At 45.1% G+C, this 71929-nt stretch overlaps 1 protein-coding gene and 1 long non-coding RNA gene across 2 annotated transcripts; one reads left to right on the forward strand and one right to left on the reverse strand.

Moving 5' to 3' along the window:
• Window positions 1-26060: 26060 nt before the first annotated feature.
• Window positions 26061-57837, reverse strand: LOC117459928 (uncharacterized). Its single transcript, XR_004553580.2, has 3 exons — window positions 55992-57837; window positions 35924-36001; window positions 26061-26656 (listed from the first exon to the last, which is right to left on the reverse strand). It is a non-coding gene; the product is annotated as an uncharacterized lncRNA (long non-coding RNA).
• sfrp5 (secreted frizzled-related protein 5) lies at window positions 46326-59423 on the forward strand. Its single transcript, XM_034101093.2, has 3 exons — window positions 46326-47356; window positions 54160-54237; window positions 57847-59423. Exons 1-3 carry the CDS (start codon window positions 46798-46800, stop codon window positions 58173-58175), a joined length of 966 nt encoding a protein of 321 aa, XP_033956984.1. The 5' UTR covers window positions 46326-46797; the 3' UTR covers window positions 58176-59423.
• Window positions 59424-71929: the final 12506 nt, after the last annotated feature.

A 71929-nucleotide genomic window follows, 5' to 3' on the forward strand; every position in this document is an offset into this window, starting at 1 on the left:
CGCCTGAGACGCCTCGCTCTGCTACCCACAATTCAGTTCGGCGAAAAAGCGCGGCTACGTGACGTCACCCCATTGAAAGTGAATGGGCAGCTTGGAGCAGCTTGGAGCTTTCGACGCTGTCGACGCTGTAGTGTAGACGGGCCGTCAGGCGACAGAAATTGAACATTGTTCAACTTCTGTCGCCTGAGACGCCTGAGACGCCTCGCTCTGCTACCCACAATTCAGTTCAACGAAAAAGCGCGGCTACGTGACGTCACCCCATTGAAAGTGAATGGGCAGAGTGGAGCAGATTGGAGCTTTCGACGCTGTCGACGCTGTAGTGTAGACGGGCCGTAAAGGTAGTCGTTGTGCAGATTGGTCCATTTCAGAATAATATGATGTGTTTTATAATGATTGATCATGAAAGTGTTCTCAAAGCTGGTAACGGTGCAGCTAGTTTGAATGACTTTGTAGACTGCAGGGTAGCTGGTGGATTTACTCCAGGTGGAACTACAGTCTGATTTAACACTTGATTATATTTCACATAATTCATCCAGATCCGTAAAGTAACTAAAAGGTATGAAATACATGTAGCGGAGTAGAAATACACCATGTACCTCTGAACTGTAGAAGTAGAAGAATAAAGTAGCAAAACATTTAAATACTCAAATAAAGTACAAGTATCTCAAAATAGTGCCCAAGTACAGTATTTGTTGAGTTTATGAACTTAGTTACACCAGTGGCTATACAGATAGAAAGACTAAGCCTTGCACAGAGGCATGAAAATACATTTATGAAAATGCTCAACAATCCTGGCAAAATTATAAACTGACTGCTGCAATTAAAATAAATGCTTTTATCTATTTCTATCAGATGTGACTCTTTGGCATTTCTGTTATTATTACCTGCTGCTTCAGTTGTTCTGCCTGCCAAAATCATCTGTTCCTCCTCACACAAAGTGGATTAAGGCAAATACACATCCAAAGTGTGTGTGTGTGTGTGTGTGTTTGGTGTGTGTGTGTGTGTTTGGTGTGTGCGTGTGTGTGTGTGTGTGTGTGTGTTTGGTGTGTGCGTGTGTGTGTGTTTGGTTGGGGGTAGCCTGAATCTCTTCCCCTCCAGAGGTCACACCTGTCTCTGACCCTGTGTGCTGCGTTTTTCTATCCAACTCTGCAGCACTTTAGGAGCAGAGAAAGGGGGAGATTCCGTCCAAAAAAACCAAACCTCTCCATGGGCAAAACAGCACCTTATCTAACTTATCTAGCAAAATAGTTTAGTTGAAAAAAAACTTCTCTGTCTGTTCGGATTTGGAAATCTCATGATTTATTTGTGGGCTCGTGAACGAGAGAAGGAGAAAACAACATCTATCTTTGAACTGCAATTACTTATCTCAAAAAGATTGCAACATTATACTCCTTTAAAAATTGCTCAACTCATTTAAACACATTTATTATGTACACAATAAAACCTCAACAAGTATATTGATCCTGGCTTAACCAGCAACCTTTACTCTATTGTTCATAAGCTCAGTATTTAACAACTATTAGGATTGTAGTAATGTCTGTATAGACCAATTGTACTAGAAATAATTTGAAACAGTTTAATAAAGAATGTTAAACTATATTTAAACTGTAATTGAACTTCAACGTATATCAATTATCTGATTCCAGTGGCCAGTTGGAAACAGACAATCAACAAGGTTTTCATTTTGCAGCAACAGCGCAAAAGGTTTCAATCACTATGAGTATCATGTCTGAGTCTGGTTCTGTCTTATCTGCTTTGTTTCGGAATGTGTTCAATACATTAAGTTATTTTTTATTCATTATTACCATACAATACATAGATTTAAGAATAAATGAAACAAATAATACAACATTGAGCTGTTTGAGCTTTACATCTTTACATTATCTTTTTTACTCAAGTCATTTACATTTGGTGAGATAACTAAAGTTTAGTTCATTTTATCCTGGCTGTGGACTGATTCATTATTAGTTACAAAGCATGCACCAGACGGCGGGTAGACAAACAAACACGAAACAATTATACAAACAAACATGAACTCTCAACAATCGCCAGCATGACAGAAAACTCTTCCAGTTTAATTTAATCCGAATAAGGGAGACTTTCAGAGGGGGTAGAGAAATATCTGTTTAATTATGAGTGCCTTCTTACTCATAATCCTTGTATTCAGCAATTCATATATGACATTCTCACACCACGTTTAACCACTTTCTTTAGTTCAAAAATGGCAATATTGTGGAAATAATGACTATGTGCTGTTCCTCTCTCTTTGTCTGCATGCAGCTCTCCACAGGGGGGAGAGAATCGGCAGCGCAGCAGGAATGCTGTTGATCTAAGCAGTTTAACCTCTGAAATATCCTGAATTCTGCGATTTGTTTCAATACAAATCTATCACATTGCTTCTAATGCAGAAGCTCCACTTTACTGATGCTCTCTTTCAAGGTCTCTCCGAATATTTGCTGTGTGTAATTGTCCGGTAATTTAATTCCGAGAATCACACACAGAGGAAATCGATGAAAGTCGATATTCCTAGGTTATTTATTAGCCCCAAATATTCTCATTGTTTTTACATGAGCCGTGTTTGTTCTGTAAGCACATGCCCCAGCAACAACCACAGGGAAAATCGGCCAGGACAATGTCCCGAGACACCGATTTTCAAGGTTATTTATTAGCCCCAAATGTAAACGAGTAGAGAAACCAAACAAAATTGCAGCAGCTCAGTTTTTTCAGGTAATTTATGATACTGTCAACCACAGATACTGGCAAGCCAATCTCAAAATAGAAATTTACTTACCAGCCTCTGAAGATCTTTTGGTATCCTGTCGACAACGCCAATTTGTAAGGGAAACTTCTGTTGCAATGGAAATCAGGACTCAGAGAGACACGGGAGGAGCAGGAGTTCTGAATGTCAAACACTGGGATTTATTGAGTTTAATACGGCCGGAGGATTAACAAAGCAACTCGCACTGTCAATGCAGGCTGCCAAATCAATTCTGCCCACACAAAGAAAGAACCGCTCGGACCTGGTCTCTGAGAAGGGGCGGAACTTAGAAGCGCAGGCTTTTACTCTAAATCGATAACAGATGGACAAACAAAGATTGTTTGTCTCGTTACTGCATCGGGCAGTTAACCCTTCCTCCCACAGGAAAGGTAGAAGACCTTTTGACCTGTGTCTTCCTGAGAAATTACTTGCAGGAGAAATGTTGAGAAAGACTGAGAATCTTAAAACACAAAGAGATGTCATTAAAATATTCTCTGACAGGTGTAATTACATCCCTCTTTCTGTTTGGCGAGTAGCGGCGCGGCTCTACTCTTTCCATTAAGCAGGTAGCTGGTGTGCTGGTGTACCAGGTAGCTGGTGTGTTCCCGCACCCACTTCCGGCTACGCTGCATCTGGCTACCTACAGAATGGCTCATTCATGTAGCGCCTGTATGGCTTCTCTTGAGCCCGAGGACGGCCATGACCGCTGCCCCTCTTGCCTCGGCCTCGAGCATCTAAGGGAAGCTCTCACGGTAGGTGCCTGCATGAACTGTAGCTGCATGCCCCGGGCACTCAGAGTGGCTAGAATCACTGAGGTGGAACGTCTGGCGGCAGCCAACGGACACCTCTCTTTGTCACATCCTCCTCCAGATCAGTTCGGCCGTCCCCGGTGACTTGAGGGAGGGATGGCCATAGGTGCACCCCGCAATAGGAGGACTAGAAACAGGCTGTCCTCTAAAGTGGATCAGCTAGCTACCGACATGGACACGATGAAGTCGCTCCTCTTGGCCCTTCAGCCAGGGCCCGGTATAGGGGCTGCTAGTGTGCCGCCTGCCCCTCCTTTGGTTGCCGCCCCTCCTTCGGTTGCCGCACCTCTGTATGAGGATAATAATAATAATACATTTATTTTGGGGGGTGCCTTTCAAAACACCCAAGGACACCTTACAGGGTTACAGATTTACAATTTACATTTACAATTTTACCTTACAAATTAAAACAGTGGATTCAGTGATGTATCAGCCGGGGTAAGACAAGACAAACAACAGGAAATTGACTACAAAAGGACACAGGGTACAGATTATAGAGAAAATGCCAGTTTGAACAGGTGGGTTTTGAGTTGGGTTTTGAATGTTGTTTTGGAATCAGACTGTCGGATGTGTAGTGGCAGGGAGTTCCAGAGTCTGGGAGCCGAGCAGCTGAAAGCTCGAGCACCCATGGTTTTGAGGCGATAGCTTGGGACGGTGAGAAGTCCTACGGACGAAGAGCGGAGGGTGCGGGAGGGGGTGTACTCCTGAAGGAGGTCAGAGATGTAGATGGGGGCAAGGTTATGGACAGCTTTGTATATGAGTAGAATGTTTTTGTAGTGAATACGGTAGCGTACAGGAAGCCAGTGTAGCTGAGTGAGAATGGGGGTGATGTGGTCGGATGAGTTGGTGCGGGTGATGATCCGGGCAGCAGAGTTCTGGATTATTTGCAGTCTATTGAGGAGCTTGATGGGGAGGCCAGTCAGAAGTGCATTGCAGTAATCAATCCGGGTTGGGACAGAGATGAGCGGAGTCTGGAGATGTTCCGAAGATGAAAGAAAGCGGTGCGGGTGATGTTTTTTATGTGTGGTGCGAATGAGAGGGAGCCGTCGAGAATGACACCGAGGCTTTTCACTTGGGCAGCGAATGGTATGGGGAAGCCGTCGATGATGATGTTTGATGCTGGGGTGATATGTGAATTGGTGAGGGTGGATTTGGAGCCGATGAGCAGGGCCTCAGTTTTGCTACCGTTAAGCTTCAGGAGGTTCCTGTTCATTCAGCTCCTGATGTCCTCAAGGCAGGTGGTGAGGGAGGTTGGGGGGAGGGCAGTGGTGGGTTTGGAGGAAATGTAGACCTGTGTGTCATCGGCGTAGCAGTGAAAATTAACCTCATGGTGACGGCCCTGGCGCACCTGCAGATTCCGGTTCCGCAGGCCGACTTGGTTCAGGCTAGTGCCTTCTTCAGGCGTAGCCCAGCCCCTGTCCCCCTCACCGTTCCTCCTTCAGAGGAGTACCTGAGGGAGCTCCAGGCATGCTGGAGGGACACCAGGGCCCTCTGTCACGCTGGCTCTGATGCCCGGACCTTGGCTGCATGCAGGACCTGGCGAGGTTGGGGCTGGGTGGCATGCCACCCATTGAGCCTGCCATCGCCTCCCTGATTCTGGCTCCTGACGAGGCTCTAAGGCCTGAGGTCAGGTGCCCTCGGCCTCAGTGCAGGGTCACATATGGGCAGCTCTGTAGGGCCTACGACGCAGTGGCACGCATGGGTCGTATCGGGAACTCCCTCTCCCATCTAATGCTGGCCCTCTCCACCTCGCTGCAGCAGGCTCCGGCCGAGCCTTCATTGCTGGGCCTCAGTGCAGGCCTTTGCCCTAATGACTAGGGAATTGGGACGAGTTATGTCCTTTCTGGTACAGACTCGTCGCCAGGTTTGGCTGGCCCAGTCACCACTAACGGAGACATGTAGGAGAGTCCTCCGTAGCGTGCCAGTCGAGCCAGGGGAGCTGTTTGGGTCAGCTGCCCTGGAGGCGCTGGAGCGTGCTTCCCAAGCTAGGCAGACCAGGCAGCAGCTCTCGGGTCTTCGCAGACCCATGGCCACTCCCAGCAGGCCCAGGGGTCGCTCTAGCAGCCGCACTCAGCCACCGGCTTACAGGGGTGGTCTGCAGAGGTCCCAGCGGCCCACTCAACCGGCCAATGACTTTCGTGCCCCAGGTCGCCTGGCTTCCAGGCGGCCTCGTGCTTCAGAGCCTTACCAGCGCCCCCCAGGGGGCTTCAGGGGCCGGGGGGCTAGGCCCTGAAGTCCCGGGGCCGGTCGTCGGCTGTTTTTCCCAGCAGCAGCTCAGCTACTGGGCTGCCTGTACTTCCGACCCTTGGGTGGTTTCCACCCTAACCCTATTTAGAGAGAATGGACGTCCATTCTCAGGAGACGTCTGACAGTGGTGCGGTTACCCAAAGTGACAGACCTAATTTTACCTCTATTTAGAGGCAATGGACTTCCACTCTCCTCGGGACTCAGAGGACAGGCTGCTTCACAGCACTATGTAACCCAGGAAAGAAGCTTGAAACCTGTCCATTTCATCCACATTTGACTCATGAAATGTACAGCAGAGTCACTGCTGTAAGCAGGGTCCTGCATGTACACAGAAAGAGATCCAGGGTCATGCACATGGCTTTCTTACCCAGCAATAAGTGTGTGAAAGCTGGGTAAAAGTTATGTGAATACAGGGAGGGAGAGACCAGCAGCAGCAGCAGCAGCAGCAGCAGCAGCAGCAGCAGCAGCAGCAGCAGCAGCAGCAGCAGCAGCAGCAGCAGCAGCAGCAGCAGCAGCAGCAGCAGCAGCAGGCTGTGACCCAGACAGAGAGCTCCTTCCAGCACCTCGCTCTCCCACCCAGAGGACAGGCTGCTTCACAGCACTATGTAACCCAGGAAAGAAGCTTGAATCCTGGGTATGTCAGTGTTAAAAAGTGCATTAAACTGGTTTAATTACCCAGCAATAAGTGTGTGAAAGCTGGGTAAAAGTGATGTGAACAGAGGGAGAGAGCAGAATTTCACAGGCATTTCACAGGCACATAGGCAGAGATCCAGGGTGATGCACATGGGTCAGAAAAAGTCTAAGTTAACTTTTGGAAGAACCAGAGAAAAGGGTGAAAATGGATAAAATGTATCCCAAAATAGTGTCTCTTAAGGCGGACTTACTAACTGTCACTCGATTCTATTGGCTCGAACGGTTCAGAAAAGGTGTCAATAACCCAAATCGACCTATGGGTTCCAAATATATGAAATATATAAAACTAGGGCCACCAGGGTGGGTGGAGGGGGTCAGGAGGACGGGTTTGGGCTGACAACTGAGGAGCACCGCGGAGGACCCGGAAGGGATCTCGGGCGGACGGCCCGGGGGCAAGGTAGAAGCCGAGAAGGGGGACTCGGGCGGACGGCCGGGGGCAAGACAGAGTCCAAGGTGGGGGTTATGGAGGGGCGAAGGCCACCGTGGGCGAACTCAGGGGGCTGAGCATGAGGGCGAGGACCGCAGCCGGGAAAGTCAGGGGGCCGGGCTCGAGGGCGAAGGCCGTGGCTCTCAGGGGCCCGGGATCGAGGGTGAAGACTCCGGCTCTCAGAGGGCCGGGCTCTCAGAGGGCCGGGCTCGAGGGCGAAGACCAGACAGCTCCGCAGGCCGGGCAGGAAGGCGCTGACGGGACAGCGCCGGAGGCCGGGCAGGTCCCGGTGTCGGAGCTGGTGGGACAGGCCTCGGCAGGATCCCCCACGGAAGAGGACCGGGACACGGGATTGGCAGGACCCCCGGCAGGAGAGCAGTCGGCGGGGCCTCCAACGGCACAGGACAAAGGGTTGGGAGGACCCCCGGCAGGAGAGTAGTCGGCGGGACCTCCAACGAGACAGGACAAGGAGCTGGCAGGACCCCCGGCAGGAGAGTAGACGATGGGACCCCCAACGGGACAGGACAAAGGGTTGGCAGGACCCCCGGCAGGAGAGTAGTCGGCGGGGCCTCCAACGGCACAGGACTAAGAGTTGGCAGGACCCCCGGCAGGAGAACAGTCGGCGGGACCTCCAACGAGACAGGACAAGGAGCTGGCAGGCCCCCCGGCAGGAGAGTAGACGGCGGGACCTCCAACGGGACAGGACACAGGGTTGGCAGGACCCCTGGCAGGAGAGCAGTCGGCGGGGCCTCCAACGGGACAGACATACGATTGGTAGGACCCCTGGCAGAGGAGTAGTCGACGGGGCCTCCAACGGGACAGGACATGGAGTTGGCAGGACCCCCAGCGGAACCTCCAACGGACCAGGACATTGGGTAGGGACTTGAGACGTGACTCGAGAGGGGACTCGAGAGGAGACTCGAGAGGAGACTCGAGAGGGGAACCAAGGGGGAACTCGAGAGGGGACTCGAGTAGGGTCTCGAGAGGAGAATCGAGAGGGGAACCAAGGGGGAACTCGAGAGGGGACTCGAGAGGGGACTCGAGAGGGGAACTAGAGAGGGGACTAGAGGAGAGACTAGAGGAGGGACTAGAAGAGGGACTAGAGGAGGAACTAGAGGAGGGACTAGAGGAGGAACTAGAGAAGGGAACTCGAGAGGGGACTCGCGAGGGAAACTAGAGGAGGGACGAGAAGAGGGACGAGAGGAGGGACTAAAGGAGGGACTAGAGCAGGGACTAAAGGAGGGACTAGAGGAGGGACTAGAGGAGGGAACTCGAGAGGGAACTGGAGAGGGGACTGGAGAGGGGACTCGAGAAGTGACTAGAGGAGGGACTAGAGATGGGACTAGGGAATTGACTAGAGGAGGGACTTGAGTAGGGACTAGAGAAGGAACTAGAGAAGGGAACTCGAGAGGGGACTCACGAGGGGACCTAGAGAGGGGACGAGAGGAGGGACTAAAGAAGGAACAAGAGCAGGGACTAAAGGAGGGACTAGAGGAGGGACTAGAGGAGGGACTAGAGGAGGGGACTCGAGAGGGGACTCGAGAGGGAACTGGAGAGGGGATTCGAGAGGGAACTGGAGAGGGGACTCGAGAGGGGACTCCAGAGGGGACTGGAGAGGGGACTCGAGAGGAAACTTGAGATGGGACTGTGGCAGCTGGGGACAGAGCTGGGTCTGGAAACATGGCTGCGGGGGCCGGAATTGAAGCCAGAATCATGGCTGTAAGGGCCGGTTCTGGAGCCGGAAACATGGCTGTAAGGTCCGGTTCTGGAGCCGGAAACCTGGCTGTAAGGTCCGGAGCGGAAGCCTGGACCCTGGCTGTGTAAGCCAGGTAATCCAGTATGGACGCAAAGCTGCGTGGGCCGGTACTGGAGCATGGAGGCATGGCTGCTAGCTTGGCTTTGCGCCTCCTTCTCTTAGCAGCCGCCTGTAGCATCAAAAAAGCTGAATCCGCTGGGTCCATTCTTGGTCGGTTTGTAATGTTACGATGTGTGAAGCAGGTAGGACCCAAATGCAGTAAAAATAATTCCTTTATTCCAAGGCTATACTGACAAAGACAGAACAGAACACTCACCGAGGACAAGCCAATACACAAGACGAACCGACACTGAACACTGGGAGACAGGGGAATTTAAACACAGGGTAACTAGACACAGGTCGGAACAATCAGGGGCGGGGCTGACACTGATGAGCACAGGAGACACACAAGGAGTGACAGGTGAAAACAATCAGGAAATTAGACACACCAGGGAAACTAACGACAGACATGAAAACACAGGGAAAAGAGACCAGACAATATACCCAGAGGAAAACATGACAGGGAGAACTGAGGTTACCTAACTGTAACCCAGCTTCTATGAGTAAATGGCGCAGCCCTCTAAGGCTATCGCTATTGGGTTTACCATTCTGCGCCCCCGCACAGTACTGAAAACACTTGTAGTCCACGCCCACCCGCTAGGTGGGCCCCACCCTCGGGCCACCTTCCGGTATAAATAGGGAGGTTGCCCGGTGCAATCTGCTCCCATACAATATAACTTTTCTTCAGCTATTCGTAGAGCCAGTGGGGCCCGGCGCTTAGAGGGCTGCGCCTATTACTCATAGAAGCTGGGTTACAGTTAGGTAACCTCAGTTCTATTTCGTATATGGCTTCGCCCTCTAAGGCTATCGCTATTGGGTTAAGGGCGAAGCATGATGTAGTCTGCGCCCCACTGGGTCCGTCCAGCACTAGAGGCACAGACACACCTGCTCAATAACACATCCCTGCCTGTTGTGCCATGCGTAATGGCACCTCCCCATCCCTGGAACATAGCAAACATACCTGTTTTCCTGACGGGGTGAAGGCTGGGAACAATACATACCGACCGCTGTGAGAAGTACGGACGAAGGTCCCACCTTATCCTGCGATCATAGAGGGGGAACAGCCGCTCTCTCCGCGCCAGCCAGGTAGGAGAGCGCTCAGCTGGATCCCTGACGTTACTCACTCTAATCAGACACTTCGTACGAAGTGTATTAGAGGAAGGGGAACATCCCTCTCCTACGAGGGGAAAAGGCCGCTCTCTGTGTGCCGAGAGGCAGGAGAGAGGCGCTCAGATGGCTCCCTGACGTCACTCACTCTGACAGGACACCCAGTACAGGGTGCGTCATAGAGGAAAGGGAAACATCCCTCAAATAAAATTGAATAAATGAACAGGGGGAAGACCAAGATGCAGCCGTGCAAATATCTTCCACTGACATTCCTCCGCTCAACGCCGTGGAGGAGTAAATTCCTCTGGTTGAGTGCGCTTTGATATTCTCGGGGGGCTCCACCCCAGATGAGACACACGCCTGTGAGACCGCCTCACACAGCCAGTGTGACAGCCGTTGTGTAGACAGAGGTTGCCCGATAGAGCGCTCTCTGTAATGCACAAACAGGCGCTGAGAACGGCGCACTGTCGCTGTGCGCGCCACATAGCAGGCCAGCGCGCGCACCGGGCAGAGGAGATGAGATGTGGCTTCTTCCTCCGATTTATGAGGAGGCGGAAAAAACCCATCCAAGGTGATCACTCTTGATCTAAAAGAGCTAGTGATGACCTTTGGCATAAAGGCTGGGTTAGGACGTAACACAGCCGAACTGCCATCCCCCTGGATCCGGAGGCATGACGGGGCCACAGAGAGAGCGGATAAATCACTCACCCTTTTCGCCGATGTTAGAGCTGAAAGCAGTACTACTTTGGCTGATAACATGTTGAGGGGAACCTCCTCTAAAGGTTCAAATGGGGCTTTGCATAGTGCTCGTAACACCAAAGCCAAATCCCACTGAGGCGCCAGTGCGCGTGACACCGGTCTGAGTCTTCGTACCCGTTGCAGAAACCGTTTCGTCAGGGGGTGACTGAACAACGTCCCTGTTCCGAAACCCACATGACAAGATGATATGGCAGCCGCATACACCTTGATTGTGCTGAACGCCAAATTCTTGTCCAACAACAGCTGGAGGAATGACAGCACGTGAGGCAGGGGGCACGTAATGGGGTCCAGGCTTCTCCCTACACACCAACGCTGGAACGCTGCCCACTTGGCTGTGTAGGACGCTCTGGTAGACGCGGCCCTGGCTCCCTGAATGGTGCGTACAACATCTTGAGAGAGACCCCAGCTCTCTAAGTGTTCCCGCTCAGGGGCCATGCCCATAAGGGCTGGCCTATCACTGGGTGACTGTAGATCGCTCCCTCCACCTGTGAGAGAGCGTCCCCCCGCCACGGAATCTCCCACGGCCAGCCTGACAGCGTACGCTGTAGGCATGGAAACCAGGAAGCTCCCGTGCATTCCGGGGCTATCAGGATCACTGACAGCCGCTCTTCCTGCACTCGGTCCAGGAATCGAGGAATCAGCGGGACTGGTGGGAAGGCGTACAGCAGTCTGGGCCATGGCCGATGTGCGAACGCGTCCACCCTGCCCAGGGGAACCCCCTCTGACAGGACGTGGGGACTTTTCCAGTATGTTAAGTCTGAACCCACGGACAGAGGGATGACCACCATGCGCATCTTCTGTCGTATGGGGTCGATGCGGAGGCTGATGAACCACCTCTGCAGTCTTCTCATGTGTAGGAGACCCAGGGGCATCACCACGTGACCTGCTGCCATCATGCCGAGCAGCCGCATCACGGAGAGTGACGTCACCACGCTGCGTGGTATGACACGTTGAAGGAGAGCTGTCAGCGTTTCCACTCTCTGCCGTGAGAGTCGTGCTCTCATGCGGGCTGAGTTCAATTCCACCCCCAGGTAAACAATACTCTGGGCTGGAACAGGACAGCTCTTTTTCCAGTTGATCATGAAACCCAGCTTTGACAGATGCGATATGAGTTGTACCGTCTGTAAAGCCGCTTCCTCCCTGGAGCGAGCCAGCAGCAGCAGGTCGTCCAGGTAAAATAGTACTCTCATTCCTCCTAGCAGCTGCAGCGCCGTCTCTACACACTTTGAAAAAGTACGAGGAGCCAGGGAATAGCCGAACGGCAGACGGTTGTACTGGTACGCTATTCCCTGGAATGAAAACCTCAGGAATTTCCTGTGTTTCGGAATGATGGGCACATGGAAGTAAGCATCCTTCAGGTCTATAGAGGTGAACCAATCTCCCTGGTGAACACACTCTTGCACCTTTTTGACCGTCAGCATGTGAAAAGGTCTTTTCATTATTGCCTCGTTGAAAACTGACAGGTCGAGGATGGGTCTCATTCCCCCTGTCTTTTTCAGGATAAGAAAATAGCGGGAGTAATACCCCTGATTTTCTTCCTCCTGGGGAACCCTGGAAATAGCCTCTTTCAACAGGAGTTCCCGTAGCTCTGCTTGGAGCGCAAGACACTGTTCTCGGGATGTTAGGCATGTCACCTGTATCCCGTTGAACTGTGGGGGGGTGGAGGCGAACTGCAGGGTGTACCCTCTGCTGATCAGCCTGTGCATCCATCCGTCCCTCAAACACAGGCGCTGCCACGCCGAGAAACACTCTGACAGTGGGTGCACCTGTTCGAGATGTGTTGTGGTTGTCATGATGACGAGCCACTCCAAAGCCCTCGCCGCCGCTGCCCGTGAGGCAACCCAAGGTGGGCCTAGAGCGAAAGGGCTGTGCGGAGGCCTCCACACGCTGCGTATCACTCCGCCTCGCATCATGAGACGTGTACACGCTCAGAGGATGGATGGAGGTGTGTGCAGTAATATCCACATGAGGCGTTAACACTTCTCTCATGGGCTTATTATGACCGTGTATAGGTGGCGTATCTCGGACAGAAGAATGCCGCGAGGTCTGTCGTTTAATAACCGAAGAGTCATAACCATCAGAAATCTGTCGCGAACCATGCCGCCTACTAATCATCAGATTGGAGGCAGTTGGTGTAATTATTGTGCTCCGCAGCTTATTAATCGATAGATTAAATACAGGCTTTTGTACCGAACCCGGCTGGCTATTAACCGACAGGTCATAGCCAGCTCCCAGGGTGGGGGATATGTGACACACATTTGTAACTGATGACTCAGACCACATGTTAGGAAATAAACAACTTTTATTTCGATCACACTCCCCCCCAAACCGTCAAGGTCGGCTTTGTTTTTTTCGGCGGCTCTCGTGGAGTAGACGCCGAACGGGAGTACCTCACTCCCTTCTTACCCCCCCTCTCTGGTGGGGGCCCGTCGGTGCGGGACGGTGCCCTGGAGGTGCGGGTCGGTGCCCCAGCCGCCGCTGACGGACGATTCTGACGCCTCGGCTGCTGTTGCTGCTGGTGTCTGTCCATCTGCCGCTGTGGCTGGGTTGGCTGCTGCTGCTGCCGCTGGTGTCGCTGCTGCTTCACCGCTGGCTGGAGCCAGCCGACGTGCTGGCGGATGTGCTCCGTCATCCATGCCGTAATCCTCGCCTGGGACACCGCCACGGCTGCGCACAGCGTGAGGGCCGTGCTGGCCGCCTTAGCGATTTCCTCCGACTCCTCTGGAGCCACGGTGGTGGATCGCTCGACCAACGTCACCACCGAGTTGGTCAACAAAGCGATGTTGTTTGCCGCTGCTGACGCCTGGAACGTACACTGGTGCGCCCGGTCAGCCTGGCGGGCGACATACTGGTCCTTGGGGTCGGCCAACATAGGGCGCCGTCCGGCGACCAAGTTGGCCTGTCTTACCCCGAAAAATGCCGTTAAGCTTGGTTCCAGAGCGGGGGTGGTTGGGAAAACCTCATCTGTGAAACCCTCAAGCTCCTCGGGTTCGCCGCTGCACCTTCCTGATACCGCCTAATGGCGGGGAAGCGCGGCCAGATCGGATCACTCCTGCCCGTCTGCACCCGGGAAAACACGCCCGCCATGTCGTCCAGAGCCACCCTCTCCCGTACTCGTGGAACGGGGAGACCTCTACATGCTGCTGCCTTGCCAATTATTTCCGGCAGCTCCAGCATGATGCCTCCCAATGCCGGTAGCGCCGTGGCCACGGAGAAGGGGACCACGTGCTCGACCGCCACCTCTGACTCTCGCTCCGACCCCGTCTCCCCCGTCCGGGGAAGAGGGGGAAGGGGAGAGCCGCATGGCGAGCCCTGGAGGGAGGCGGGGAAGGAGTCGTCCGACTCCTGCCCCCCACTCGCCTCCATAAACAGGCTGTCCTGGATGGGCATCTGCCCACCCCAGACGTCTTCCTCACCCGCAGCAGCTAGAGCGTCCGCCCTTTGCTTCCTGTCGGATGAAGGAAGACGCACACAATGAGGACATGCAACCTGCTGGCTGAGAGCCGCGTCCGCGTGCTCTGGCCCCAGACAGGCTGCGCATATCGGATGCAAATCATAGCTCATAATGTAGCCTGTATTGCACGAAGGGCACATACGGACACACTCTTTATTGCTCATGCTGCTGCTTTCTCGTGCTTCAGTAAACTGCTGGTTGCTGAAGAAAAGAGGGAGCAGATCACCGGGCAACCTCCCTATTTATACCGGAAGGTGGCCCGAGGGTGGGGCCCACCTAGCGGGTGGGCGTGGACTACAAGTGTTTTCAGCACTGCGCGGGGGCGCAGAAGGGTAAACCCAATAGCAATAGCCTTAGAGGGCGAAGCCATATACGAAATAGAACGGACTGGTTATAATGTTGATGTTTGATGTGTTTGTTGTTCAGAGTTTGTTTGCATTTTACAGAGTGTCAGTGAACGTGCCACTGTTTTTATGGACGGTTCTTGTGACCTGCAGCTGTGGGTTTGGGTGGGAGAGTGTTGTCTGGTTGGTTGGGGCTGGAAGAGGGAGGTTCCTGGAAAGAGGGACGCGGGAAGCAAGGAGAGCTAGCGGGAGACGTGACGGAGTGTGAGAATACGACAGGGTTAGTAGATTGTTTTGGTGTGGTTATGGCCAACAGTAACCTGTGATCTGTGCAATAAACTCCCGGATAAAGGACAAACTAAGCCTCCCTGTGTTCCTGTAGCGGGACGCTACATTTGGTGTCAGAAGTAAAAGTTAAACTCGGATTAACGGCAGCTAACTAGCGGCGTGCTACAGTGATTGCTGCCATACAGCCTGCAGTTTCCATCTCGGTGAGAACATGTCGCTGTGGGACTACTCTAAAATTAAACGGGAGGAGGAAGTTGACGCGCGGCAACACTTCGGCGCTGCTGAGGGTCGGGGAACGGACAGCCACAGAGAGCGGGTGAGAGAAATGACCATGAGAATGGCCGCTGAGGCTGGCTTCGACCGCTCCGGCTACTCCCTCGATAGAGACGACACACGCGGGAAAACAGAGACAAAGAGGGCAGGCACGAGTCAACACACTGAGCAGCACAGAGAAGCCCTCCCCTCATCTATGAAAACCCCCAGGTATGATGGCAAAGCTAACTGGGAAGCATTCCAGGCACAATTTGAATTGCTAGCCAAGGCTGGCAGGTGGTCTGCTGAAGAAAAGGCCCTCCAGCTTGCAATGTGCCTTACTGGGGATGCTTTAACCAGCCTGCTGCCAGTAGCATGGCGTGGGAAAAAAATTAGGGGAAGCCAATAATACGTCCTTTCTTTTGGGTCGGGGGTGTGGTGGTCAATGTAATAACGTAACCAGATGAGTGATTACAGCACCCGGTATCATTTTACACACATTTGTATCATACAGATGCAGGACTTACACATGCCTGTTATCTAACCGACAGGTCCGCACGCACTCTCCAGCCCAAACTCAAATAAGCATTCATTCACAAACTAAATCAGGAGACCTTTAACGTTTTACGTCCGATTCGCTCCTTTTTTCCTCGCTGTACACAGCTCCAGTTTGGGCATTGGCCTGTCATCAGATTTTATTTGTTGTTGCTGCTGTAGCGGAAGTTTAGTACAATTATTTTTTGATTAAATACTCCACATCTCCACCCTCCATAATTGCACTTGCTTCAGTTGCTTGCTACTTTCTAACGGCGGTGAGAGTGGTGCAGTGACGCTATCTATCTTCTATCGATTAGATTTATGATTCGAAAATTATAAAAGTAGGGTAGACATGTGGCTATTATCCGACTGAACAAAACGTGCATTTATCTAACAGGTTCGTTTTCCACTGACCTTATTTCGAGCTATTTTCCAAAATCCTATGGAGAAATCCCATTGCTTTTTTGTGGAGGGAAACCGAGCGCAGCTTACTTCCGGGTTTTAGGACGCGACACTAAGTTGATGCGATTTGATTGGATTGTGAGGCAAGGGAAGCCAGCCGCCTCTGGCTTCCCTTGGCATGGCCCTGACTAATCACAGGTTGGCAGGGGCATGACGTGAGCCTTGTCTGATTGGTCAATCCCTCAATTTTTTTCACCAAGGGAAGCCAATTTCGGCTGGCCTCCTGTCGCAACAGAGGGTGCAATCTACTGTTTTACCATAACATCTAGAGGGGCGCTGTTTCACTCTTTGTAAAATACTCAATGAGAATGGGGAGAGACGGGCCGGCAGCAACACACAACAAAGAATTTGTGTTTTTATTTATTTATTAAAATTATAACTATAATCCGAAAACACAGGGGAAGCCTGGCTTCCCTTGGCCTCCAGGAGAAAACGCCACTGCCTGCTGCTACTTAACCCTGATGATAGGAGTGACTATGATGCATTGGTGGGAGCTTTAAAGAGGCGCTTTGGACTATGCTCTACAGCTAGCCTGCTCCGCTCTGAACTGTGTAGCCGCAAGCGTCGGCCTGGGGAGCCGCTGAGGGAGCTCGCCAATGACATTGAGGGGCTGATTCACCGCACCTATGCTCACATGCCTCCTGTTATACAGAGTGAGTTAGCCTGGGACTACTTCCTCCAGGGCCTACTACCAGCCGACCTGCGTACACGGACTTTGCTCGCCCACCCCAAGTCTCTACAGGAGGCTTTGGAGCTAGCCACAGAGAGAGAGATGCTATGTACTTCTTCATGAAGTGCGGATGACCACACACCGAAGGTGAGCGCTGCATGTGGTATTGAGCTGAATACAGCAGAGCCAGCCTGGGTGGAAAAATGTACACAGCTTGTGCGTGCCACCACGCTGAGAGAGGAGCAGTCTCCGAGACCCCGTCAGAAGATCTGCTGGGGGTGTGGACAGCCTGGCCATCTGGTTCGAGATTGCCCTCGCAGCACAGCTAACCAGGGAAACGGGGCCGGGTCTGCATAACCGGGACAATGCGGACCCCTGATGTGTCCCGTCCCTCTTCAAATGAGGAAACTTTGCAGCGCATTAACCAAGCAGAAGTGTTACAACCAACAGAAGAGGCTGGCGGCCAGCCTGAGCGAATCATCAGGCTGGGCCGAACCTGGGTCAAGGACTGCTGGTATGCCCCAGTGACTATTGCGGGAACAGACTGTTTTGCGCTGCTCGACACAGGTTCTTCAGCAACCCTGGTGAAGCCTGAAACGGTGAGAAATAAAACAACTATTTGCCCCACCATAGTGAAATTACAGACAGTTACCTGGGAACGATCTCCGATGGTGGGAGAGACAATTGTGACAATGGGGGTGGGAAAGAAGTCTGTTCACTGCCCAGTGTGGGTTGCACAAGAGATTGCATCCTGGGGCTGGATGTTCTTGGGACATTAGACAGTGTCATTGATACAAAGAGGGGTACACTCACTTTTCCAGATGGACAGGTCATTCAGATGTGTAGGCGGCTACCCCAGACAGGCTGTTGTGTGACCCACACCATTATAACACAGACAACCGAGACAGTGACCGACGCCGTTGCTTGTTGCGACCCCCAGATGACGGCACCTGCACAAACCCCCACCCTGCCGACCCTGGACCCTTGCCTTCACCCAGTCATTGCTGCAGAACCTGTCGCAGATGAGAGAGTTTTGGCAGTGACAGACGTCTGGCTTAGAAACTCTGATGATGACTCTGATTCAACTCCCAATGAGCAGAACCTGCTGCTGCAGCTCTTGCTGGAATTCAAAGACTGTTTTTCACTGTGAGGCCGATGTTGGCCGGACAGATCTCATCGAACACAACATCGACACTGGAGATGCACAGCCCATTAGAATGAGACCACGACGCCTCCCTCTGGCCAGACAAGCTGCAGCAGATAAAGCACTGGGGGAGATGCAACGGGCTGGACTCATCAAACCCTCCAACAGCCCCTGGGCCGCTCCAGTAGTCATGGTTCCCAAGAAAAAGAAGGAGGACTTTCGGTTCTGCGTAGACTTCAGACCGCTCAATAAAGTGACCAAGAAGGACCTATACCCCCTTCCTCGCATCGATGAGGTACTCGATACAGTGGCAGGGTCTTCCTGGTTCTCCTCCCTGGACCTGCGCAGCGGATATTGGCAGGTCCCCCTTGCCCCTGAAGCCAGACAGAAAACAGCCTTCATCACCAACGGGGGTTTATGGCAGTTTAAAGTTCTCCCATTCGGCCTCTGTAATGCCTCTGCCACGTTTGAGAGGCTTATGGACCAGGTGCTGGCAGACATCCCCCGCCATGAGTGTGTTGTTTACCTGGACGACATCCTAGTCCATGGTAAATCCTTCGAATCAGCTCTCGGGGCTCTCAAACGTGTGCTGGTGAGAGTGGCTGGAGCAGGACTGAAATTGCACCCCCAGAAGTGCTGTTTCGTGAAGCTTGAGGTGACTTTTCTCGGTCACAGGCTAACGGAGGGCGGCGTCGGCACCATGGGAGAGAAGGTACAGGCTGTGAAGGACTGGCCCACCCCCAGCTCTGTGCATGACCTGAAGAGCTTCCTGGGCCTGTCCTCCTACTACAAGAGGTTTGTGAAAGGGTTCTCCTGCATAGCTGTGCCGCTGTACTGCCAGTTACAGAAAGGAGAGGTGTTTTCATGGACAGTGGAGTGTCAGGCAGCATTTGCTTTACTACAGGAAGCCCTAGTGGAGGCACCGATCCTCTTCCCCCCTGACCCCACCCTTCCCTTCATCCTCGACACCGATGCCAGCAACAGTGGAGCAGGAGCCGTGCTGGCCCAGGTGACACCAGAAGGAGAGAGAGTAGTGGCCTACTAGCAGAATATTTAACAAAGCTGAACGCCGCTACTGTGTCACCAGACGGGAACTGCTTGCTGTGGTCAGCGCCATCCGGCACTTCAAGTACTACCTAGGGGGCCTCCACTTCACAGTCTGGACTGATCACTCTGCCTTACAGTGGCTCATGTCCTTCAAATAACCAGAAGGCCAGCTGGCACGCTGGATTGAAGAGTTACAAGCATATGACATAATTCACAGACCGCCCCTGCTACAGTGATGACTGCCGCTACTGCGTGAAGAGAGAGACACAGGAGAGGGAATGTCTACAGGCTGAGGTGATATGTGCAATGGTGGGACCAGTCGGGGCATCAACTGATCATGGACTTTTAGCTGTAGATGCTGCAGAATGGAGGAAGAATCAGGAGGGGGATGTCGACATCAGGCCTGTAACTGCTTGGGTGGCTGCACAACACAAACCCCGGTGGGAACAGGTCTCTGAGTTTTCTCGTGCCACTAAAGGGCTATGGTCAATGTTTGAAGCCCTGCGCCTGTGTGATGGAGTGCTGCAGAGGGGGTGGAAGGAACCGGCTGCAGGACAGACAAGGTGGCAGGTGGTGGTGCCGAGGACCCTGCGGGATACGGTACTTCGGTCAGTGCATGGAACTCCAGGATCTGGTCACTTTGGGGTCTCTAAGACTCTCCGCCGCCTGCGACAGAGATTCTACTGGGGCCAACACAGACGAGATGTGGAAGATTACTGTCGCCGCTGCGACAGCTGCACTGCACGTAATGGAGAAGATCGGGATCGACGTTCTTGGGCCGTTTCCCCGCACAGAAAAAGGGAACCGCTACATCCTCACAGCCATGGACTACTTCACTAATGGCGCATTTCCACTGCAGCGGGTAGCCCCGTTTAAGCGTCCTTAACCGTCCTCAAGCGGCCAGGCCAGTTTTTGGTGGCCTTTCCATATAGCCTAGTACCGGCTAGCGGGTACTTTTTCCCTCTTTTTCCGGCCCCATAAAATCGTGGTTCTATTTATCAGACCAGGCCAGGGCTGTGACGTCAACACTCTCGACTGCTGATTGGTCAGAGAGAATCGTCACAAGATCGCGCGCGAGTTCATCCCTCGCGTCGCATATATATTTAGAAGCAAGCTTGCAGCATTTTTATAAACAGCATTTTGTAAACGGAGGAGCTACAAAAATGGCTACGTTTTTTAAGAAAAGCACACCGTGGTCGACCGAGGAGGTGACGACGTTCCTTCATCTCATTGGGGATGATAAAATCCAGTGGGAGCTCGATGGAACAACGCGAAATGTAAAAGTGTTCCAGGATGTCTCTGCACAGATGTTCGAACGCGGATTTTCGAGGACTTTCCTGCAGTGTAGGGAAAAACTGAAAAAGATGAAGAGTGAATATCGCATAATAAAGGACAACAACAACACGAGTGGTGCGGGTCGCAAACAATGGAAGTGGTTCGACTTGTTGGACCTGATTTACGGCCATAGACCGGCCAACGTTGGGAGGGAGGGAGGCCTGGACTCTGCAACGGCTTTACTGGAGTCCCTGCAAGGTACGCTCACTTCTAACAAAGAAGTCTATTTTATCCTTACATTAATGTTCGATAACCCATGCTTTTATGGAGCCCCGAAGAGCTACATAGCTAGTCTATTGTTTGCTAACACCATATGTGCCATTGTTTACGTTCAGTTTTTCTTTTCTATAGTTGTTGTTGCTATTTAGTATTGTGCTGCAGTAGTTTGTGGAATTAACAAGTCATTTTGCTGTTCTAGATGATTACATTGGGACTCGTGAGGAGGAACATTCCCGAACAACGGGTGATGGCAGTGTTCCGTCCACATCGTCATTGAATCCAGAACGGACCCCAGCCGAAGACCCTAACCCGACTCAACCACCAACACCGAGTGCCATCACGACACCGCAGCGTGTGGTTCTAGGTAAGAAATAGAAATGGCAAAACGACTGGAATTGTGTTTTGTTTTTTTAAACCTTGGATCATCTATCGTCAGTAATTAAAATAAGCTATACCACTGTGTGGAAATACAAGTAAAGTCTTAGCTAGTAAGCAGCTAGTACAGTTGTGTGTGACATCCAATCATATATTTATATTCATTATCAACAGGCTGGACATAATGTAATTCACTTTCACAATCATTGTAAACATCTAGGGCCAGAACTTTCTTTAGTTCACCTTACTGTTGTTCTGTTTATACATGTTATTCTTATATCCTTGTGTGTGACCTGTACCTGTCCTGTGTTTTTTCCTTATTGCTAATTATTATCTTATTGTCACCCAGGCAAGAGGAAACGAGGAGGAGAGGATCGGGCCCAGGGGCACCATGAACAGCACATGGCCCAGCTGGAACGGCACCTGGACTGGGCCAAAGCGTCTGCTGAGCGGAGATGGGAGTTGGATGCGGCCTTGAGAAGGGAGGAGGCCGCCTTGAGAAGGGAGGAGGCAAGGGAGGAGGCCGCTCAAACAGAGACCTTCAACCTAGCCTTCCTGCGCACTCTTGGCGAGGTGCTAGGGGGACTGGGCAGCCGACGTGGCCCGTCTCCTCCTCGTCCAACTTAAAATAACCTTAATAGTTATTGTACATATTATATATTTTTTTTCTAGTTAATTTTTAAATTTGTACTTTCTTGTTTATTTATGTTCTTTAAAATGTTCATTTTATTTTTACAATGCCATGTATGTTTATGCTGGCTGCAATACAGTTTTTAATTTTTAATTTGTATTGTTTAATGGCATGCCTTTTTGATACACCATTTTTTTTTTGTATACTGCCATCAATAAAGTACTTATTTGACTTATCTTATCTCTTGTTGATAATGAATTGCACCCAACAGAAAAAAATCAGATTCACATAATCTTGATTTAGAGAAGATATAAACATACATGAATTTATAAAGGAATAACAAACACCATCAGTTAGGAAAAAGCCCCTTAGTTTTAAGAGATTTAAAGCAAGAAATTGAGTTTGCTAGCTTGAGGTCCTCCTCTAAAACATTATTACATGTTTATTTTGTAATGGTATTAAGAATACATGATAAATACATAATACATGTAGAAATTGCTCAATTGTAATACCCTCGTTCTACTAGACTCAAACACATTCCTTATATATTTCAAAGACGAGAGAACAAAAGAAACCTATAACCCATTCAAGCAAGCTTTTAACATGTCTAAAAAAGGATTGAGGTTATATTTTTAATATATTATTTTATATTGTGGATACTTTAGCCTCCATCCATGTTTACAATTGTCCACACTATTTTACACTTGCATTTATGAATATAGTTTTGCTGTGTTTTACACTTTAGTATTTATGTTTATAGTTAGCTTTGATATTTGCTTAATTGATTAGAAATATTTTCTTTTCATGATCTGATATTTCCTCAAATTATTATTATTATTATTATTATTATTATTATTATTATTAGTATTATTATGGGGCAGTACTTACTGGTGCTTGAATTTCAAATATTCAATTCAGATAATATTTGTTTAAAACATTTGACAAACATATGTATATGAAAAAAAAAAGATGTATTTATGTTCAATACAATGAATACAATACAATGCATATTTAGATATTCAGCTATAGCGCATCAAACCCTCTCTGATTTCAGTGCCCTCCTCCTCTGCCCCATGAGCCATTGCTACCCCAGGCTCTGCTGCTGCTGGTGCATTCCACCCATCATCATAGTCCTCTCCATGACTCTCGCAGAGGTTATGCAGAGCACAGCATGTCAGCACCATGGATTTCACAAGTTTCACATCACAGTCATTTCTTTTCAAGAGGCAACGCCACCTTCCCTTCAGTCTACCAAATGCGTTTTCAACCACTACCCGTGCGCTGCAAATGTTCTTGTTGTATACCACATGTTCTGCTGTCAGCCGTCCAGTGTCTGGGAAGGGTTTTAAGAGCCAGCTTTGCAAGGGATAGGCATTGTCTCCCAGCATGTAATAGCCAGCATTCACCCCACCAATGTCCCCGGTGCAAGGTGGAAAGTAGTTGCCACGACTGGCTAACTCCCACAATGAGGACAGCCTCAAAACCCGAGCGTCATGCATGCTCCCAGGCATTCCTGCAAACACATTCCAGAAATGTCCCTTTCCATCTACAACTCCTTGAAGGATGATGGAGTGCCAGCCTTTCCGGTTGAAATAGTCACAGTGGTATTCCTGTGGTGCCAAGATGGGTATGTGTGATCCATCAATAGCACCTACACACTGTGGGAGCCCCCACCGGTTCTCAGTGTAGGCAGCAATTTCTGCAAACTTCTGCCGGTCTGGTGAACAAATTAGTTCCGGTACTAACAACGCCTCTGCAGCAGCACAGAAGTCTCACACACACCGGCACACAGTGGTGTTGCTCACTCCGAAAAGATGTCCAATGCTTCTGTACTCTGAGCCGGTAGCAAGCTTCCACAGTGCGATGGCCACTCTCTTCTTTAGAGGTATACACACGCGGAATGTTGTGTCCTGTCTCTCCATCGCTGGCCGCAGTTTGTTGCACAGGTAGGTGTATGTTTCCTCAGACATCCTGAAGTTATCCACCCACTGAGTGTGTGTGAAAGATGGAACAATCACAGACCACCACTCGGTAGCTCGGTCGAGCATCCAAACACATGGTCTGCGGCGACGTAACTTCTGAAATACACAAACAAAAGCATACATATTTTAATACGTAAAAGTGGTAGCTACAATTAATTAAATATTTGAAACACTTTGGTCGTATTGTGAGCGTGAGCCTAAACACATGGCTAGTTAGCGAACATTAGCTTACCGAGTAGTAAGTCCTGTTGTGGTCTCTGCAGCGTTGTAGGACTTCCAAAACTCTCTCGTCAGCTTCTTCTGCATCTCGTCTTGCTATACGCAGCCTACTTTGAAACATCACTTTCCTGCTTGCTGTGATCACTTTCCTGCTCGCTGTGATCACTTTCCTTCTTGCTGTGATAACAAGCCACACCCCAAGAAACAAGTAAACGATCGCTTCCACATCCTCCATTGTTGTGTGTGTTTTGTGAGTTGTGTCGCATTGAAGATGACGCCACTGCAGTTTTACCCAGCGTCGCTCCGCCCAAAAAGCCCGCCAAAAAGCTGATCGCCCCGCCTACACTACGTTGCTACCCCAGGTCCTAAACTGTAATGGAAATGCACCACGGCCTCGGCCAGCCAGCGAGGCTTAAACGGGGCTACCCCGTTGCAGTGGAAATGCGCCATAAGTGGCCTGAGGCATACAGCCTACCAGATCAAGAGGCAGAGACTATTGTGGACGCTTTGGTGTTTCGCAGGTTCGGGGCGCCTGAAGTCATACACACAGACCAGCGCAGGAACTTTGAGTCCCGAGTGTTTAAGGCTATGTGTGAAAAACTGGGATCCCATAAGACCCGCACCACACCCCTTCACCCACAGAGCGATGGCCTCGTGGAAAGGTTCAACCGCACACTGGCGCAACAGCTTGCCATAGTGACGGCAAAACACCAAAGAGAATGGGACGCCCATGTCCCCCTCGTGCTGATGGCGTACCGGTCTGCGACCCAAGATTCCACTTCCTGCTCCCCTGCCCTCCTCATGTTAGGAAGGGAGATGCGCACGCCGGGCGAGATGATGATGGGCTTGCCCCCCGACGCTCCTGTGGACCCCCCAGGGTTTGAATATGCCAGGAACGGTTGCAGTCTGCTCACGACTTTGCCAGGCGCCAGCTACAGAGTGCAGGGGCGAGGCAGAAGAGGAACTACGACGTGCATGCTAGAGGACGGCATTTCAGTGCAAGCGAGTTGGTCTCGGTGTATAACCCACAGAGGAAGAAGGGCAGATGCCCAAAGCTGGACAGCAACTGGGAAGGGCCCTGCAGGGTTCTGGAGAGACTGAGTGAGGTCGTCTCCAGGGTCCAACTGCAGCGGAGAGGGAGAATAGTTGCTCTTCACCGGGACAGGTTGGCACCCTATCGGGGTACAGCGACACCACTAGGATCAGGTGGTGAAACACAGGGGGCTATGCACACTGTTCTTTCTTCTTCCCAACCCCCCTCTCACGACCCGGGGACCTTGCCTGGTTCCCCACAACCTGGACTTTTTTCCCTTGCCCTACTCTGGGCCCCACGGTGGGCCTGTCTCCCCCTGCCGCAGACCAGGCACTGCCGCAGAGAAATCGCAGACCCCCTAACCACCTGAGAGACTTTGTTTATTCCCTCGAGGACGAGGGACTTTGAGGAGGGGGGAAAGTGTAACGGACTGGTTATAATGTTGATGTTTGATGTGTTTGTTGTTCAGAGTTTGTTTGCATTTTACAGAGTGTCAGTGAACGTGCCACTGTTTTTATGGACGGTTCTTGTGACCTGCAGCTGTGGGTTTGGGTGGGAGAGTGTTTTCTGGTTGGTTGGGGCTGGAAGAGGGAGGTTCCTGGAAAGAGGGACGTGGGAAGCTAGGAGAGCTAGCGGGAGACGTGACGGAGTGTGAGAATACGACAGGGTTAGTAGATTGTTTTGGTGTGGTTATGGCCAACAGTAACCTGTGATCTGTGCAATAAACTCCCGGATAAAGGACAAACTAAGCCTCCCTGTGTTCCTGTAGCGAGACGCTACAATATTTTGGGCTTTTTTGCTTCTGCCATAATTGCGGTCTTGTGTGTCTGTCACTCCTATTGACACGGACAACGCCAGCTAAATAGGGCCCACCAGCCACGCCCCGACACATCGGGTCACGCCGGCCAATCACAAAGCTTTGATGCGTTCAAGCGCATTATTTTGGCACAGGAAGTTTATGTTATAGGACATTAACGATAAAACAGAATATTGCTGTTCTATTTTTAGACACATCTCGCGATCGACTGGGAATCTCCCGGCGATGACTGGTCGATCGCGATCGACTGGTTGGGCACCCCTGCTTTAAAGCATTCTACATACATCAGGCTCCTGTCCTGGTATGGGGCTCAGAACATTTCTGGCAGCGCACACAGCAAACAGTGAGACTCCAAACACAAAAGGTTGACTTGTTAAACAACACACACAATTCATGAGCTTTCAGGCCTCGGCACAGTGAAGCCCTGTCAGTGATACTGACAGCAATGAGTGTGAAAGCTGTTGGATTGAGCCCCATGATTGCTCTGTAATGTAGTGGAGTGTAATGATACCACCACCAGCAGTCGTCCTACTGAGACAAGAAAAATGAGCCTGTCAGGGGAAAGAAAAGAAAAAGATACACGAAAAAAATCCCCCCTCAAAGTTTGGCTATGAATCTGCTTTTAGCAGCCAGCTTTCTGCACAGATTCAAATGCATTTATTCCATCAAACATTCAGGAAGGTAGCCTGCCAGTTACAAGGCTGTAGTTTGTTTACAATGTAGCTCTTTTTGAATGAGGACTAATGCTACAAGCAACACCAGGTTCTACAGCTGATAGAAGACATTTTATTTTAATTCTGTCACTGTAATGTTCCTTTTACTTAAAGAGCCTCATAATTGCAAGTAATCAGGTTGCAGAGAAACAGACTAATGCACGTCTCCTACATTAAATCCGACAGTAACACCGCTCACACTCTTAGCACAAGGAAATATCTGTAATCACAAATGAAAGTGAGGGTCCGGGCCGTATGCCAGGTGTTCCTTGGTGTGGCCCACAGTGAAGGCAGAATTTCAGGCGGTTGGGAAGCTTATTTCTCGCTGTGGTTGAAGTACAGAACAAGCCGGTGGATTCCACAGTAGAAAGATGAAGCTGGTTTCCTGTGTTCAGATGGTGAGGCAGATGGCGAGAGTCCGGAGGGCCGATGATACGGGCCGGCATCCAACTTTACATCAGCAGCAATCACCTCCTCAGCATCTAGTGAAGGTATGATATGATATTGCACTGTTTACAAATCGGTTTCCCTGATTTAATGTTCAAACACAGTCCATCAGCTGATAAAGCGCCAGGCATGATGGTAACTTTCTAGCAGGTTAAAGTATATCCTTTCCATTTTGTATGTAAAAAAGAGTCACCTTAAAGCAGGACAGGTGAGCCAAAGATCAACTGTGTCCACTGCTCCCTCTTGTGGACATCCACAATTAAGCGTAGAGTAATGAATATGAATAATATTTCGAAATGGAGAACAATAAACACAAGTTTATCCCTTTTCCTTCGAGCAAAACTAATATTTAGAGCTGTGGTTAGCGTGTTTGTTTAAAGAACTGTTCAGATAAAGAGAAACTCCATCAGTGATTGATTATCTGATATATCTGTAATTCTGTTTCCTCGCTTCAGAGTTTGGGAAATGAGAAACATAGAAAGCAGAACTTGAGACTAATAACTGAAAGAACAGAAGGGCTTATATTATGCTATCTGGGCAAAAATGCAGAAGGAACCCAATACTTCCAAACGGATTGTTTTGGTCTGTTTTTAATAAAACACCATCTGCTGTTTCGGTGCCACAATTAATGTTTTAATGATTTAATCAAAACCTACATTTTGAACATGTAAGGGGAAACAAGCCAGAGCATGGGAGCCAAGAATACTGACCTTTCCTTTGACGAATGAGAGCACTTTTGTTATTTCCTTTGAAAGGAACTTGGGATGATAGATTTTGACTTTAGTTCACCTGCATGGAGAGACATTGAGGAAGCTCTTATCGAATCAGTCAGGGTTAAGGTTAGATAAAGACTCATGCACCTTTTATCTAAAATAACAAAACTGTGAACTGAAGGTGACAAGCTTGCAGGATTTTAAAAAGAAGAAAATAAATAATGGACTCCAGCTGCACTAGTGAATGTGAGGCCTCATTATACATCAAGCTTGTGAGCATAAGGGAATTACATAAATACACACAAAATAATGCACATGAGAACACCGACAAACACCCACATACATAAGGCTTTCTAATATCACAGATACTTGGAAGCAACAACACAGAGCAGAAACACTGGCTTCATTATTTGAGCTTTATCAGAGGAGCTGAGGTGTGTGAAAGGGACAGGCGACACAGGAGGAACGACCATTAACATATATAGGGATTTCATACATTTTTTATCATAAAAAGCCTACTCAGACAGGAAGAATTCTCCCTGTAGCTTCCCGTAATCATATGAACATCATCAGAGTAAAATGTAAGGACACACGATACGAGTTCAGCATGCAGCACATTCACTTTCTGCTGTCTCTCCTTCTTCCGCTCCCTGAATGCTCTCTTCTCGTGTGCTGCCTCTCTATCTCTGCAGTCATCTCGCTGTCTCTGCCAGTCCTCTGCTGCTTTGAAGTGTTTTGTGCTTTCCTCACTCAGACAGCCTTCCTGCCCTGTGCCGAGCTCTGGCCCGGGAATAACAGGGAAGAGCCAAGCGCTGAAATGCTGCTAATTACAGCAATGTGTGTGTAACTGTGTGTGTATGTGCAGGGCTCGACATTATAAATGGCCCGCTGGCCCGGAAGCACTATTTAGACACCCCGGGCAAGCATAACGTACTTTCCACTTTCCCGCTCGGGCCACTAAAAAGATTGCTTAAAAAAAAAAATGGTCCTGTGGTATAGGTATTTTGACTAGCAATTTAGTTAAATTGTTTCGTTTATTAACGCTACAACATAGCGTTTCGTGAGGCGGTTGTCGTTGTTGGGTGAAAAGCAAACAGCTGTTTGCTGCGGAGCGCAGCGCGAGTAGGCTCCCGTGAACGGGAGCGCGCGTGTTCATACTTCATACAGACTATCGCACCACCTTACCATTCGCCAAAATATTTGTAATACCAGCGGTAACCGGCCAAGCGCCGGGCAAAAAACAACCTTCAAATAAAAGAAAGTCACCGGAGGAGTTAAAGGAGAGTGACAGGGAGCATGAGAAGAAGAGGGAGAGAACGTTTCAGCCAGCTTGATCAATGGAGTTGGCTTCCTCTTTATAATCTATCGATTAGATTTATGATTCGAAAATTATAAAAGTAGGGTAGACATGTGGAGATTATCCGGCTGAACAAAACGTGCATTTATCAAACAGGTTTGTTTTCCACAGACCTTATTTCCAGCTATTTTCCAAAACACTGTGGAGAAATCCCATTGCTTTTTGTCGAGGGAACCAGCAGCTTACTTCCTGGTTTTAGGACGAGTCACTGCACCTCTCAATATGATGCTATGTAGCTATGATATGATAAACAAGGTATTCTTTAGTCAGCTCTGTACATCAATGCCGACCTATGCTGACAAGTAAGTGAAGAGTAGACAATATAAAGGTATTGGCTATAGGGAAATGTCCCAGCAGTTTAGGATAATGAAGGTTCTAATCTAATCTATAGCCATTACATTTCTAACTCCTAATGACAGGAAGGCAGAAAGCGCATTATACAAATAATAATACTCATAATAGCAGACATTTTTTAACAATGACCACAATATCATTATTTTAATAAACCAAATATGAACAATTGAGGAAAATGAGGAAGAACTGATGATTCAAATGTTGTAGTAGGCCTACAAGTAGTAATGTAGTTAGTGCATAAATTATTATTGCAACCAATGTGTTAATTTTCTTCATTTTAAGTCGATTTTTTTTTTGGACGAATGCTCCGGGCCAGTGGTTACAATGGTGGGGCCAGTGACAATACAATTCCACCGGCCCGGAGGGCCAGTGGCATTTTACCCTTAATGTCTACCCCTGATGTGTAGCTGCACATGTGTATCATCGTCAATTCCCCAGCCTCGCTTCGTCTAATTACACCATGTCATGTCTTCTCCTGTCACTCCCCACTTCTTGTGATCATCCTAGACATTTATTTTAACGTTTTAGAATGCCGTATTCATCTCTTTTTTTTTCTGAGGTGGCTCTAAAATGAGGATCCATAAACTTTTACCCAGTTACCCAGCGAGCTGCAAAGGTTAGCCCCACAGAATTCTTGGGCTTGAGTATGTTTAATCAACCCGTTATTTTCCTAACTATGAGAGCAAATTCCATATTTTTTTAAGAGCCCACCTTAAACTCAGGAAATGACACTTTCTCCTGTTGTCTGACTCAAAGAAACATGAGCTTTACCTCCAACAGCGATGGAGAAACTAGAGCACTCGTTGTCAGTCATTAGCAGGAATCTATTAGACATTTTTCCGGGGAGTAAAAGGAGGTAAAGAGAGGTGAGACCACAGAGGGAGTGGGAGTACAAGGAGTGGAAGTATAGTGACAGATTTGTGCTCAAATGTTTTGGCAGCACAGTGTCAGAAAAGATGGTTTGCATTTTATGGACCAGAAGACCAGGATTATGCATACAAACGGTGGAGTGGTTAAACCATTTCACATGGAAGCAAAGAAGGACTGTAATACATTTGTCCGTGATTTCTGCAGCATATGAAAAGAGGTTATTGGATGTGGTTCTGTAGCTGTGCAGGGGTTCTGCCAAGACTCCACTTCAAAAGGTCTGGAGTGAAAGAATGAGTTTTTATAGAGATGAATGCTCGAGCAGATGATCAATCTAATCGATGAAGTTTTCCAGACATCTGTCAGAATTAAATACTCTTTTTTAGTAACTCTAAAATAAACCAAAAACTGAACCCATATTCAAATGTATCTCTGGTTTGTTTCCAGGGAGAGACATGTTCAATTCAAAAATTCAATTCAAAACCTTTATTTATCCAGGTAAAATCCCATTAAGATCAATGATCTCTTTTTCAAAGGAGACCTGCAGCAGTAGGTTCCACAAGAAGACATAAAAACATAAACAACAGAACAACAAAAGGACATCATACAGCAAAATGTACAGGGATTACAATTTACATATTTAACCACATGTACAGGTACCAACAGCATCTGATTTTGTAGCATCCAACCGAGCTTTAAAAACATGTAGTGGTACTAGCTTGGTAATTTTCCATTCTTTTTGCAGACTGTTCCATGTTAGTGGAGCTGCACATCTAAAAGCTTTCTTCCCTAAGACAGTCCTAGCACTTGGCACATTTAATAAAACCACAGCATGCGATCTCAGGCAATATGTACTTTCAATTCGCAGAGAGATCAGGGAGCAGATATAAGATGGTAGTTTATCCAACATGGCTTTGTAAATGAAAAAGTACCAGTGACTGAGCCTCCGTACAGTAAGTGATGGCAAAACCGCCTTGGTATACAGGGTACAGTGATGCGTAAGTGCTTTACAATTTGTCAAAAATCTCAGTGCACTGTGATACGCAGCATCTAACTTGCTCAGGTAATTGGCAGGTGCATTCATATATAACAAATCACCATAGTCCAGCACAGGTAAAAAGGTCACAGTGACTAGCCTTTTCCTGGCCTCAAGCGAGAAACAGGACTTATTTCTGTAAAAGAAACCTAGCCTAACCCTCAGCTTTTTAAGCAGGTTATTTACATGACATTTAAAAGTGAGACAATCATCAAGCCAGATACCCAAGTATTTGTAACAGGTAACCACTTCAAGTTGTATTCCTTGCGTAGTTACAATATCCAAAGCAGTCTCCGGTGTATTTTTAGCTTTAGCTTTAGAAAAGAGCATTACCTTAGTTTTATCCACATTTAAAAGAAGCTTAAGCTCAGAGAGCTGAGCCTGAATAATGTTAAAAACAGCCTGTAATTTAACAACAGCCTCGTTAATCGAGGGACCTGCACAGTACATAACGGTATCGTCTGCATAAAAATGTAAGGTTGCTCCTTCGACATTTTCACCTAAACTATTAATATAGATAGAGAATAATAGCGGACCTAAAACTGAACCTTGTGGTACACCATTAGTGATGTTCAACCACTCAGAAGACAGCCCATCAAACTGAACACATTGGGACCTTTCAGAGAGGTAGTTTACAAACCACCCCACTGCATGGCTGGATATGCCAATACTGACCAGCCTCTGCTTCAAAATGCGATGATCGACGGTATCAAAAGCTTTGGATAGGTCAACAAATAGAGCTGCACAACTCTGCTTATTATCTAAAATACTCGTAATATCATTTACCACTTTCATTGTGGCAGTGATGGTGCTATGTTGCTTTCTGAAGCCTGACTGATGTTTAGACAGGATGTCATTTGTACATAAAAACTCCTTTACTTGTTCACTCACTAGGCGTTCAAGAACCTTAGCCAGAACTGACAATTTAGAGATGGGTCTATAATTGTTTAATAAGGTGGCCTCCCCTCCTTTTAGTAGTGGCAGGACATAAGCTGACTTCCATACTTTTGGGATTTTGTTCGTGCTGAGAGAGAGGTTAAAAAGAGTAGTAAGAGGTGGAGCAATAACATCTGCAGCTATCTTTAAAAAGAAAGGTTCTACGTTGTCCGGACCAGCCGGCTTTTTAGGATCTAGCTTGGTTAAGACTTCACGAACAACATCAACAGTAAAAGGAGTAAAACTGAAAGGGTTTTCCAGACCACATTGTTCTGTGTCACCGACTGTGGTGTTCACAGAAGCAGAATTAGAAACAGAATGAAACGGAGAGCCACAGGACACAAAATGCTCATTAAAACAATTGAGCATAGTAGCCCTGTCCGATATAGTGCCAGATGCTGTGGAAAGGCACGGAGGTAGCTCATTACGGATATCACCGGTGGATATCGATTTTATGGCTTTCCAGAATTTTCTAGGGTTGTTCAGGTTCTTTGTGGTAACTGACAGATAATACTTAGACTTTGCACTTTTGATATGTGAAGTGAATCTATTTCTTAGCTGCCTAAAACGCAGCCATTCTACCTCTGAGCCTGATTTCCTAGTCTTTGCCCAGGCCTTGTTTCTTTCATGCAGGAGACTAGACAGTTCAGCAGAAAACCAAGGATTGTCTCATCCCTTCACTCTAAATGTACGCAGGGGTGCATGTCTATCTATAATTTCCATAAAACCAAGATAAAAATAAGACCATGCAGTCTCAACATCAGCACACAAATCGATTTTTCCCCAATCAAACCCAAACAGATCATGTACAAAACCCTGCTCCACAAAATGTTTTATGTCTCTCTTGATGATAATACGTGGTTTAACCTTTTGGACTTTTTTGTCCCTAATTGTGGCTACAACACAGTGGTCACTCAGATCATTCGCAAATACTCCCACAGCTGAGTATTTATAGGGAATATTAGTTAGAATCAGGGATGCAAACTTGTCACCTTTTGGCGAAATTCGCCGTTTTGAATCCAAAATAGGTTGTTTGTGTGATTCATGTAGATCTGCAATACAAATATTTTTGGGGTATGTGGGGGGGTCTGGGACCCGGAGTAATCTGCGGCCGCGAGCTGTTATGTGCCATCATACACACATGGTGTTCTTTTTGTATATATTATAATGAAGCGCGAGCTGTGTGCTCGAGTCTTCCTGCCTGTCGGCTCTGCTCATGGATGTATTATAAGGCTCTGCTGCTCCGCAATGAGGGTCTAGCTTCAGCAGCTACATTACCTACGGGTGCGTTCGTTAATATTAACTGTGTGGTCCGGAGTCACTGTGGCACAGACTGGACCGCTGGTGAACAGCTGTTAGAACGGGCCGTTCAGATGTTCAGAGCAGAGCTCCCTGTCGGAGCGGCAGAGCGTGATGTGCACTGAGAAGTTTTTCTGTCGCAATATTATTTAATGAATCGTTGAGCTAGCTAACTAGCATACATTGTCACTATCTGCTAACGTTAGCTTTAGGCTTCGTTTTCTAATAGTTTTTTTCATAGGCTATAAACAGAGGTGGTATAAGTATAGATATTGTACTTGAGTAAAAGTAGAAGTACTCAGATCTTGTACTTGAGTAAAAGTAGAAGTACTTGAGTAAAAGTAGAAGCACACAGATCTTGTACTAGAGTAAAAGTAGAAGTACTAAGATCTTGTACTTGAGTAAAAGTAGAAGTACTCCGATCTTGTACTTGAGTAAAAGTAGAAGTACCAGAGTGTAGGAATACTCTGTTACAGTAAAAGTCCTGCATTCAAAATGTTCCTCAATTAAAAGTAGAAAAGTATTATCATCAAAATATAGTGAAAGTAGCGACAGTAAAAGTAGTCACTGTGCAGATTGATCCATTTCAGAATAATATATCTGATATGCTTTATAATGATTGATCATTAAAGTGTTCTCAAAGCTGGTAAAGGTGCAGCTAGTTTGAATGACTTTGTATACTGCAGGGTAGCTTGTGAATTTACTCCAGGTGGAACTAAAGTCTGATGTAACACTTGATTATATTTCACATAATTCATCCACATCTGTAGAGTAACTAAAGGGATTACATACATGTAGTGGAGGAAAAGTACACCATGTACCTCTGAACTGTAGTGGAGGAAAAGTACACCATGTACCTCTGAACTGTAGAGGAGAAGAAGAACAAAGTAGCAAAACATTGAAGTATCTCAACATTGTACCCAAGTATAGTACTTGTTGAGTTGATGCATTTAGTTACTTTACACCACTGGCTATACAGATAAGCCAGACTAAGCCTTGAACAGAGGCATGGAAATACATTTTCAAAATGCTCAACAGTGCTGCCAAAATGATAAACTGACTGCTACACAATTAAAAATAAATGCTTTTATATATTTCTATTAGATGTGACTCTTTAGCGTTTCTGTTATTATTAACTGCTGCTTTAGTTGTTCTGACGGCTAACATCCTGTTATTCCTCATTTTAAAGCCGATATTCTGTGGGGTCGGGGGATCGGATCCTTGTCACCTTTTTCATACCTGATGAGTTTGCATCCCTGTAGAATGAGATCAATTAGGGAGGATTTATTTGGGGACTTAATATTAGGGCGAGTAGGACTGTCAACAATCTGAGTAACATTTAAAGAGATACAAAGGTTTTTAAAATCCTCTGAGACTGCAGTTAACCAGTCCCAGTTAAAATCTCCAAATAGCACTATTTCCTTGTAGTCTAGTTGCGATAAAAGATTTGCTAGCGAAGACAAGGAGTCTTTGACAGCTGAGGGGGGTCTGTAACAGCCCACGACCATGACCTGTTGACCCTTTGCCACTTCTATATTTAAGGCTAAAAATTCAAATTGCTTACTGATAGATTTGGACTGAACTTATTCTTAACATAAATGGCAAAGCCAACACCTTTATTAGGCCAGTCGGTACGATACACATTATAACCATTTAAGGCAATGTCAGAGGCCAAAATATATTTATTTAGCCATGTTTCTGATAAAACAATGACGTCAGCGTCAGTCGAGCTCGCCCAAATATGGACAAAATCTAGTTTACCTAACAGACTGTGCACATTCAAGTGGATGAAACCCAACCCAGATCTAGCTTTAAAATTAGCAGGCGTAGCGATCTGACTACTACTACTGGGCGGACCAGGGTTAGGTTGTACATTTCCTGACAGTAATAACAACAACAAAAACAGGCATCTTTTCCTCTTAAGCGACACACATACATTGTCATCTACTTTAGAATCACCGGAAAAGTCTGCGAGAGTGTGATTAGAGCTTAAGAAGCAGTCCTGAAGAACCATCATCGCAGGAAAACAAAAAAGACAAACATGTTTTGTCGAGCAGATTGACTATGACAAGGCAACTGATAATTGTTTGTGTAACACATCCGAACCTTTGCAGGGGATGCCCACTGCGGGTGGCAGAACGGACCTGAATCCAGTAGACTCCTCAGAATGACTAGAGATCTTCTCATAGTCCAAAATAGTTAACAGGCACAGCAGAATCCCGATATGGGCCATTTTCCCAGACCAGCACACAGAATCCACGACGTTCCCGGAGCAAAATCAGCACAGCAGCAAAGGAGCAGCGTGGTATCCCCGGGGTGAAAGCAGGCCTCTGCAACAGCAGAACCAGGACAGGTGGAAAGCAGGCCCAGATCGCAGATCGCAGGCAGCAAACAGGTGGAGCCGCTCCGTCTCTTCGCGACGAGAAGGCCTCCGTAGATCGCAGATCGCAGGCAGCAACAGGTAGAGCCGCTCCGTCTCTCCGCGAGAGTTAGTTAGTTTTGATTTATTAATGGGTATATTTAGGTCTGAGCATATGACATTTTATAAAGACATGACCAAGTGGTTTCCGTATGTTTATAGCTCCACAGTTCCATGGCTGATGAATAATATACTAGTTCAATAAAAATACATACATACATACATCTTGACAGCAGGAAGGGAGGACTCTATTTTCTGGAAATTATAACTGTGAAATGATACAAAGTGCAACCAGACTGCAGGATTAATCAGAACACTGACCTGGGAAATGAACATGGACGTCGAGACAATCAAGAAAGGATGGGGCCAGGGATGAAGGTGAAGAGATCGCTTCAGCATCTGAAAAAAGGACAGAAAGAGAACCTGTCAGCACAGAAAGTGGACCTAAAGGATGGAGGGAGGAAAACAGCTGTCTTGTAACTCAAAGCATGTCCTCAAATCTGCCGTCACAAGAAAGACACTTGTACTGTAACTAAAAAGGAAGAGAGAATGACACAAAAGACCCAAAGGATACAGCGTATAATAGCTCTTCCTTGTGGTAAATTAAACTAAAACCATTCCCATCTGGAGTGATTTAGATTAATTACATTAAGTACAGAGTTTAGCCTGCTAATTTAAAATGACAAGGCACAGAGAGCGAGAGAGAGAGGGCGGGAGAGACATTCTGAAACTATTGTCTGGGAAATGCCATCAACGACACAATAAAAGCTTTATTATAACTACATCAAGAAACAGCTTAGTTTGTATGATCTGCGGCGCGGGTCTGTTTCTGCTGTTGAATTCTGTTGTTTTATCACCTTTGTTTACAATCTCGTACACATTACAGCCAGAAGCCCTTTCGCTACACACTCTTCTTTACACACTGTGACTTAGCTGACTGCGGGGAGAGATTATCATTCACTCTGGGGTCATGTTAGATCAACGCTCATACATGGCACTACATGCACAGTGAAACATTCTGAAGCATGCAAAAACAGACTTTCTTGCCAAGCTAAATTGTTTCCATTAGGTTTGAGGTGGTCGTTCTTTGTGTTCCTGACTTATTCAGGTCACCCATGATGTAGATCAAAAATGTAATGGGGGAAAGGAAAATGCTAGACTCTAGTCTCTCCATGTGTGTCTGTGTGTACCCACAGAAAAGTATGAGCAGCATGAGTCACAACATTTTGAACATTTAAATGCTAACATGCTTTGTGTTGCAAAAACTATTGCTTTATTGCATATCAATATATATTGAATCATGTAATAACAGGCACTTCTGTTTGTTGCAGGCTCCTATACAGTATGACAGCAGAATATCTGAATGAGAAGTGAGTCTGGTCATTGAGTGGAAAGAGTTTAAGAACCCTTGATGTACTTCATTGCTCTTTCATACTCCAGCAGCTATTGGGCTTGTAAAAAAGACCTTTCCGCGCTGCTGAATCCGCCCAAAGATCATCTGAGCGCAATAATGTTTCAAGTTCTCCTTGTTACACATTTTTGCACCTGTGAAATTGGTTGGGTTGGTGTAGATTACCTTGAATGGGACTTCAGTTAGCGGAGCAGCAGGCACTGCCCTGGAGTCGGCCCAACGCATGCCTATCTAATGGATGTGATATGTGAGTGGGACAGAGCACGCTCTGCACACTGCACACATTGATGAAAACGGGAAGATTTTCCTCTGACCATGCATGGAATAACCAGGTGGTCCACCCTTGACATTTTTCATCTGTGCAAAATGGTATGTGTGGGGTAAATGTGCATGAGAGAGACACACAGAGAAATAGTGAGTAAGCGAGAGAGAGGGGAGAAAATTATGCTTTTCCTATTCCAAAGTTTGTGTTATCCAAAACTAGCATAGGTGTATGGTAACCAGACTGGAAGAGGACAGATGAAGTGGTTTGGAACAGCCGCCTCGCTGCCAAAGTGAGACTGCTGTTATTCCATTAACACAGTACAGTAGCATGTCTGCCCACTGCTTTAATGAAAGCACCATTGTACTTAACAATTAACTTGTTTGTTCTTGCTTTCATTTATCTGGGCAGAGTTTGCTCTGGACTCATGGTGTTATGCAATATGTCACATTCTTTCAGCTGTGCCCAGTTCACTTGTACTGCAGCCGTCCAACAGCTCCAATTATGTGCTTAGCTCAAGGACAGCTAAAATATACAGTACATTTGTAGCCATGGAAGAACATAATTAATGAATTAATCCCAGCTTTAATCCCACAGTGTCCAACTAATATGCATTATATTTCAAATATTCACACAATAGACATTTTTCATATTCAAAATGTGTTGACACTTTTGATAACAAAAGGTAAGACTATGGATTTATAAATACATCATAGAGCAAGTGTGTTTTGAAAGATTCCTTATGCTTATAAAAGCCTGTGAATAGACACCACTTAAGATGACATCCTGTTCTCACTCCTTGCCCTTGAGTTTCAATGTAATGTAAGCTTTGGATAAAAAACACCTAAAGAATGTTAAAAGTGTTTTATTTATTAATGGTTTATTTGCTGCCTATAAATATAAGAATAGGTTAAAAAATAATGCGCTTTAACTAAACTTGTGATTTGTCTGATTGAGATATGACAGACTTAGTGTTTGATTTTCATCAAATGTAACTTCTTTCACCATCATCTTGAACTGAAAAACCCTGAGTGCCGTCAATGTGTCCATAAAACTGATGACTTGAGATGTGCAGAACTTTATTGAGATGGCACCATAAAAAGAGCTGTAACGCTCTTGTTTTTAACTTTGTTTCAGCATTGTTCACATTGATAAATATGAAAGGTTTTTGAAAATAACCTTGTGAGGGCTGCTCTCAGATACCAGTTTAAATGACAAACTACTCGTAAAACAACTCAGGAGATATGGAAATATGCAATTTCACAATGCCACTGGCATGGTCAATGTATCAGATCATTTCCAAGGGTGATGTAACAGGAATCCATGCAATGAATACTTGGTTGAGTCATGCTAAACGTTTGTTATATCACATGAAACTCATTTCAAACCATTAGCTGTTTTATATCAGATGCAGATTAAGATTGTTGCCATGGAAGAGCAGGCTATAGGACCACAGATATGACTATACATCTCAGGACAATCAGCAAATCTAAAATACTAAACATTTATTTTAAACAGTGATATATGTTTGGCTTTCAGAAGGCCAGAGGGAGACCTTCCCCAATGTTTTAAAAATAATGACTGCTGAAGGCTGACATTAATGCCAAGACCTTTTCCCCCATCAGCCAAAAATGTTATCACGCGATCTTTCACTGAGATATGGAAGAAATCCCTCACCGTTTGTTTAAACTCCTATCCCTCTATTTCTTAACAGAGGTGATGTCTGATCCTCAACTGATGACCCTGGCCAACACACACACACACACACACACACACACACACACACACACACACACACACACACACACACACACACACACACACACACACACACACACACACACACACACACACACACACACACACACACACACACACACACACACACACACACACACACACACACACACACACACACACACACACACACACACACACACACACACACACACACACACGATGAAGAGATAGTGTGAAGAGGAAACATTCGGATTTTATGCCGAAAGACAAGCAGATGGATTGATAACGCACACATACAGTTCAGTGGGGCAAAAAAGTCAGCCACCAATTGTGCAAGTTCTCCCACTAGGCCTGTAATTTTCATCCTAGGTACACTTCAACTATGAGAGACCGAATGGGGGGAAAGAATCCAGGAAATCACATTGTAGGATTTTTAATGAATTCATTGGTAAATTCCTCGGTAAAATAAGTATTTGGTCACCTACAAACAAACAAGATTTCTGGCTCTCACAGACCTGTAACGTCTTCTTTAAGAGCCTCCTCTGTCCTCCACTTGTTAACTGTATTAATGGCACCTGTTTGAACTCGTTATCAGTATAAAAGACACCTGTCCACAACCTCAAACAGTCACACTCCAAACTCCACTATGGCCAAAACCAAAGAGCTGTCAAAGGACACCAGAAACAAAATTGTAGACCTGCACCAGGCTGGGAAGACTGAATCTGCAATAGGTAAGCAGCTTGGTGTGAAGAAATCAACTGTGGGAGCAATTATTAGAAAATGGAAGACATACAAGACCACTGATAATCTCCCTCGATCTGGGGCTCCACGCAAGATCTCACCCCGTGGGGTCAAAATGATCACAAGAACGGTGAGCAAAAATCCCAGAACCACACGGGGGGACCTAGTCAATGACCTGCAGAGAGCTGGGACCAAAGTAACAAAGGCTACCATCAGTAACACACTACGCCGCCAGGGACTCAAATCCTGCAGTGCCAGACGTGTCCCCCTGCTTAAGCCAGTACATGTCCAGGCCCGTCTGAAGTTTGCTAGAGAGCATTTAGATGATCCAGAAGAGGATTGGGAGAATGTCATATGGTCAGATGAAACCAAAATAGAACTTTTTGGTAAAAACTCAACTGTTTGGAGGAGAAAGAATGCTGAGTTGCATCCAAAGAACACCATACCTACTGTGAAACATGGGGGTGGAAACATCATGCTTTGGGGCTGTTTTTCTGCAAAGGGACCAGGACGACTGATCCGTGTAAAGGAAAGAATGAATGGGGCCATGTATCCTGAGATTTTGAGTGACAACCTCCTTCCATCAGCAAGGGCATTGAAGATGAAACGTGGCTGGGTCTTTCAGCATGACAATGATCCCAAACACACCGCCCGGGCAACGAAGGAGTGGCTTCGTAAGAAGAATTTCAAGGTCCTGGAGTGGCCTAGCCAGTCTCCAGATCTCAACCCCATAGAAAATCTTTGGAGGGAGTTGAAAGTCCGTGTTTCCCAGCGACAGCCCCAAAACATCACTGCTCTAGAGGAGATCTGCATGGAGGAATGGGCCAAAATACCAGCAACAGTGTGTGAAAACCTTGTGAAGACTTACAGAAAACGTTTGACCTCTGTCATTGCCAACAAAGGGTATATAACAAAGTATTGAGATGAACTTTTGTTAGTGACCAAATACTTATTTTCCACCATAATTTGCAAATAAATTCTTTAAAAATCAGACAATGTGATTTTCATTTTGTCTCTCATAGTTGAAGTGTACCTAGGATGAAAATTACAGGCCTCTCTCATCTTTTTAAGTGGGAGAACTTGCACAATTGGTGGCTGACTAAATACTTTTTTGCCCCACTGTACACACAAACAGAAAACAGATCAAGTGACGGGAGAGTGTTAAACAACCAAGTCCACGGCTCATAAATCACAGGAGATCTTGCAGTAACGGCATAAACTCACTCACACTTGGGTTCATATTACAAACAGCCACACTTGGAACAACACCAAAGACTAAGAGCTGTGCTAAAACACGTAGCTTTACAGTAGCTCACACACAGATTGTGAGTCAAGCGGATGAGGTCAAAGAGGCACCTGGAGAGCTTCAAAACAGTCGACATCCTTTATTTAAATAAATTGGCGTTTCAAAAGCGCCACATTTATTTATTCTTCATATCCAATTATCTGAATGTAGCTGGAAATGCAGGGCCTCAGCCTAACCTGTGGTTCTCTAAGCATTACTTTAGGTTCACTCGATCCAAATAAACTCTATTACAGTACAGCCCGGTTTCTCTGCCTGGCACTAACTGAGCCTGTGTTGAATCTTCAAAACGAAATTAAATCCCACACTTTAAACTGATCCTATCCAATTTTCTTAAAAAATACACAGTCAAATAGTAGAAACATCAAGTGGGAAAGGTTACTATCGACTTGGTCCAGTTTGTAATTAAGTTAGTGAAATCATTCAATAAGAGTTTCCATTTTGTGACAAGTAAAGTGGATTTAACGTGAAAAATTATTTTCTTCAGGGGATTTGGATTGTTCGTTTAACCTTTTTCACCTTCTCTCTTGTTCTCCTCTCGCATTTCATTTCCTGCCAAACTAGCTTACTACGCACTAAAGTACGTGCATCTGTCCACACACGTGGACGAAATGTGTGGACGAAATTGAGATCCAAGATCAAACACTGGACGTGTGTGCTGCTTTAAATAAGCTGTCTGACGAAGCTGCAACCGACACTAAAAAAAACTCAGTTTGAAACAAAAATGTTCCATGCTGGTATATTGAACTGGATGTGCAACTGGCTCACGCTTACACAAATGTACCAATTGTGTGAATTCTCACACCGTGGTAGCAAGTTTTACCCAAAATGCTGACAAGGGCCATCATTTCTGGCACAATATGCTGCTGCTTGTGTTTGTATGTGTGATTTAGAGAGGGTCCCCCATCACTCAAATGTTTTTACTGAAAACCACACACATAAAACACACACAAGTATATGTTAAAAAGTTTGGGTATTCCTTTATGTTCCCTGTCTCTTTACATTGGGCTCCATGACAGTGATCTGGTCAAAGCGTCTTTACAAAGAGTCTGATTGGGGGAAGCTGAAGCCAGTTGCAAAGGTTTAAGTTGACAGTGGAGGGGTGTGTGCGTGTGTGTGTGTGTGTGTGTGTGTGTGTGTGTGTGTGTGTGTGTGTGTGTGTGTGTGTGTGTGTGTGTGTGTGTGTGTGTGTGTGTGTGTGTGTGTGTGTGTGTGTGTGTGTGCGTGCGTGTGTGCGTGTGTGTGTGTGTGTGTGTGTGTGTGTGTGTGTGTGTGTGTGTGTGTGTGTGCGTGCGTGTGTGCGTGTGTGTGTGTGTGTGTGTGTGTGTGTGAGTCAGAGGGAGGAGAAATTGTCACATTGTCTGATTGTTTGCCTGAATGTACCTTCTGTGTGTTAGCCCTGACGTCCAAGGGAAAAGCATCCTAAGCTGGAACAAGAGAAGCAGAAGTGAGGATGGAAAGAGCCACACGGAAACAAAGTATCAGGCAAAAAATAAATACTTGAGGTGAAAGTTAATTTGTAGACAAGAAGGTCAAAGACAGGAGAGAGCAAACACTTGTCAGCATATCTCTTCACCACTGACCGCTGTGACAGGCATCTACGGGTTTCACACTATGTGACTGTGTGGTGCTAAAGTCTTCCAACATTATTTCATCACATTTCAACAACTACGTGCAATAGTCCCAACTGACGAAGTCATTCCTGACATAAGGCTCTGTGAACAAGCTGACCTAAGGCAGAAGTCAGTCATACCATATAAGCCTGATATTTCCTGGTGGCACACACGCAGCCAGTTTTTATGCAAGTCTGTGACATTCTCTGAGAACTAAAGCTCCCTGCTGATCAATTGTGTTTGTTTGTGTGTCTGCACTTGCATGCTTTTTATCCACCGAAGGATGGGGACTGACTGACCCTGCTAACATTGTTTTCAAACAATCAGGATAAGGGGAGAAGATTACCCAACAAGCCGTAATCGCTCATGGATTGATACTACATTTCAGATTTTGTAGATTATACAGCTGAGTTTGAGAACTAGAATTGTTAAATGTAACTAATAGTTTTTGCTTGGGTCACTGTTGGATTGACTCTAGGTGTTTCTAACTGAATTAAGAATCTTCACCATGACAATATAAATCTTCATGTGTAACTGAAGATGGTAAAACAAAGTAATTACTCTTTGCCTTGAATAAAACTGTTGGTTTTGCAACAATAAGTGTTGGACCAATGTGTGTGTTTTTGTGAGAAAAAGACAAATAATGAGTGAGAGAAACATAAGGTATGTATGGGAGACACTGGTCTCTGTGTTTCACACATGTTTTGACAGTTCGCAAGGTAATCCCTATTGTTGCATCGCAAGTGTGGGAAGTCTGTGTGTGGTGAGGGGGTGGGGGGTTAACTCATAGATAAAACCTGTTGCTGGACAGACAAAGCCTCCTTCACAATGTATACATTTTCTTGGATGACAATGGAGATACATTTATTTGCATAGATGCCTCTACTTTGGGTTTTAAATGTGTGTACTCCATGCTAATCTTTGAATACATTGGATTTCTTTAAAAAGTATTTGTACTATACAATGGATCCAAGCAACAATTCAGTGACTGTTAAGTTTTATTTACTCTGACTTGAGTACAAATAATAGATTTCTGAGCAGTAAGTAAAACATTTAGAATTATATAAGTTAAAAAGAAGACATTTCCTGTACTTTCTGCAGTTTGTGAACTAGTTCTGTCACAGAAAGACCAGCAACATGCGGACATTCACATCCTCCACTCCACCTTCTTGTGTGGTTTGGAATTCAAACTCTGCTTGGAGGGCATATTTGGGCGTCTGGCCACCTCACCCACACCCTCCAGCCTTTCCTCTTTAGAATCTCCCTGACACACACACACACACACACACACACACACACACACACACACACACACACACACACACACACACACACACACACACACACACACACACACACACACACACAACACAACACACACACACACACACACACACACACACACACACACACAACACACACACACACACACACACACACACACACACACACACACACACACACACACACCACACACACACACACACACACACACACACACACACACACACACACACACACACACACACACACACACACACACTCAATTGCTGAGACACTCTTTTCAAACCATGCTAAACCTTTAGGCCCAACAATACAGGCTGGACCTAATCTTATAGCCCTCGACCAATCAGAGGGCTGGCAACTGGAGAGTGGAATTGATTGGCCGGTGGCCACAGGGGCCAGTAAGGGGAAGGAGAACAAGGGGGGACAACCATTGTTGATTGACAACCATTGTTGATTGATTACCATGAGAGACACTTTTGTTAGCAACTTGAAGGCAGTACACTGTGCATGTGTCAAGAGGAAACGCTAGCAGTGCTAAATTAGGTCACCACTGAACCAATGTGGATACAAAATAAATCACTGAGATAGTGAGGTGTGCACAAGACAATCTCACCACACCTTCCGGAAAGAGTAAGGTCCACAGATTATTAGCTGTTAGTTCTATTGATTAGCTGTGGTGCAAAGGTGAGCTTGGTGATTTCTACCCATGAATAACATAACAGATGAGAGCAGGAGCAGAGTGATTGGAAGAGAAGAAATGTAGTCCGTTAGCTTTGGCTATAAACTTATCAAACCAAAACAGTTCCTTATAAGCCATCAACGATGCTTTTAGTAATGGTGACGCTATTTTAGGGGTGACTTCAGCTCACTGCCATTTCATCTGTCCACATTGCAGGTTATGAGAGCTGCTCCAAGAGAAGACTGAGCTTGTTTTTTCTACTGGCAGCTTTTCGATTCCCAGAAAAATCACTCGACGGTGTCTGCAATACCCCAATGAGTCAACAGGGATCGGAGCTGTAGCTCGGGAAGATAAGGTTGAAACATGTTCAACTCCATTCTCATGGAAACTTTTTTTTTGCAGTAACCTTATTCACAATCCCCTTGATTTAGAAATAAGGCATGGTCAAGATAAACTATGTGGGTGCTTGGATAATGTGGAGGGTGTTATTGATGTTTCTGATATTGAACCACATTCTTATCTATTTGATTTCATCTTATTGAATTAGATTTTATAGACTGACTGCTGTTTCTGGAATTGTATCTTCTAAGCTCCGGGCGAAGAACAATACTGTCCCTGACTCTCATCCAAGTACACCTCTGACTGTTTGCAAAACACACTCTCTGACTCTCACACGCGTTTCTGGTCTCCTTGTTTGTACTGCCACATACAGATAATAATAATCAAGAAATCTGAAGAATGAATTACTTCATATCAAGTGTCAGCAGTATCCAGCCGCTGTATGATTCAGATTGTCTCCTAACAATCTTTCTAAATCATGATAAAATCAAAACACTTTTCTATCATTTGTATGAACCTGCATTTACAGACCATTCACATGAGCAAAAGCATTAAAGCGCGACCAGATCAAATGCAAGATTCAAGAACACCCTCCATGTGAGGCAGCGATCCCACATCCTGCTCTTTGAATCTGAATGTGAATTTGCTGCCAAGGCCAAGGCCCTCACAGTGTAAGTGGCACTGATAGAAAGAGACAGAGAGACAGCGTGCCTCTATTCACAGCTAACATACACATTAGCATAACTACCATAGTGCGGGTAACCCACCTAGCCACCTGTAGCTACACAACCCACACCAAGTAACCTCCATGGAACACTTTCCTACCCACTTTATTCCCACTCTTCCCCTGGATTCCTTGCACTTATATCTGTACTGGAGCGTGACTGTGTGTGTGTGAACGTATGTTTCTTCACGTTAATGCCAGCAGAAGACCATTACGCCAGGCTGTTTTGTGCAATAATTAAGTGAGCAGGCTTGAATGGCAAGCAGACATCAATTGTTATGTGGGGCATTGTGCAGCTCAATGAACCTCTGATGAGTAAATGTAAGACAGCTCGAACGTTCATAAATAAAAACAGAATGAGTAAGAGGCTGACAATGTTTGCTATGAGTGTTGGTGGGTGTGTTTTGGACCAAAGAATCTTGTGCATATTAGAGAGATAAATCAACTAAAATTCTCTCTCTCTCTCTCTCTCTCTGTTAACTTGTTGTAGAGGAGGGGTTTTGTTGAGAACAAGGGGTAGGAGGAGTGTTATGGGGAGAGCCTCCCCCAAGGCTGTGATTGGATGAGGCTGTTGTGACTGAGTGCAGGGGAGGCCAGTGGGAAGGTGAGTGGTCTGGGAGCTTGCTAGGGGGCAGGCAGCCGCAGAGAGCAGCTACCACTGCCTCTTAAAACCTAAGGTAGTCCTCATTACAGCTACAGACTGATAGACAGAGAGCAGAGCAGAGCAGGGCTGAGACAGTTCCAAGAGAGGGAGAGGAAAGGAGAGAGGGAGAAATTGTGAACAGGGAAAGTTAGAAAACCAGCAGTCATACTTGAGTGCTCACCCTTCCTTGACTGCTGCCTCCCCACTGCACTACCTGAGGCTCACATACACACACACAGGGAGGTGTCCAGGGAGGCTTAGAGGGCTGACTCTCCAGGGAAGAAGGGAATTAAACACTTTGTTTTCAATCCACGGCGATCATACTAAGGACAAAAAAAAGGGATTACAGCTTGTACGCCTGCCCCACTTGTTCCTCTCTGCTCTGCATTTTATCTTCGTTTTGGAGACTTTGGATACAACCTTCTTCAATTGTTGGTTTGGGCTGAGAGAGAGATGGCACATGGACAAAAGAGCCCCAGGTGGGCATTAACCCAGGGCTTCTCCAGCTTGGCACTGGGCCTGTCACTCTTCTCCCTCCTCCTCCTGCTCCTCACCGTCTCAGCCGCAGACGAGTATGACTATTACAGCTGGCAGTCGGACAACTTCCACAATGGCCGCTTCTACACCAAGCAGCCCCAGTGTGTGGACATACCAGCTGACCTGCGCCTGTGCCACAACGTGGGCTACAAGAAGATGAGGCTGCCCAACCTCCTGGACCACGAGACCATGCCAGAAGTCAAGCAGCAGGCGGGCAGCTGGGTGCCCCTCCTGGCCAAACGGTGCCATGCTGATACCCAGGTGTTCCTGTGCTCGCTGTTTGCACCCGTGTGCCTGGACAGACCCATCTATCCCTGCCGCTCGCTGTGTGAGGCCGTGAGGGACAGCTGTGCTCCGGTGATGGAGACCTATGGCTTCCCCTGGCCGGAGATGCTGACCTGTGATAAGTTCCCCATTGATAACGACCTCTGCATCCCCATGCAGTTCACTGGGAACCAGGCCACCCAGCCACCAGGTAGGGCAGCTATGTACACATACACCAACTCTAACGCACACACACTCATTCAAGCATGCTCACACAAAGAATTATCTACACACACAACAGTCCTCAATAGTTTCAGAAAGTGAAATGAATGCTTTAACAGCAGGTAAAATGTTAGCTTGTGATTTTTATCAGGTATGATATGTGGATTGAAGAAAGCAATATAAATACACACATTAACAATTGATTTAAAAGGGTTAAACATGTAATAATTGTATTCAATTACTGCTGTAACATGACTTGCAGTTAGTCTCTGCATTGTAACTTCCAGAATTCCGACAGACAACATTTCTAAGACAGATGAGTGTTTAGGAGCCTGCAGAGTCAGAAATAGCGAGAGCCCGAAAACGGCTGGGAGGCTGACTGCGCTACAAGGATGACAGATGAAAGTTTCAGTGAGAGACTATGCAGAGTCTGGGAGGAGACAGGAGCAGCGAAAGGCTACAGGGGAATGTTCTGAGCAAGTGGACGGTGGAGGCCGGCTTCTGTCATCTGCATACGCCTCAGGCCGGACACAGACAGGCCGAGAGAGAGAGACACGAGACAGAGACTCCGACAGCCAGATCGATCACCAAGTTAAGATGAATGGACTGTGATGTTAAACACACTTTAGCTGAAAAGGTGACACACACTCACATGCATACAGACACACACCTTTATCAGCAGACATCCAACGACAGCCAATCAATCAATCTAACCACTGATTGAATGGAGAATGTCTTATGTCAAAGCTGTCAGGCATGCAACTCACAAGCTGGTCTGCGGAGCGTCAATAAATGAGACAAAATAACCCAAGATGAGACAAAAATAAGAAGAGACATTACTACAGTATACTAAGATTTGATTCACAAAAAAATTGAAAAATATAAAAGATTTCACAGGAAACAAGAAAAAACCTGCATATGTGCCAATAGTGAGCTGGGAACGAAAATAGAGAGAAAGAGGATGTGTGCGTGTGTGTGTGTGTGTGTGTGTGTGTGTGTGTGTGTGTGTGTGTGTGTGTGTGTGTGTGTGTGTGTTGTGTGTGTGTGTGTGTGTGTGTGTGTTGTGTGTGTGTGTGTGTGTGTATGAACCACCACTACTCAAGCAGCCTATTCACAAAAGCAGTCGGAGCTGAGAGGCAGAGAGGGAGTTGATGAGAGTCTTTAGACAGTGGAGTGGGACAGTCCCCACTGTGTCCCAGCCTGCTAGGCCTTTGTTGGGTCTGGCAGCCAGCAGGCCAATTAGCTAGAAGGCCAATTACTGAGCTCCCACTAATTAGTGGACATGACAGGACAAGAGAGGCAGGCAGAGAATGGAAATGGCTTAAGTCTGATTGTCCCTGAGAGGGAGAATGGAGAGGAGTGAAAGGAGAGGGAAGCGGGGAGAGTAAGGAGAGGCAGACAGAGTGTAGAATAGGAGAAAAGCTGCTTCCTGTAGCTCAAAAGTGTCTACCTCTCTGCTTTCAATAAGGACTCAAAGGAAAACGGTTTATTATTCTCATTATTTCACTTCTTGCCTTTAACCATTTATAACCTTTTATATCTACTTTGATTGACATCTTCCTGTATTTTTGTATCGTAAAAGTAGTTTCCTTAACTTGATGCATTATAGTGATTTTCTGAAGCGATACAAATGAAAGCAAATAATGCCAAAACATAATTTTGGTCTAGTAAATCATACGTTCGGTAACTTATCTTTGCTTTTTATCATGTATGTTTGCAGAAAGCCGATATCTAATTATCTACTCTGATAAAAAGTTTTATCTGGACCCTCATGAATTCATGCAGGGCTGATTTACTCCATTAGGGAACATGGCTGTTCTGTTTTTGTAGGAGAAGTATCAACTATGTGACACTTTGGCTTTGCAGAGCCATAACTCATTCTCTTACATGCTCCCTGAGAAGGAGGCGGCTTAAACTTCATCTGTCACCTCCTGAAACAGACAACTGTTTGTCGATCCTATCCAATCAGATAATGATCATTATAGATTTGCGTATAGATTACACAGAGATGGTGCGAGATCACTGCAAATATGGAAAGGGCTCTTTGCTGTCAAGCATTTTTATGCATATAGAAAAAAGATGGTGAATTAAATGTTTAAAGAATAGATACAAAAAGATAATATTAGTGTAGTTTAACAATTACATTTGATAGTGTGGTTGTGAGTGTGTGTTTGAAACTGAGAGTGAAACCATATCTCTTCTAGCCCAAAGGCTCACTGACATTTTTTTTTAAGAAACAGAGATTCTCAGATGTGCCGATGAGGCCATCCCGAGGACAAACTGCACACGCACACGTGCACGCGCACACGCACACACACACACACCACACACACACACACACACACACACACACACACACACACACAACACACACACACACACACACACACACACACACACACACACACACACACACACACACACACACACACACACACACACACACACACACACCACACACACACAGACACACACACACACAGAGAGAGCCAGCAATAATAAAAAAGGAATTACAGCTAAGAATTGTTTCTAAAAGTGAGTTTTCTGGAAATGCTTAATGGACATGCTGATTCCCCTTACACAGGATCACATGAGGACTCTTGTGTTAATCCGATTGAATCTTTGGGAGTTGGATCATACACAGGAGTTAAGTGTTCTTATGCTGCTCTGCCTCTCCAGGAGGCCCTGATGTTATCGGAGCTATTCTGCAATTACATGATATAGCACGGTTCGAGGGCTCCTGTGGAAACTAACAGTACATAGTCAGATTCACTTTCCACCTTTCTGTCTTAGCCAAAACTGAGAGGAACACCACCACCACCTGAGCTCAGGTTGTATCTGCGGATGATTTTTGGCATGTGTTTGTGTAACAGGGGCCCATGGGGTGTGAGTATGTGAAACACAAGCCTGTAGGTATTATAGCAGCAAAGACAGGCAGACTGCTGACAGGAGGGCACAGACATCCAGGGAGAAAAAAGGCCAACTGATCTCAGTCTGTCGGGCAGAGGACAGTTATTACCACCCATCAACTCCACCTTATTTAATGATGCTGCCTTTAGCCTCTGACAGCATCGGCAAATCAACAGGTGTGATAGGCGAAGGGAGAATTCTGCACCGGGTTTAAGTGCATAGGGTAAACTCCATAACTCAAATTGCACGTTTCCACAGAAATTGCTCTTCAAGACAATATGCACGTTGTCCAGTGAAAGTCGTTGAAATTGCATGGTGTGAAAGATATTGTCTGTCCTCGCCGTACTCATTGATGCGGCTAGTGTAAGTTACAACCGTGCTAAAGGAGACAGGCAGCACTGTCAGGTCCCCAGCAGCACAATGGGTGCTACTCATGTGGCCCTGGCTGCTATATGAAAAGGAAAATGTGATCCAATGCTCTGTGCATGGAAGACTGCCTCGGCCTTTTGAGAATGTATTTTCTCCTCTGTATAGGATTCCTACAGATGCAAGGAGCATGCTGTGTTTTAGAGGCCCCGGGGGCTGCCTGCGGGCCATATTTAAGTCCTCCTCTGTCCGTCTGCATGCCGCATTTAAACAGATGTTAGGACCTCCGACATAAATCACACGCTGCATTTCATCTCCGGCACAGTACCTTTTTATGTCATAAGTGTTGCTGCTCGTAACTTAAAGGGCCCAAATGAGGCATGAGATAGTGACCCGCACATACTTTAAATGGAACGTTATTCCCATAAAAGTGGCTGTGATGCTCTGGCTGCAGGGGATGAGGCAGAATACACGGCAGGGGATCGGATGACAATATTGTTAGATCTGATCATGTATGGTGGGAAGATATGTGTGTGTATGTTGGAGAGAAAGAGTCAAATTGAGAGGAAGCTTACTGTAACTAACATACAGGCTATACAATTTATTTTATGCTATAGGAAATATTGCAAACATAAAATGTGATTTACAGTGTTGGTATTTCAAAGAGACTCTTTGAGATGAATGAGAAGGATTCTTAAATGTTATGTTATGACAAATGGTGTGTCAAGATGTTTTTACTCTTTAAACTGTGTCCACACCTGAATTCTGCAGACATAGCTTTTCAACAGTGTGTTGGCCTTTTGTCCACACCAAGCTGCGTTGTAGGTCACTGAAAATAGATATGTATAGGAAATGTGTATAGGAAATGTATAAGAAAATTAGCATTATTATATTATCATGGTTTTGTGTTGTTTTTGGAGGTCAAAGCGGTTCACTGTTTATGGGGCCTTCTATTCCAAAAGTATGTCATTATTTGATATATGACTTTTCACATTAAGAAAAAGTTATATTTTTAAATATTAAGGTGGAATACAATTCAATGTGCAAGAGAGGAGAACATAAACAGACACAGCAGTGGATGGAGACTGAAATGGAGAAAGTGAAGTTTTGCACTTAAATTACTGGCCTCTTGCCGTACGTCATTGCTACTCTGGCTTGCTGTTTGAAGATTACCAGCAGGCTTTCCAACAGACCACCTCCCTACTCGCACTGCTCCCCATCATCCTTTCCTCCGACCCAAAATCATCTACTCCCAACCTCTTCTAGAACATCAGCTCTGATAGACAATATTATAACACTCGTCACTGGGAATGGAAATATTTAAGCTTGGGCGATGAAGTCTATAACCCAGCACGCAGCATGACGAAAAGCAGCACACAGACATAGTCACATCCAAAGTCAACCAAGGCAAGAGCATACTTCTCGGATTCTCAATCACATGGCGCAAACATTCCTAAACTACTTTGAGATGATGGCAAAATACACGAATGACCTAATGTCAAAATATTTGCTGAGTAGAAATTAGTCCAGGAAAAGAAATCCACGCAGCAGTGATTCCCATTAGAACATGACGGTGGTTCCCCCGACGAAGAGCAGAACGTGATGAGGGCAGTCGTCGCTTAATTGATTTCTCAGCGGCATCCATGGTGGTTTTCTGTCCAAGCTCAACTAAGTTTCATGGAAGGTCTGCTTTCTCCTGACACATGCTCTGGCATCCACGCGGCTGGGACTCCTGCCAACATACCACCCCTGTGAAACCAGAATGAATTACCATGGAGTCTGAATAAGAAGTAACAGCTTCAAGGGAATCATTCAAAACAGACACATCTAGAGTTTTGGCATCTATCAAAACACGAGTGTGCGTGTGTTTCCGTGCTCTTGTCCCAGTCTTCATGTCAGCACCAGACAATTAAGAGGTCTGACCGTGTAGGTAGGTCCCGCCTGTGAATGCATGGGAAACCTCAGAGAAGGAAAAACTGGCAGATACTCTACAAGAACACGGTTCAACTCCCTCCATACGAGCGCTTACACACATCCATACACTCAGTGGTGGTTAGGGGGTTCACCTCCCCACGACCCTGAGCAGTGAAGCATGCTCAACTATGACCCCTCTCATTATCTGCCCAGACGCTGGGGTTTGGGCAGGGGTGATAACCTTTGAACCCTGACTTTTAACCCAGGGGTCGCTGCTGGACTGTGCTAGGATTACCCTGTGTGTGTTTGTAAGTGTGAGACACACAGGAAAAAACAGGAAGGGGGGAGAAATCTCAACATATTTTGGATATTGCGGTGAGTGAGCAATAGAAAAACGTAACTCCCCTATAAACAGACTTTCCAAAAAAAGCCTGCTTATGATAATTGTCTGCCCTGTAGGTGAATGCATGTGGTGAGGGGAAGTTTTCTACTCCACATCCTTCTTTCCCTGGCCATTTCTAATATTATAGCGTGTTCTCTCGATTGGCTCAAGGCTCTGTTTTGTGGATAAGTTGACTGATATTAGCTGTGTATAGCAACAACCAGCCCTACAAGGATTACATGGAGGTTATGTAGTAATTGTCATAATAATAGTTTCTATTGAAAATCCTTTGGAGAAAATTGCAAGGCAGTTAGAGGCATTTTATGTGAGTTTTGTGTGTCTGAGATTAAAGAAATTGAACAGTGGCGTAACTATAGACCACCGGGGCCCAGAGCCGGCCAGGGGCTCATGCAAAAAAAAGAAAAAAAGAAGATATTTCTTTTTTATATAACAATATTTGCACCGGGGCCAATCACAACCTTCTTATGCCACTGGCTTGGAAGCAAGTTCATGCGTGGCATTGGTGAGAATATATGATTAGGTCAACATGTCAGCATTATTTATCATATTTTAAAGCATATTCTGTCTATTTTCTGCTGTAGAAACAAAGAGGATTTTGCTGTAAACAAACAAAAAGACTCATAAGTTGCATGAGTGCACAATAACAACAATCAAGTTCTAAATCAAAGTTAGAGAAGCTAAACACGCTTTAGAGCAAAGCAGCCATGACCATGCATTTCGAGATAAAAATAAACTGAAGTTGTTGCTTTGGTTTCCTCTTGCTGTTTCACAATGTGTGGTTGCTGTGTGGCCTAGGAGCTGGCTCTATATACTGAATCAATTTTCACCGTGTTCAGTGGCTGCAGCAGCATTAGCAGCAGCGTTTACCTTTCTGCACAGCCAAGCCCACGCCTGCACCACCAACATATACAAGGGCCAGAATAAAAACATTTTGTGCAGTGTAATTGCAGAGCAAACATCAGTCAGCTTGCTGGACTGTGTATTCGCTCTGCAGCAAATAGCCTCTGACATGAGCAGGGTGGCTGCAAGGAAGTGCCTCAAACGTGCTCAGGGCTTAACGATTTCATACCGACACGGCTTTCGTTTCACTTGCACAGAACTCAACTCAGCCCTTAGATATTAGCTAATCTAGCCTTAAAATGACTATATGAGATGTGTGTAGTTGCTAATGAAACATAATATTTCTCTGTCCCCCTCAGTGTCAAAGGTGTGCCCGCCGTGTGACAATGAGATGAAAGCAGACAACATCATGGAGCATTACTGCGCCAGTGACTTTGGTAAGTACCATCAACTAAAGACTGAGAGCTGCTTGTGTGCTCACATACAGTAGAGAATACAGGAATAGGGTAGTTAAAAAAACATCAGCAAATACTGGCTGAATGCTGAAAATGAGCGTACAGTATATTGTAAATGATACTGCAACTTTCTCTCCTTTAAGTACCGAACGTAAGCTACAGGTTGATTTTGGCTTTTAATTTAAGTAAATTACACATCTACTTAAACACCAGTATTCTAATAATAACACATACAACTATTTATCAATATTAAAAAGGTAAAAAACAGTTCTTCAGTACTAAAATAAACCTTTGAAGAGCCTTCGTTTAAAAATAATTAAATGACACTGATACAATCAACACTTAAAAGGTACCCTAATAGAGGACACAATCATCATGTCATTACAAAGCCGTATTGTTCTGTGTATCAAAATGAAATAAATATATCCTAAAAAAGAACAATTGGGTTTCAATCTCTCCTGATAAACCACATACACCATATGTTTGCAGGCGTTTGTAGAAAACCGTCAAAATGAGTGCAGAACACCCATTCATTTTTGAACTATTCCCTCTGCTATCATAACCCCTCTTCTTCACATGAGTTGATACATTAATATAACAGATTCCAGTCCCTGATGTCCATTCAACGTCCTTTTATCTTTCTACTTTCTCGCATTCCAATTCCTCCACAGTAATGACCAGCACACAAAGCCAGAACATAATTATTCCATTATTTTTGCTCATGGAGGATTTTTGCTCATTGTACTCCACAGCGGCTGAATTTCTGCCTGCATGGATTACTTCCCCAGCCTTTAGAGTTAATGATATACTGCTTTCTATTTCTCTGGTCATAAGATTCTGAGCGATGGACTGGAAATGGTGATGAAAAAACTCATAACCTTGGGAGACTGAAGAACATGAAGAAGATGGCTTATGTTTCCCAACAGATTAGTGAGAGTAGAGTAATTGAAAATTAAACTGGGCCAGACTGGTATTTAGAAACAAAGTTCAGGTTTCACCCACACCTATGAAATGACCTTAATAGACACAACTCGAATTATAAATTAATCAAAGCCTAAAAAATCACATCCAACCACTACATTTATGTGTGTGCTCATTACTGCAGCCAAAACAAACTGTAGGCTCATCCGCCTCATTTATCATGACTACCGAATCACAGATTTATTTTTTCCTGATTGATTTCTGGATTAGATATCTCAATCTTCCATCATGAGGGTGTTTTTCATGGATAAGATTCTTTCTGTTGATTAAAATGAAATAGTTGTGAAAGCAGATAGCGAGCCAAAGACAGACATTTTATTGGCTAGTAATGTATGTGAGTGCATGAGGATGAGTAGAGAAGTCAAGATAGCCATGACGTATGGATCTGGAGATCAAGGCAATAATGACTCCACAATGTTATTCTATAGGGCGATAGCAGATTGCAACTTGATCTCATGCCTTATGAATGTTGTTGCCTATTCATCTTAAGAACAATGTTCGCCTTGGGAGGAGTTTATACTCCATGTTTTATTACAGTCTACTTTTGATATCTGATCCCTCCACATTCCATGATGTACCATCCTGCAAACCAGTACAAATGACAACCGTTAAAAGGAAAGAAAAGGGTGAGTGATGTGAGTCTGGCAGGGCACGGACATGAAACCAAGACCTGGTTGGAAGTGGAGGTTGCTCAACTTAGCTTCAGGAAAACCTGCGTCTGCTCAAAATGACAGAACACTTCTCACCATACTTGCCTTAACCCTCCCGATTTTCGCGGGAGACTCCCGATTTCATTGCCCTCTCCCGGTTTCCTCCCGGGGTCATATTTCTCCCGCATTTCTCCTAATTTCTGACGAAATCAGATTTACTCAGGACTGTTTCCACTCGGACTTTAATACAGCTACACCATTGTTTGGTTTCCATGGTAGCGCGTCTCTTTAGCAGCGCGCGCAACTCAAAGTCTGAGAGGGTGAGGCAGATAGTCACAGAAAACTGAACAAGAATCGACAACTCTACCCTCTGCTCACTCCTAAAGTACAGGTCCAGCCCACACATATGCTCCATCAAGGATGGTGCTACAGGCCGCAAGGCAGTGCACTTACCACCACAATAAGCATGTTAATGTTAATCTAATACAGCTCCGGCGATGATCCACTAGCACCCCCCCCCTACACGGTGGTTTTGAAATGCTCCTTTCTGAGGTCTCAAGGTTGGCAAGTATGCGTCTCACTCCTTCTTCCTCTATGGAAATGTGTTCACTTTTAAAAAAAGGTATGTTTGTATAAATATGTGGGCACAGCTTGTCACTAGGATACTGGCCAGGTTGCAAAGTGAGCCAGTAATACATAAGTAATACTTATGAGTTGGCATTCAAAGTGAAGCAGGGAGTGCAATTATTTTATCTTTTCTATCTTTACTGAACACACATGTGAACATGAATGCATTCATTCACAAAAACATACACACACTGAGGCACACAAACAAACACATGCCCTCAGTGAAAGAGCTGGATGTGAATTAGGATGCGGATGAAAGGCAACTCAACACACACATTCCTTTTTGAACATGCTATCGCTTCGCCTGTACTGTGTATACGTAACAGAGTGTACCGAGGGATGTTTATGCAGGCAAGAAGCGAAATGGCGATCTTCCAGCAGGCTTGGGTAGGGTACATACTGTAACGATGCTTCATACCGACCCGGTGCCTTTGCACGGCAAATGATTAATTTCACCTGTCAAAATGTTCACCCAGAGAATTCCTCTTTCATGCTTGGCAGTTCAATTTTAATCTTACACATGGTAAGTCTATAAACATGAGACAGCAGGAGATAGGAGTTGGAACTTCATTAAGTTGATACACTGATGGATGCAGTATTTCAACTCTGCATATTGTAAAAACAGAGTTGATCTGTGTTGTATATTTTTGATTTATAATTACAGGACCGTGAGCACAATTTCTCAGTATGAGCATTAGAAAGAAAAACTGACTACAGAGTGAGTGTTACATAGACAATGATAGAGACAAGCGAGTATGGACAACAAAGGATGATAACCTTGCAGAGCTTTAGACTTTGACTTTTCTTTACTCTTGACCTGAACTTGATTGCAGAGAGTCTTGCCTCATTGAAATCTAACTTCCTAGAGATTTACCTTAAGTCTTGAAAGCAAAAACATGCAGGTCCCAATCTTTGACATGGTAAAATCAAGTAAAAAACTATCATCTTAACGTAATGAAGACTTGCAACTTAGACTTACTCTCAAGGGCTCAAGACTTGACATGAACTTGCTTCGTAAAAGGAGGTTGTAACTTGAAAAACATGTCTTCCTTTTCATTTATGAGTTTTCCCCAAGTTGGACACACACACAGGATGCACTTTTTATATGCTGCTGGAGAGTTTAAGTTATGATACTCAGGAGAGGTGTAAAATAGCTGCTTCTTTGGCGCAGCACAGGACTCAGTGCCGGTCTGCAGGAGGCAGAAATGTCACAGCTGCTCACAGTAGGAATTAACATTTAAGTCAGAGTGACACATTAACAGTGTCGAGGTGTAAATATCTGTTTTATAGGATAAAATAAAGAGTTTAAATATGTCTATATCTTCTCCCTTAGCCCTCAAGATGAAAATCAAGGAGGTGAAGAAGGAAAAGGGCGACCGGAAGCTGATTGCAGCACAGAAGAAGAAGAAAGTGTTGAAGCAGGGCGTGCTAAGGAAAAAGGACCTGAAGAAGCTGACCCTGTACATCAAGAATGGAGCCAACTGCCCGTGCGCCCAGCTGGACAGCCTGAGCACCAACTTCCTCATCATGGGTCGCAAAGTGGACCAGCAACTGCTGCTCATGTCCATTCACAAGTGGGACAAGAAAAGCAAGGAGCTCAAATTTGCCATCAAGTACATGAAGTCCCATCAGTGTCCCACCTATCACACTGTCTTCCAGTGAGGCGGCTTGCAGCACAATCTACAATCACACATTTCACCCACATAGAATCTAATTCTGCGTTCCTGACCCCCAAATCCCTGGAAAAACAGTCTGACAAATAGTCCTACAAGAGGTCGTAGGGCAGCCAAGCTTTTATTTTCTCAGCTTTAACTTGAATCAGGTTGTCAAGGGGATCGTCCTGATCTGCTTAGATGATTCAGACATATTAATGTTGGAGAGGGAAAAAAGCTGCACACGCAGCAGCTCCAATCACATCATAAAAACCCCAAAGTAACCACAGATTGTATAATAATTTGGGTGATGTAATTTTATTTCCCAAGGAACAACAGACATTTTAGATCCTCTGTGATTCAATAAATATATTCCTTGACAATTCTACTTTCCTATTCAAATATAGAAGACAGAATCACTTGTGTGATATCCAACAGCAACTTAATTAAGACAACTGCATTAAAAAATGGAAAACGAAAGATTTGAGGCAACTATTGGAGGGAAAACATGTTCGATAATGTAATAAGTATAGACTAAGGGAGTTCAGTGGGAAGGCAGGGTTTGTTTCAGTGTAAGAAGAGAACAATTATACACTACAGTACAAGGGGGCTGTGCAATTGGGCACAAAGCTCCCAGGAATAACATCAAAGCAGAGACATATAGATGATCAGCTAAACAGTGTTGTAATAATGTAAAAAGTAGGTAATTCAGATGAATACTAGATGATTAGAAATCGGGCTTTTTTTCTTTTATCCCTGCCGGGAAAGAAGACCGATGGAGCGAGGAAGACTGGCGGACTGGAGGATGCTTCCACTGACTTTGTACAGCAACGCTCATGTGGCCTGAAAGAGGGAAACTTGAATATTCTTGCTTTTCAATTGGAGAGAGGATGAGGTTAAAGTAGAGAAGACATCTTCCTGAAAACAAGTGGTAAAGAAAGAGAGAGAAAGAGACTCTGGACAGAACCAACAATGTTGGGTTGATAAGTCTCTGGTACTGTTTTTCACTATCACTCTTTAAATGTTTATTTGTTTTGTACTTTTTTTTATTTTCTTCAGTTAAACCTCTATTGTATGAAGACAGGAATCATCCATACAGACATAGCACCTGAATTCACTGTTGCCGTAGCAATAAACATTTAACTATGACAATATTTTCTAATCAGTTAACCTGTAAGTAGTTATGTTACTGAAATACATCTTTGTTTTACAAAAAAAAAGTAAATGAATAAAATATATTTGAAATTTTTATAAAGAATATTCCTTTGACCTCATTTCTTTATCATTATGATTTAACCATGTGCTCATCCATGTTTCTTTGACTTCCTGAAAGAATGTTTGCACAAGAAAGTGCATACTTTGTGCATACTTTAGGTGCCCAGTAGCTTTCTTACTATTATTTTTTAAACTGCCATTTCTAAATCCAGCCAGTCAAAGTTAGAACATTAGAAAAACACACTTTTTCTTATAAGCAATTAATACGAATGAACATTTTAATTTACTTGAATAGGTTTCCATCTAGGTTTAGAACATTACATTGAGGGTACATAAGGACTGTGAGAGTGCAATAAGCCTGCCCCGCACCTTCATTTCTCATTTCCGAGGGAATAAAAAGGTTAAACCTCAGTTACGCTGTGTTCAATGCCAAAATCTTCCAGATCCACACTGGGCACAGTTTTACAGAAAGCCAGGGCAATAAAAGCCCTGTGTTTTAATGTCAAAGAGTAAAGGGTTGACGCAGACGGACAGCAGGCTGCAATGTAACCGACCAACTTTATCAAAACCACCCAGACCCTAATCACTCCAGACGCTCACATACTGTAACTCAGTCAATGCAATTTTAAAATAGTTGGCATATCAGGGCTCCAAAATACAAGATGGATCAATTGTGACATTGTATGATTTTTGTCTTCCGCCCATATTTTCCGAAATGGGAAGACTTTTGGAGACGGCTCGAAGCGTGAACGCCAGTAGAGTAATGACCTATTTCCAGCTGATTGTGGAGATAGTACACACTTTGCCTCTAGACTGTGGAATGACAGAAAGGGAAAGGCATTACGGACACGTGTTCGACAGGTCTGCATTTAATGGAAACTTTGAAACTTCCAATTCTCTAAGAGCAATCAAAGACGATAAACACTGAGTTAAACATTTAAATTCCATACAGGTGGAGTAGTTTCTGTTGGAACATGCGGACCAGGGTTGAAACAGCTCTGTTGCAATAGATTATACACAGCTTAGTGAAAACGAAGAGCAGCTAAGACAAGATGTGGTAATTCAGTAGACTCAAGTGGAGGGAGACAAAAAAGAGGGAAGGTGAAAAAGGAGATCAGGGAGAATGTTGGCTGGGTCCCACAAGCACCCATCAGCACCTCCTCAAAGGTCACTGGAGTTAATAAGGGCCTGGTGAGGGACCAGTGACATACATGTGGTAAAAACACACACAAAAGACCCATCTTGGGAAAAATAGAACAACAGGCTCACATTGTCTCATCCCAATGAGAACTGATGTCAAACGAGCATCAGTTCCGATAAAAAAGTAGAACAAGTATAGAAAAGAAGTGCAAAAAGAGCATCGCTACTATACACACACACACACACACACACACACACACACACACACACACACACACACACACACACACACACACACACACACACACACACACACACACACACACACACACACACACACACACACACACACACACACACACACACACACACACACACACACACACACAAAAGATGTAGAAGAATGGCCACATTGTTTTTATTACAGTGCGCTGGTAAGCATCACCCTTTTCACAGTTGAATAGTGGTTGTGGCTGTAACACACATACACACACACCTCAAAACGGTCACTCACACTGTATCATACTCAGTAATGCATTATTATTTCATACCATCAATAAAACCAGTGGCTGTAAAATGTCGACCTCTTCCAGTAATCTCAAATAGTTGTATCAATGAGGTTTTATTTGATCTCAAAAGTGAAAAACAACAGATCCACTAATCTAATATTCCTTATTAGATTTAGTAACTTCACTCCATTTTCAGGATGGGTGGAGAGAGTCTGTACAAAAACAACCTTTGATCAGAGCACAAGACATTTAAGGATAATGTGTATAACTGTATTATCTTTGGACAACACACTGTACATTGGCAACAATGTAGAAGGGCTATAACATACTGAAACTGTTACCAGTTCAATTACAACATTCAACCAGATTCAAAAGATCATTGTATTACTTTGAGTTTCAGGAATTGGAATGATATATTTTTTTATCTTTTAACTTTAACATTAGTGCAGACAAACACACCAGTGAGCACATAGACACACACATGGTCATTCACACACTAATCAGATTTGACTACTTTGCCTCAACAGAAAGAGACTATTATATAATGTTCTGGAGGGTCCGAATCATTTCTATTAGTTACAGAATGTCTCTCTCTACCCACCACACAAGGTACCATTAAAACAGAATTAGATGGTAAGCCAACATCCTTCTGGTCTGAACCATGGGACCACCTGTCTACAGGAAGAGAGGACGGAGAGATTTACATTCATTTAGAAGAAGAGAGTGAGAGAGGGTGGAAACAGCAGAACACGGACAGAAGTACTGTACTGGCTCCGAGCCTTGGCCTGCCTTGCTCAGTTAAATGCATTAAAGATGTTGCGTTTCGTTGTGTGTGTTACTGTGTGTGTTACCGTGTGTTTGTGTGTGAGTGTGCTTGCTGATGTGCTTGAGTGTGCCGTGTACACTCTTTTTAAAAAGGCCCAGAGCAAGCCAGGGAATCATTTTCTCCCTATAATAAAGTCAGAGAAACTTTCAACATGTAGTACACACTCTCATTTGCATCCGTACTCGTTTTAGCTAAAAAAAGAGAGTTATGGCTTGCAGAGTGATTTTCTCAGTACAGATGAATATGAATTCAAAAGTAAAGAGAATTATTGTAATTTCTTAACCAGCGCCAGGCATGGTTTCAACTATTTGACGAAGATTGTGGAATATTAAATCACTGCTTTCTCCGAGTCAGAGGGATGGTTTGCTCTGACACATGTGTGTGTCATTTAACATGTTGTTAGTTCATACAGAGGACTGAATTAGTGTGTCAAGCTTTCCCTGAATTCAACTGAATCTGGGCAAATGTATGCAATAACTATTGGTTAGAGCAATGTAATTCCTGTCTAATGCCTCATGGCTTTGTCTCATCTACATAAGACGTATGCAATTGTGAGAGTAGTAAAAGTGACAGCCAAATTGAAGGCTTTCCTCTTCTTTGCACTGATCAGTGTCCCATACTGACTCAGGGACAAAGACATTCAAAGCCTGTCAGTCTGTTGCCACACACACACACACACACACACACACACACACACACACACACACACACACACACACACACACACACACACACACACACACACACACACACACACACACACACACACACACACACACACACACACACACACACACACACACACACACACACACACACACACACACACACACACACACACACACACACACACACACACACACACACACACACACACACACACACACACACACACACACACACACACACACACACACACACACGTAAAGAGGGCAGGGGGACAGAAGAGGCTACAAGGAAAGAATGAAGGGGGAAAAGGGACTGGATAAGAAAACACCCGAGCTGCTCTCATGGGACTCTGGCTCTCGGAAACAATCACATTGGCCTCAGTGTCTCCTCTGCAGTGGAAAATGAATAAATTAATAGGTGGAGTAAGAGGCCTCCCATGGGCAGGGTCCTGAAGCCATCTGTGAAGGCCATCAGTGTGTCCCAAACCTGCTGTTTCCCTACTGAAGCAACATGTCAGTCTGGAGATTTACAGCCGCCCGGAAAGCACACACGCACGCCCGAGCAGTCACACACTCGCACACACAAACATCAAAGAGGACACACTCATAGGTGCAGCCAAATGTGCATCCATGTATATGTATACAAAGAGAGTGCCATGATGCAAAGGCACAGACTAAACACATATTGGCACAAACATACAGTGGAAACAGAAGTGCACTCTTCACACACACTCCCACGTGCACGGACAAACACCTGGCTGGTGCACAGATTTACACCCTTTTGGAAACACAGGCTAATAAATAAATCCTTTTCACTGGAGACCTGTTGACCTCTCTTTCTCACTTCTTGTCGCACACACACAATGACAGAGGTCAAGGTCAGCCAGGGATGAGCGGAGGGTCAGAAGGAGGTGAGAGTGTGTTGCTGTGTGTGTTTGTGGGGGGGCATGCAGGCTGATAAAACTGTGCAAAGAGTCAAAGTCCCTCTTTGGCTGGGGGTTAGCAGCCGCCATGGTCGGCAGTGATCTGTGACCCAATCAGACCCCTAGGGACGAGGCGGTCTCGTCAGGTGGGACAGTGGCCACTAATTAGACATAATCTCCCATCTCCTACTTGTCAGTGTCTTTTCAAACAGACCAGAATAATCAGCGTGACTCAGGGAGGCTGTCTTTGGGTGGCATTCTGCTTTTGTTAGGTGGAAATAGCCTCTGTGGCTTTGCTGGCTCTGCTATCAAGTGTTATCTGTTTGCAATAGAGAACTAACCGCGATGGGCTCCAAAAGGACAAATGGATCCACTTTTTAGGGCTTGAAATGATTTGTAATAGAAGTGAAACTGTTGGTTAGGGTCTGACGCAATAATAATAATAATAATAATAATAATAATAATAATAATAGTGTATGCAGATTATCCTGCAGTGAGAAACTGTTGGAAACAAAAACGTTGGTCCCCTTCACAACTCTGGAACAAATGGCAAATGTTTTCCTCCGGAGGTTAGGTTATTTTCCACGAGATGTTTTTGTTTGTCTGTCTTTCAGCACGGATGCAGAAAAACTATACTTTGCCAAATTGTCATGAAACTTGCTGGAAGAGTGCGGCAGGAGCCAAGGTTGAACCCATTAAACAGGGGAGTGGAACCAAATCATTTAATCGGGGGAATAAATGATTAATTATTATTTTTTGATAACAATTCAAAATGTGTGCAGCCTTAGCTACCAACTTGGAAAAGTAAATGTAAACAGTAGAAAGGTTGTTGTTAGCGGATAATGCACTGTCAAGTTGTTGGGAACTTAAAAATTAACTAATTTAAGTTTGTTTTGGCCCAGTTATGTTTTAACCATAGGTTTTAACCCACTAATTGTTGCAGCACTTTACATCATAATGACAGAAAGGCTGGATTGACTTGCGTGTTTGCTTCTTAATCGGCCTTGTTGGGCATTACTTAAAGACCCCCTGAAGTGTGCGCCTGTGCATGATCTGTTATGCTAATACATATAGTAATGACCAAAATTGTCCATTGAAACCCATATCAAAAGATGTTGGAATAGCAACTAATTTGATGAGTTTTGAATTTGCTGCCGTGAAATCCGCAGTTGACCTCCGCCTTCGTGGGCGTGGCTTGCGAGCTACTGCGTGACGTCACAAGATGGTCGCCTCCGAAGTGTTTACATTCATCACAGTGTATTGTTTCTCTGTTTCAAAGTCGAATTTATCAAAGTTTTTGAGCGAGTATTTTACTGGAAAGTGTGTCGGAGTCGACTGGAAGTGATTGCCAATCGAGAAAACCTGACAATGGAGGCGACAGTGAAGAAAAAGGGAGGAAAAACACACGGGAAGCGATGCATTGCCGCTGGCTGTAGTAATGTCAAGTCTGCCGAAGTGGCGATGTTTCTGTTCCCAAAAGATGAAGGTGAATCTGGCTGGTGTCATTGTTTCGTAGATTCGTTGATTGTTCATGACAAATAAAGGCCACTGGTCGATTCGAGAGAGAGAGAAAGAGAGACTGAGAGAGTTACAGGGTTGTTGTTAGCATCTAGTGCTAGCTCGGAGCTAACGGAGATTAGCTGTTTCAAGAGGGAGAGTCCTCTCCTGTTGGACTGAGAGAGATAATGTCAGCTCAGGGAGGTAAAGGACTCTGAGTGATTAGATTGTAAACTGTAGCCTAAGTTATCTCAGTTGGTTTGGTCATCTATGTAAACAAATATTTCCATCTATGTTAGTTGTATAAAATAGGTTAAGAAATCCTTCCAATGTTTTTTGCTTATTGAAATATATGTTTGATATGAGTGTTGAGAGCTGTATCCATAAATCTCTTAATGTTAAGTGTGCACACTCATTATGTACATTACACATTTTTCTTGGATTTGTTAACACTATAGTCCCTAATATATTTGTAGAAAGGCAGGAAATGGAATTAAATCGAGAAAAACTGTCAAAATCAATCATTTCTCTCACACTTGTATCACTTTCCAAAGTCTCCGCCATGTTTACAATCACAACTGGGCCCATCTTGTGACGTCACCGCCGCTATCGTCTGCAACTTCCGGTAGGCTCAGACGGCCGTTATTATTAAAAAATATTTTTTAATTTTTCATAATTAATTAATCAATAATTAAAATTATTTTAGCCATGAACAGGCACAATGATATGTAAGGAATGAAACTGCCATTTCATTTTGGCGCAAAAAAATGCACTTCACTGGCACTTTAAGCAGTCATAAAGCTCTTCTTAAGCATGTTATTTTTGCTCTGCCTTCCTCCTCAGCACCTCTTGAGCCAAAGGACAACTGACCTCTGCCTCCAATTCAATGTTTCTTTACTCCTCCTTGTTCTGATGACAAGCCGTAGTTAAGGTTTTAGTCGCTTTTACTCTCAGATAATTATTTCTATCATTTTCTGCACCTCACCTCCTCTCCCAGGATTCACGACGTGTAATAAATCTCAGGATAGGCCACGCATTTTATAAGAGAAGCATTTCACTACAGGATTATGCTCAAAGTTGGATACATCTACTGCGTTCAATTAGCAATCTTAAAAACATTTGTTTTTGTTGTTTAGTCCAAAAAAAGGAAAAATGTTCCCACTGCTTGAAACAAAAACCCCACCAGAAGCAGCTCCAACGAGCCAGCTTCACAGCAATCGTTCTTCAGCATTTGAAGTGTTTATGGACATTAATGATCCAGCATTTCAAAAGAACAGCACATGTTTGGCATAGCAGAGCACTTGGGCAGGAGGAGAAAGCATGTTCTTATGGAAAATATTTAATCAGAAGTATGGGATGTGTTGTGTGGTCTGAATCCAGCAAGTACCCCTAGGAAGTGAAAACATCAACTGTCCGACTGCAGAGACAATCCAAGAAATGCAATGAAAAACAGGTGTTTCAGAAGAGGAGCTTCTTAGCTGTGAACACAGATATCAGGTGTACGGATGTCTTGCTATGCTCCTGCTGTTGGTTTGACAAAGAAGGGTTACAAATATCGAAATAAAAAAACAAAATAAAAAAACATAACCGATCAATCTCTAATGAATTGATTCATGTGTAGTCATAGCCAGAAGGACAGAGAGAATGCAGACAGCTAAACAGACAGAAACAGCAGTCGGCAGAGGCTCAGCTCTGTATTCCACCGCAGAGCTCTTGTGGCCGTCTAGCAGAATCGAGCCAGATGTAAATGATTTACCCTGCTTTTTTTTGTTTTCCGCTCAGCTTACATGATTTTGGAAACTTGTGATCCTCTTGAACATGTACTGAATGCAAGGAACGAACCCTGCTCACTATCTGCCATAAATGGAGTGTTTCCAACATGTTCTGCATACTGATCCCTGGCCAAGACAAGCACAAGGTCAATCAGTTCAGTGGGCCCGTTCTCCATCCATTGAATATCATTGTAGTCTTTAGTTGCCTCTTTCTACATATTTATTTATTTTTCCCTCTGTCAGTCTTTTTTTGTCATCTAGCCTCTTTGCTGCAATCTGTTTATGCATCGCTATGTCTGCCTCTGCGTCTCTGTTTCAGAACTTTTAAGTTTAAGGGATGACAGACACACAGCAGATCTTCCTGGAGACCTTTAGGACAGACAGAGAGGACACAGGAACGCATTTCAACACACATCAGTCAGCCTCCATGAGGACACACTTAAACTATGTGAGAGCTGGAGCTTTTAAACATGAAAAAGTCACGCAACTATGTGTTTGTGAAGGATGCAGCCCCGCTGCTAGGATACAACATATGATTATGACATGGAAATAACAAAATTGAAGCAGAATAGTCAATATAATAAACAAACAGAGGGAAGGCTGAGAGGATACACCCTGACCTCTAGGTCTGTTGTGTTTCAGTAGTAACCCCTAATCACATTGGCAGGCATCAGAGTTCATTTATTTAAATACAACTTTTGAGAAATGGTGTTTAAATCAGAACAAAGCAGAAAACCTTACCCATGTGTTGTACAAACCAAAAGAAACTAATGTGATGAAACGAACCCTGAGCATGTCCCCATGTTCAATGCTTAGATACAGGGAGGCCAGGTGCAGCTGAAAGCACTTATATCAATCATATACTGATGAAGTCATTGCTCTGTGGATTGCTAATGACATGCATACAAAAGTATTGAAGTTGGCACATGGTGACAGGGTTAGTTTGAACTGCGTGTCAGGAGGAAGAAATGTTTCTTCATTGGAGGTAATTCAACTTAGAATGCTGCATTATCTCACAATAAGTCACGGGACACTTGAATCATCAAGCAGAATTTGAACTAACACCGTGTTCCTGAGTTTTCTGCTTTCATTTCATAGTTGTGTGTCTTCAGGTGGGTCAGGATGAAGCTGAATGAGCAGCAAAGATTTTGTAGCTTATAAACAATAAAAAAAGATGGAGCCCTGAAAGCCAGCTATATGGATGTGTCTTTTCTTGATAACCGTGTCTCCTTTCCCCCTCCTTTAATACAGCTTTCAATATGCTGCATGGGACAGCTTTCTCTCCCTCTCACTTACAGTGGCTGCGCCCCACCCCTCCTCCTCCTCAGAGGGATGAAGTATTTGTTTGGACAGACTGTGAGATCACAGTTGCTGAGGGTGGGTGCAGTTATCCAGACCACATAGTGGGACATTACACTGCTTTTTAATTATATTGCACCACACAATGTGCATTAGTATGGATCTGAACATGTCTCATAGCGTGCACAGCATGTGCTATGACTGCAGGGGTTTGCAGAACAGGAGCGGGTTTATTCATCATGAAACAGTAAATATGACAGATGGAGCTCAGAGGGCAGCCTCCTACATAACGAATGGGAAACTTTCCACTAAGTGAATCCAAGTGAGAATGCCAGAAGGTGCACTCAGTATGTGGCCACCACATTCAAATTACATATCAGATCCCATGTCATATGTTGGTTCATTTCTCAGTAAGAAGAAAAACAGCGTTGCTCTCAGATGGACCACCATGCATCTTTGTGGTTCTCTTACCAGCTTAAAGGGTGTTGATAAAGGGATATTTTTAAAAGCCATACAAAATACTATATAACCTACAGTTCTTGCATAATGTACATGTATGTAGCTTCTGGTCCCCCTTTGTTAAAACTGTTAAGAGGTCCTCCTGCGCAATATTTATCAACTGATCCTTTGACAATACAGTCAGGGGGCGTGTGGCGTAGTGTGTTGTCCGTAGGTGTTCGGATCAGGGGGTCACAGGTTCAAACCCCGCTGCAGTCAGCATGTCGTGGTGTCCCTGGGCAAGACACTTCACCCCAAATTGCTCCTGTGGGGATTGCCCACAGTACTGAGTATGTAAGTCGCTTTGGATAAAAGCGTCTAACAAGTGACATGTAATGTAATGTAATGAAAAATGTACAAATCCAGATTAAGAGCAATCAGTCAGCATTCCAATCCTCAGCAGCTCACACATGTTCATGGATGTTACTTACATGCCTGCAGCCACTTCACAGTAAAAAAGCATCTGAGGCCTGAGGAGTCTAAAGAAGTCAAAGAGAGGAGGGAGGTTGTGCTGGGAACAATGCACAAGTGTTTGAGTATACTGTAGTATATTTTTCAGCCATGTGATTTATTCATTAGATAATATACAATATAATAGAAGAACATTTAATAAAAAGGAGTAGTAATACTGGGATTTGTCTCAGTGTGTGTTTTGAAACTACACTGTAAGGAAGAGCACGGTCATCTTCTGGTCAGTGCAGTCAATATGAGTGAGTGATGATAAAACCCTTGGTAGTTTTGACCTTCAGCAATCTGAGAGAGCTCCCCTGGCTCCTTCATCACACAACCTCTCTCTCTGCCTGTCAACACCAGCTTATAAAGGAAGAGGCATCACACCGACAGCACACACAAACATACACACAGAAGGACATACATTACAACGCGAGACACAAGCAGCTAGCTCAGCACTTACACTGTGTATAGCTACAGCTGAATGGCACTATTAATTAAGCAGTCCACTTGCTTTGTTGCATTATGTATGGCAGAAAAAGGGAGATTCCTAGGCTATGTGTGCTGCTACAAGTAGACTAAGCCCACAGTAAAACCTTGACACCTCATTCTTTCACATCCTTTATTGTCGCATTAACCCTCTTCCTGAGCACACCCTTTTCCAACAGATTCATCAACTATAGCCCCATCCATGCATCCCACTGACCTCCGGGAACTGACCAGTGAGGCCATGTTGACTCACTACCCTTTGCCTTTGATGAGCTGTCCTTGCTGGTGGTGTCGTTGGCGCCAAACCAGAGGACCAACCCCTTGCCTGGAAGGCATGGTGTCAGGTTTTAATAAAACCCTATACTCACTGCCCAAACATTCAGATGATGTGAACCTGAATCTGAGAAATGTCACTGCCTTTAGGAGTTCCTTTCATGTGTTTTTGTCCTCTGTAAGGAACAAATGTTTGTGTGAATAACACTTTACAGTTCAATGATATACATTTTTGTCTTACACACCTTGAAACATGTTGAGAAATTGAAGAATGCTAGCACTTACTAAATGCAACACTGAATGCAAACTTGTTGAAAAGGGACTAGGTATAAACAGTATACTAAATGGCACAATGATGCAAAATAGAACGTATTTGAATATGTCTGTGATTGGAAAGAGAATAATTGATGATGACAGTATGACTGCTGTCTTAATTGTGACCGGTGTGCACGTGAGTCCTCAGGTCACATATGATCAGTAAGGAGCCAGGCCAGCCTCAAAGACACTCACTTTCTCTTCTCCTCTAGCTGCCAATTTACTGACTGTAGACCTACTGCTGGCAGCTTTGTTGATGTAGAGGGACGAGTCAACAAATCAACGGCTTCCTATGCCAAACTCGTCACACAACGCTCAAACTGTGCTGCACTGGCTCATCCACACACAGACAGATATAGACAGGAGTTTGCACACATTTGTACATGCTTGCAGCACAAAAATATACATGTAGCTGTACACGGCTGGGATTAACCTCATGGTTACACTTTAAAAACACAGGTTTGTCACTGATGTGTGTGTGTGTGTTTATTTATCTTTACCAGAAGCTAACATGATACAGTCACTCAGTTCAAGGCCAGCAGCTAGGGGGCTGCCTGATTTAATTTTTTAAGGCTAAGAATAGACTTTTACAGGTTTACCCACACCAAAGCAAACACCAACACATTTTCACAACAACAACAGAGGCAGTCAGATCAGCCAGAGCCAGAGCAAACTGAATCAGCTACTACAAACAAGCAGGGTGATTCTTAAAGACAAATACAATGTACATGTCTTTATTGAGTGTTTATCAACGTGTTTTTAAAATAAAAAAATGAAGTACAGCGTGAAATCAAACTCCAGTTAGACTACAGGAACAGCAACAGCTTAATCCACAAAGCAACCCCTCTATAAATATGACATGAAACCGCTCACATTTGACTAGCCAAGCCAAATGTTTGAAGAGAGCTACCAAGTACATTTTTTCCAAGGATTATAAATACTTATATACGAGTTTTTGAAAGGAAAATCATGTATGCATGTACCATACAAATGCCAGTAGTGACAAAGGCTTGTGGCAGGCCTTAAAGGGTAAAAACTGGGTAATATCTTTGTCAAAAGAACTGCAAGGGAGGGGGATTAATGTATTCAGACAGAGACACAATGGTTGCAATAAGTCATCCTGTCCTTCCAGAAAATGATGGCTTTATGGGCTTCCTGTCAACAAGCATGCCTTCCGAGAAGATACCGTATCAGTGAGAGCATGTATATGTGTATGTGTGTTATGACCGGTCATGGTCAATGACAAATAGCAATCATTTAGGTAGTGTGCTGTGTAAAGGTTATTTCTCCAAGACAAGGTCAAAAACATAAGGCCATCCTAATCATCAGATTACAATGAACTTTACAAAATACGTAAAGGATGAGTTGCCTCTCATTTTCTGAAATATTATCAAAGACTCCCATGTGGTGAGGCAGTTAGGCCTAACCTTGAAGAATAGCCTGTGCTGTGTCACCTTTAGTGTGTGTATGTGTGTGTGATTAAGAGCAGGGGCCCCTCAGAGCACTAATGACAGCTGATGATAGGCTGAGAAGAACAGCTCTATGACTGATGAAAGCTGCTGCGGCACTGAAGCAGAGAGAGGGGTCAGATTGTGGCTGTGTGGACCACGGCACACAAAAGATAACACTAATGACAAAGCTATTTCACCATTCACGAATTTCACATTCACATTCACACAGGCTTGGCCAACACGCTGACAACGAGGGTGACGGCTAATATAAAAGTTGCACTGGAACGAAATACAAAAATATTTTCTAAATCAGCTTAAATTAAATTAAATTAAAATCCAACCTGATTAGACCCATATTAGCAGAGTTCTGACTTTTTAATGCTTAATAAGTAAAAAAACAACTTTGTAGCTTATCATAAATATGACTATATGTAATGAT

The sequence above is a fragment of the Pseudochaenichthys georgianus genome, chromosome 15 (assembly GCF_902827115.2).
Source record: "Pseudochaenichthys georgianus chromosome 15, fPseGeo1.2, whole genome shotgun sequence".
NCBI classification, from domain to species: domain Eukaryota; kingdom Metazoa; phylum Chordata; class Actinopteri; order Perciformes; family Channichthyidae; genus Pseudochaenichthys; species Pseudochaenichthys georgianus.

Excerpts from the sequence above, each read along its gene's own strand:
- sfrp5 (XM_034101093.2), top strand. The coding sequence starts at position 46,798 with ATGGCACATGGACAAAAGAGCCCCAGGTGGGCATTAACCCAGGGCTTC. Across the intron at positions 47,357-54,159 it reads CCAGGCCACCCAGCCACCAG|TGTCAAAGGTGTGCCCGCCG; the intron begins GTAGGGCAGCTA and ends TGTCCCCCTCAG. Across the intron at positions 54,238-57,846 it reads TTACTGCGCCAGTGACTTTG|CCCTCAAGATGAAAATCAAG; the intron begins GTAAGTACCATC and ends CTTCTCCCTTAG.